Below are 72,089 nucleotides of genomic sequence, written 5' to 3' on the forward strand. Positions count from 1 at the left end.
TATGGCTCAAACAAGCTCATCACAGGAGAGGACACAGTCTGCAGAGAGGAAAATGAGGCTGTTTAACAGAGAAAAGGAGTATCCAGCAGAGCCCTTATTTAGAGGGGTGTTGTATGGCAAAAAGAGCTCAGAGGACACGGCAAACTTTTGTAGGAAACCAGGTATTAATTGATGCCAGTGGAAATAGAGGAGACACAAATATGAAAGAACAAAATTTCCCTGGAAAATCAAAAGGATTTGGAGACTAAATATAAGGGATGAAAGGCATAAATAAATCCAAGATGTTGGCGAGCTCTTTAGACTGAATGGTTGAGTTTAGAGTACACTTTAATTAGTTGTTGCTTGTTACTTACCAGTAAGATAGTAGAGAATGATTTGCCCAGTGTGACACTGAAATAATCATGTATTTCTCAACCTTTTCACACATAGAATAGTGTATTAATACAGCACACTAGGGTAAAGTAAAAGAAAATTAAGTACAGCTATATAAAATTTGGTGGGAAAAATTAATTATATTTTTACACTACATAAGCATGAAGGCAAATCAAATTTTAGGGGAATACATTAAATATAAAACTTCCAAATAAAATCTATTCTATTTTTTTAATGAGAAACTTGAGCTTACTGTCGTAAGTATGATTTTGTACAGAGAATGGCTATATACGATTAAAAATTTTGATCTAACTTTGTGATAGCTGCCACTAAAAAAACCCCACAAGTAGCTGATAAAAATCTAAAATCCTTGCTTTACAATCATTGAAAACAGAACAACCCTTGAAATGACACTGAAAGAATCCAATAGCTCTGCTTTCATTGACCAAAGTCCTGCTTAAATTTCTTGTGATAATTGGATGTTTTTCAATCCAATTAAAATTTTTATATCAAATGTCTCAAAACAAAAATCTTGCTCTTATTTCCAAAATGTGCGTGTGGTTTTAGGGCATTTGCACCCCATAAAAGAGACATTGGTCACCCATGGACAAAACTAACAGATATCAGACAGAGGTGTTAGTCACTGCTTTTATCTGTACCCTCAAGGAAGCTACTAGGTCTCTCCACTCTCTCCTTAGCCCAACACACCCAGCGTTGTGCCCAGTGCCCCTTGGGCAGTAACATGTTCTGCGGCTGATTGTCTGGGGGGTATGTCCAGTGGGTTTCCGGGTGGTGGGGCTCCCTCCTGGCTCCGTTCAGTGCACTGGGGTGGGGCAGCATTTTCTGATGCTCCTCCTCTGTTCCTTCGGCTTGCAGCTCTTTGGGCTTGTTGTCATGTGATGCTCTACCCTGAGCAGAACGCTTGCAAACAGAAGCATCTGCACTGAAGGTCTCGCACAGTCCCTGCCACACTGCAATATTTTGTGGGGCATTTGTAACCTATCCTCAACGCATTCGTGTGTCAATGCACAGCCACAGCAAAGCTCTGCAATGCAACTTTTTGTTTGGTTCTTTCCGTCACTGCTATGGGATTTCTTAGGATAGCCACTGCTCTCAGGCATGTTCCTGTGGAATGGGGCTCACTAGAACCGTGCAAGCCACCTCTGACCATGCCCTCAGAGGGAATCACAGGGGACCATGGTGGGCAAAAGTCCTTGATAGCAGGAAAATGTAAAACTCAATTAAAAAGTATCTCCTGCCAGAGAATACTGTTAAGTGTCAGATTTTTTTAAAAGGTCTTAAGTTAATCCTTTACTGAATAAGCATCTTGTGATCCCCTTGTATTCGTTAGGGGTTTTTGGTTGCAGCCACCGAAGTGGATTCTGGCTAAATTTATGAGAGAAAGGGAGAGAGAGACAGAGACAAAGAGAGACAGAGACAAGAATTTACTTGAAAGGATATGGGAATTTGCAAAGGAACAAAAGAAAGAAGAAACCCAGACTTCTGAAAGGAAAGGAACAGGTCAGTTCTGAGAATTGAAAGACCAACATGAATTGCTGTTCTCTCTGCACCTGCCATGAATCGACACCAAAGAGTTTTCCATCTCCGTATCATTCTCTTCAGAATTCAAATTCCTGGGAAATTGATTCCATTCCTTTTTACTTGGCTCCCCATCCCCACTCCCCCAGGTGGCGTAGAGAGGACTGAACACCTTCACTATAGCTTGGACTGAAGGAGTAGACAGTTCATGAAAATTCAAGACACTGTCTTAAGAAGGAACAATGGGTCTTGGACCAACAAAAACAACAGATGTTCATTTTACCATTCTAACTCCATTTTTAGGTGAGGAAACCGAGTCCCTGAGGTAAAATATTCTCCTCAGTCCACGACGAGGCCAGAATTAGAACATCACTTTCCCATCTGCCAGGACTTTCCTCATTTCACTACTTTTTCTCCTTCACACATTCAGTCCTTTTAAACCTCTATCTTTTAGGAAAATGAAATAAAATCTTACATTGCCTCCCCAAATTGCTGTGAAGTGGGTTGATGTCTGAGAAATACATTACTAAATTAAATATACTTTTTTTCAACCTTAAAGATAAATGCCAGACAAACATCCCAGAGATGGCATGGTTGCCAAAATGCTGAGAAGGAGTTCGTATTTGGCTGTGAGCACCCAAAACCAACATATAGGAAAACGACTTCTTTCTTACCTCAGGAGTCTGACAGTTTTAATGATCATGTCAAATGCATTTTCAGGCATATTTTTTTTCCAGGTTATTTGTGCTGTGAAGTACTCTGTCTTGGGAAATGTCAGAGTGCTGTGTTTTCAGTGGGTGCTGTTTTTCATTTGAATGCACTGGAACAGGATTTCCACCGAAAAATATTCAAGTTCTGTGAGGCACATTAAATTGTTTTTAATGACGCTATTATTAGAAGAAGCTGCAACCAGCAAACCTGAAACAACGTTTAACATGTAAGTTGTGCCCTGGTGCAAACACAGACGTACATGGGGAGTGTGGGATGGAGGATTTTTAGTTGAGGAATGTCCTCTAGTAGCCTCAGTGCTGGAAGTGGCTCAGAGGTCAACCCTTCCCAAAGCCTTCCTGGCCACCACCCTTAAGAAGTTTCTCCACAGTAATTACAGCTGCATCCTAATTGTTTCCTTAGTAACGTACATCACAAGAAGTAATCATGTGTTTCCTACGAGAGGTAGTGCATGTAGCAGCCCTTAAGATCATAGAGCTTGGAGGGGTGTCTGGGTGGCTCAGTTGGTTGGGCATCTGACTCTTGATCTCAGCTCATGTCTTGATCTCAGGGTCGTGAGTCAGCCCTGTGTTGCAAAAAAAAAAAAAAAAAAAAAAAAAAAAAATCACCGAGCCTGGAGTAATCTACTGGGTTCAAAATCTCAGCTGATTGCAGTTGTTGCCCTTGCGTACATAACTAACCTCTCTGCGTCTCAGGTCCTGTAACTGAAAAATGTGACACAGTGGTGGGCAGTTCTCGAAGATGTTGTAAGATTTAAATGAGGTTAACTGGTGCAAAGCATTTCTAACAGTGACTTATCTGTAGTGAGTATCATGCAAGCTTTCTATTGTTATGATTAATTTATTACCCTGCACTAGACTCTGATTTCTGTGAGGGCAGGAACCATATCTCTTATGTTATCCAACGGGTATCCAGTAAGAAAAGTGCCTCCCACATAGTGGGGTGTCGGTCAATATTTGTAGGTTGAATGGATGGACAGATGAACGGATGGACCAATCTGATAACATCCCAAGTGCTTTTATATATATTTTCACATTTGAGCTCCCAAGTGCGGCTGTCATATGGCCCCAGTATGTTTCTCATTATGTATTAAGAAACTGAAATGTTGGGGCACCTGGGTGACTCAGTCGGTTAAGTGTTGGTCTTCAGCTCAGGTCATGATACCAGGGTCCTGGGATCCAGCCTGCTTGAAGCTCCCTGCTCAGTGGGGTTTCTGCTTCTCCCTCTCTCCCCCACTGCCCCCCGTGCACATGTGTGCTCTCTCTCTCTCAATAAATAAATAAAATCTTTTTTTAAAAAAGGAACTGAAATGTGGAGTGACTTGCTTGAAAGCGGATTTCAAATATAAATCCTGGGCTTGAGCTCTGGTCTCTGACTCTAAATTTCATTCTCTTCTGGTTCAATCTTTTATTTCTTAATGTTTTCCACCTCTGAATCCCATCTACAAGATTATTCTATAAAAGAGGGAAATAATTTGCCCCGTTCGTTGCATTGTTTTGAACATCAAAAGTTAGAGTAGGTAAAATATATCACACTGTTACCCCAATGTAAAATTATTTTGTGTTTGGCATTTGGGGGCTTGCAAAAGGTAACTGGGATTGTTTTGTGAAATGATTTTAGAAGGAAAAGAAAATATTTTATAAGAGGTGAGAGAGAAGAAAAGAGAATCTGGTCAAGGGAGGGATAAAGGATTTACAATCGGAACTGGCTTTGAATTCTGAAGCATTTCCTGATCCTGGACCATGTGGTCAGGTCATGCTGGTGAGACCATCTAGAGAGAAAAGAAAAGTACCTTCCTAATGTTTCAATAATTTCTTGAATTATTGAGGTGTGGTCAGCATGCATGTCTGACATTTTATCACAGGTTTTCAGCCCTTGACCAAACATATTAGAGGGCTGCAGTTTTAGCCTTCTGTTTTACCTCCCCTTCATACAGAAAAGCTGAGTTTCCGGATGATAAATTCAGAAATCTTCTAACTTATTTTTTACTGCTACCAAGAATTGCAAATTCTGTTGAGCTACTTAGAGAGTTGAAAAAAGGAAACACCCACAAAAGAACTTTGGTAGTAATGACAAGTATAATTGCTGACTAATAGCATGATGGTTGATAAACAGAATCGGCTAACAATTACTGAACATTCAGTATGTGGAAGAAACTACGTTACATGGTTTTATATGCATTGTTTATTTCTTTCCACTCATACCCCATCCACCTCCATCATTTTATTTAATTGAGTCATTCATTTCTTCGACAAATATTTACTGAACGCCTATTTGCCAGGCACATTTCCAGTTACTAGACAAGACTTACCGACCTTTTAGAGCTTATATTCTAATGGGAGATAAAGTCAATAAAAGTCAATGAAAAATTGACCAATAAATACTTGATAAACTATCAGATAGTGACAAATTCTATGAAGAAGAACAAAATAATGTGTAAGGGTAAAGAGTAATGGAGGCCTGAGGTGATTAATGCTATTTAGGTGGAGTGAGTGGTCCTGAAGAGTTTAAATTGGGGCAAAGGTATGAATTCAGTTAAGAGGTTAAGCCATGCAATGTTGACAGAAGCACATTCCTGGACAAAGAAACAGTAAGTGCAAAGTCCCTGGGGCAGTCTAAACTAAACTGGGACTTCAAGATCATTAAGGCATAGAGCAATAAATCGGGCACAGCCATGGGGGTAGGGCTTTAAGGAAGATTTGGGGGGGTTAGATTTTCTCCTGAGTGTGATGGAGAGCTCTTGGTGGGGGGTTGGGCAGAGGAGCGACACAATTGGATTTACTTTTCAGAAGATCATTCTGTCTCCTCCTGCACAGGAAATGGTTTGTAGGTTTTAGGGCGAGCACGAGTAGAAGCTGGTAGAACAGTCAGGAGGCTATGGTGCCTGTCCAGGAAAGAGATGGTGATAGTTGTGGAGGGTGAGGGATAGGGGGCTAGTAGTCAGCTTTGGAAGGTAACATAGTTCTCTTCTGATTACTTCCCCTCTCTGAGAGAAATGAGTTGATGTCACTAGCTGAGACTGACAAGATCTGAAGAAAAAGAAAAGTGTGAGTTGGTCACCAGAGAGTGAGAAAGTGAACAGACTATGGAAAGATCCTAGGACTGTGGAGTAGTTTGTGGTCATCGGTCTCATGTGAGACAACACCACGTGGCTGTGTGTTTCTCTCCACCCACCTTCAGTTGCTCTGGCAAGGGCAGAGAATCGGGTTTAATTGGGGCTGGGATTTTGCTTGCCAAGTGTGGTGCATAGGGAGGAGGAAATGAAGGTTTGTACAGCTGGGCTCTGGAACCCAAGAAACTGAGGCCACACGGTGGTAGGGCCAGTGAAATGTGACATCGGTGGACCAGATGTCTCCATGCTGCCAAAGATCTACTGGAGTGTGCTGTGCACTGACTTTCTGTGGACCCTCAAAATTCTTAGGCTGACCCCCAGGCCCCAGTGGATGGTATTTGGAAGCAGGGGCGTCTGAGAGGTCACTGTTTAGATGAGGTCATGAGCGAGTTGGAATTGGAGTGGGAATGTTGGCGTTGGCGGTCACATGCTTGCAATGGAGACCTTGAAGAGACTGGGGCACGTGATCATGGAAGTGGGTTATCTTTATTAGTATAATACAGTATATACAGTGCTTTATATTTGCTGGCTATTTTTCTCCTCTGTATCACTACACCCTTCTAGGTTGGTCAGAATAATCACAAAATTGAGACCGACCGAGCTCACTGTCAACAGGTGAAGTTCTTATTCTAGATTGTATCTGAAGAGGTGCCTCCTATTAGAGTTGCGATGTTGGCTTTGCTCCGGAGGTGTGATGATGCGGTTAGAACACGCCCTGGCCTTTGGCCTCAGTGAGGATGCCCACACATCGCTCTCCCTTGATGCAGGGAACCCTCACCATTCCCAGACAGGTGACGGTGTTTATCAGCAGGAAGGTGTTGTAGGGAGCCAGGGAGTTGCCTAGGCAGAGAACCCTCCCTCAGAAGGGGCCGTCATTCCTGGATAGCAGCCAGCTCTCAGTAAGTTCCCACCAAGGCCTGCTTTTCAGTGTGGGATCCAAGTTCTAATTTCACGCAGGTAGAGGTCTGTGTTCAGGCTGTGGGTCAGTGCGCAGGAGCTGGGCTTCTCCTCTCCACCGATCCTTAAGTAAGCGCCTCCAGTGGCCCAGGAGGCTTTCCAGGGGGCGTGGGTGTCTTAGCTCCTCAGCCTCACTGCTGCAATATCCAGGGGTGCGTCCCCCCTTCTCCGATTCTTGACGTCAAGCTCCGACAGCGCGGAGCCTGGCAAGGGCGGTGGAGAGCAGAGGGAGGGTGGCAGCGAGGGGAAGCCATTGCAGCAACAGCTTGTAGGAGGGAGCTGGACGTCTCTCGGTGGAGCAAAACCGGGAGCGAGGGCCAGAGTAGGGGGAGGAAGGGGACCTGCCGGGGTTGCTGCAAAGAGGGGCGGGGAGAGGTGGGGGCGCTGCATGCAACGCGCTGGCTCTAGCGGTGCCCGCGGGGAATGTGACATCAGCGGCGCCGGGCGCTTGCGGCTGGAGAAGGCAGCTCGCCTCGGCTGCGCGGTGCACACCTCGCCCGGGGGAGGACGCGGACTCGGGCAGGCGGCCGGGATGTCGGCGAAGGAGAGGCCAAAGGGCAAAGTGATCAAGGACAGCGTGACCCTCTTGCCCTGCTTTTATTTCGTGGAGGTGAGTTGGTCCAGACCCTTGGCCTAATGCAGATCTTGCGGGCGGCTCCGGAGCGAATTGGGGTCCTGGACGGTGCTGGAGGCGCGGAGACGGTGCCGGGGTGCGCGCCAGCTGCCCTAAATGCCCGACCCTCCCCCCCTCCCGCCCCTTCCCCTAGGTTTCTCCGGAGCTCCCCCGAGTGTGCCTGTGAGTGTCTGCCAGCCAGGGGTGATTATCACTGGTGGTGTCGCTGCTGGGTGGCCTGCAGGGAAGAGATACCTGTGTGAGTGAGTGTGGGGCTAGTTCCTGGCCCTCCTGTGCAGCCGGTGTGCACAGCGTCCGTGGCCCACAGGGGCCATGGTGCCGACATTCCGGGATTTCTGTTTTCAGTCTCCAAGTACGTATCTAGAACTCTGTGAGCTTTTGGTAAGAATTCAAATGCACACAGCCATGCTCAGAATGTATGAGGTCAGTGGATGTTTATAAAGCTTTAGAATTACTCACTGCTTTATTAAAAAAAAAAGAAAAAGAAAAAGAAAAAAAACCGTTCCCCTGTTATAATTACTATGGTGCTCACATCTGCTTCTAAAATTGGGTCTGCGTCTCTAGGCATCTATCTATGGCTCTTATCCATGGCTAACAAAAATTATACATATACATGTGTATAGGTATGTATATATGTATGTATAATATTTTTAAAATATGTGACACTATCTGCTTTTGCATGATTTCTACATGTACATTTATTTTGTGCTGATCAGTATTACAGATAAACAAGTAACATGCAGATGTAATCATAATGAGCCTCTAACTTACCAAAATGCAGTATTTAAGAAAGGAACAATTTTTATGGGAGGGTTATAAAGATTGATAGGTACAGTGATTCCACGCACCGTGGTCCATTGCATTAGGGAGACATTTTTTAGGATAGAGATTTATTGAGTCATAGGTAGAAAAGAGATGCATTGGATAGGTTTAAAGAAATTAGATGGTTTTAGTCATTCAATTATGTTCTATAATTAAATTGCAAAAGAGAATATTGGACTGTTGCTTAATTATAAATACCCTTCATTGGCTGTCTTTTCAGCCAAATATGGAGGTCTGGCACTTCCAAGTACAGATAGTAGATTCTGTATTTGATGATGGTGAGGCTTACCTGTACTGAGGGATAGCCACTGCCTTGAAACTTGGGGGAAGGGACATTGTCAGATTGTTCTTGTAGAGGACGGTATATTTGCAAAATTCTCTTAGGTGTCCCAAATTCTAAAAATGGTTTCGGTTTTAAGCAAGATGTATGTGACTTGCATAAGTCTCAGAAAAATGATGGGTGACTCCTTCATCCATGACCCATAGGGGAAAAGAAAGAAAGAAAGAAAGAAAAAGAAAAAAAAAAGAGGTTTCCTGTTTATTTAAAGTAATTAATGGATTCATTTATTTTTGCCCTTTCTCTTTCACAAGGGATTTTGAGGTCATAATTTAGATAATCTTGTTGGAAGATAATAGTTTTCTCCAGAAAAACACGGGCATCAGAAGATTCCATGATGAAAAGGGAAAATAAATAGAAAGAAAATGGGATACCTGACTTTAAGCTAAATCATGTCAGTCCACTTGTCGCATTGCTAAGCCACTGTGGTTTTATACTAAAGCACTTTCATCCATGTCTGGACCCCTTGTGTGTTCTAGGAGAAATCAGTTCATTTCTGGGTTCCACCTCCAGGATGGAGCACACCTGAGGTCAGCTAGAAGCTGACCACATATGCATTGCAGCTGTATGGCTTCAAGGAAAACACTCTTATGAAAGAGGATGCAAACCAGAGAATTAAGGATATGTCTTTAACGAGTCTATGTGTGCATTTTTGAAATACCTTTCACAGGGGTACAAACATATCCTTTAATCTAAAATTTTATAAGTAAAAATGCCTCATAATGCATTGGAAATGTGTCTCTAGGAACAAACATCTCACAAATGTCACTTCTTTTCCATGAGTGGAAATAGCCCCAAATCATGACGTTCTCTTTGACCCATTCAGGTAACCCTCTACAAATTCCTTAGCAGGGCAAGCTATGTAGAAGTGCTTGAAGTCTATGCATGGCGTTTGAGCATTAATGACGTTACATCCTGGGGGTAACGGATTTCAAAGTGAGAGCCACAAAACTTGGATTGCAAATTACCTCCTGAAACTTCAATGCATGATAGACCACTAAAGAGCCTCTAGAAAATTGGAGAAGACATCAGTACACCAATTATTTAAGGGGTTGACAGGATTCACTACCAAGCTTCTTTGGAATGACTCATTTTGAAGCCAGTGAAAATGAGCTTTATATCGCCTTTGGAGGATGAATAAATAGCAGGAATTAACATGTCAGTAGAATGCTCTAGAATAATGACACTTTGTTTTACAGCATAGTTTCCCAAGACCTTAGTAATTAAAATGGAAAAGTGAAACATGAGTGAATCTTCCATCACAGATCAGCCCAAAGCCTGTATCTCGAGCCTTTCCCGGATGACTTCAGACAATAATTTAAGCCCCCACCTCCTTCCCACTCTCTAGAGGTGGTTGGGGTTCCAGAGCATTCCTGAAATGGACCTATTTTAACGGACAGGAATGGAGAGAGTAACCAACGGAATGCTATTTGTTTGTACAGTTTGTACAGTAATAATGGCAACCATTTATGGAGCGCTTACTAGATACTAAGAATAAAGTAAGCTAAATGCTTTTCCTGCACCATCTCATTCAGTTTTCAAAGGTTCTCATTAAGAAAGATGCCATTATTATCTATGTTTCAGAGAAGAAGAAACAGAAGCTCATGGAAACTGAACAGCTTGCCGGGGGTTTACAAAGCAAGGTCAGAGGTAGAGCTGGGTGTTGATTTAGAGCATGTGGTCCTAACCACCGCACCAACTGTCTCTCTCGACTCGCTGAAAGAGTATTCACACGGGCAAAGTTACTGCCTATGGTTTCCCACTAGTAAACATAGGGATATGTAGTTTCAAATAAGGGCACATTGACAAAGATGACCATTTTGCCTGATAACAGACCATCTTCGTCAGCTGAGTTCCCCCTCCACAGGGTGCCTCTACGCACAGAGGGTTGGTGGGCAGTGTCCTCTCCTCATACTGACTCACTAGTTAGCGGCTAGGGTCCCTTCAACAAGTCCCCATGACCAGGTACAGAGAAAGAGAGGAGACCCTACCCTGGCAGTCCAGGTGCAGAATGTCAGAGGGTGGAAATTACATTCTTGTGGGCGCTGAGTTAAGTGGTTCAGCCATTAAAATTAAGGATTCTTGTCCCAGTTCACCACCAAACTCAATGTTAAGCAAACATTAAATTAATGGATAGAATTCATTTCTCTTACATCTGTGGTTTATGCTGCCAACTGTCTGCTGATGAAGGGGTTTATGGCTGACAGTAATTAAATACAGTAATATTACATGGTGATTTCAAAAAACACATGATGATTTCCAGCACAGTACCTCACTCTAGGAACGAGTTTGTTAATTTTGCATTGTTCAACTTGAAAGGAACTCTCAAACAATATCCAAGGCCTTATCAGGTTGAACAGAAAAGCAGGTTAAAAAGGAATATTCCACTGAAGAAAAGGTTTCTTTTGCCTTTGAAAGTTCCAAAGCACTCTCCAACTGATGGTTGTATCACTTACAGTGGCAACTGCAGCCGGTAGCACACCTAGAATAAGTAAAGGTCTCTCAAGCTTAATCACCCGACATTACATGTGATAAGGCTGATGTGTGCCTAATGCATTTCCTTTATACAAGGCATCATTATAGTGCTGGGACTCACCATTTGTTCTCATTAGTCATCCTGTTCAAAGGTATGAGTTCACATCAATTCAGTAGGTAATACAAACAAATGACAAATACCTTTTAAGCCAAAAAGGTATAAGTTCTTAATAAATAAATGGGAAAGAGCTTCTTTTCATTTAAATGTTCTGTTTTATGACATACACTTTTATTACCAATCGAATATTCTTGTTTTGGAGGTCGAAGAGCTATGTTTGACCAATATGCAAGGATATTTTTATAGGATCACAGAGACAGATCATTTGAAATTCTTGTTTTTCTACACACACCCACACAACTGCACACATAGGCAGGCACAAACCCAGGTTGAGTGAGAATATCCTCTCTTGCCATTAAGCATCAAATAGCAGTATCTGAAGATTCCAGATTCAGAATATTTCATACACAACAAACTTGAAATTATACAGAAAGTGTTCGCTAGTTTGAATGTTGTACTTAACAATGGCTATGTTTCAGGATTTTGTTAACACAGGTTAATTACTGTAGTGTTGGTAACCAGACAGTGGGTTCAAGAGTAAAAGCCACTGTTTCTCAGTTGATGACCTACCTGGAGAACTTCCAGAAGCCTTTGTTTGAGCACGGATACCCTGGTTAGGTCAGTCTGAACACCACGCCCAGACATTCTGGTGTCCTGATAAAATGTTAATCTGAATTTTGTTTTCTTCTTGCTGGAAAGTATCTGCAGATTCTTTATTGTAGCAAACCTTAATTCACAAGATTTCTGTTCTAGCTCATGATGTGTGTGAAAATTATATAATTCATTTGATCTTCTCGCTGGGAAATATAGCTCGCTTATTTCCTTCTCCATAAACTTTGGCATCAGTAAGAAGTACAAAATCACATTTCTGCATTGCACATACCAAAATAGTAGCTGGAGGCTTTTCCCTTTTCTGGATGGCATGGTGAAATAGTCTGCTCAAAGTAGTCCTGCAAACCCTGCCAACGGAGATGAGCTGACAAATTTTTCCTCCTCTCCTCGAGTCACAGTGCACAAAGTCCTCTGGTGAAAAACCAGAAGGAAATAGAGAATAGATTCCTAAGTTTTAGAGAGACTAAATGAGGACATTTCCACAAATACCAAGTATTGGTAAATATGCAGAACCTGCTATTAGGGAATTCTGTGCTGTTCTGGGCACCATCACCATCCTACTGTGTGTCCACGGCCAAGTCACTCATAATGTTCTGCGGTCTACTTTTCTTTAACAGGAAAAAAAACAAAAACAAAAACAAAAAACCCAAAACATTTGGCTTCTACCAACCTCAGAGGAGATTAATAACAACAACACAATAGTAATAAAACAGAATAATTTCATTCCTCCTTTATGGGACAGACCCTCACCATACATTATCTTTAATCCTGAGAACTACCCTAGAAGGTACTATTAATATTGTGTTGAGGTTGTATCGAGAAAGGATTATTATCCTTACGTTTTAAATCAGCAAACTGGAGCTCAGAGAGCTAAATGTCAATGAAAAGAAGCAGCCAGGGTCTGAGTGCTGGTGCTCTCACTCTCGCATTGCCATCCCACTGCTCCCCCTCACTCATGCTCTACTAAATGTTAACAAAGTGGGGTAAGGATACCGGCCTCTGCCATGCCTGGGCTAGCTTCATGGTGTCTGAAGGCAGGTCCTTGAAAGATGCCTGGTTGGGGCTCCCTCTGAGTTGTGGAATAAAGTTTTTCTCTTTTATTTGGCTACCGAACTTGGCTCTGTTAGTGCTGTCTCCTACTCACAGGAAGTGATTTAATCCTGACCTGGAAGTGTAGATGACAGGGTATCTGTCTGCCTAAAAAGGCACTTCCTTTGGGAAGGCACAGGGCACCCATGAGTCTCCCGTGGAGACCAAATGAACAAGAAGCTAGGGATGGAAAGAGGAGGGGTTGGTACTGAAATAAAGCTTAGAGAAGGAGAACCTGCAGGTCTGTGGAAGAAGGAATCCCAAAGAGCTAACAGAAACAGAGAAAGGCCAGGCCATGGTGGGGATTAGGAGAAGATGCATGAGAAAATAGAAGGTAGGTGTGAAGTGCATGTGAAAAAACCATGGAGACTCCTTTAGGCATTTGGGTCATCTAAGCCGTCTTGTTAAATGCAAAGCATTGAAGGCACAACTGTAGGTGTCTATGTTGGGAATGTATTACAGATATTACGCACAGCAGCTTCCTTCTAGGATATGTATACAGCCCAGGCTATTTTTCAGGCAACCTCTAATTTAAAAAAAAGTGAGGAAATGTATTACAGAATTAAGTCTAATAAAATCACGCACTCCAAGAATACCTGGTTTGGGTCCTCTATCAAAGATGAGAAAATTGTGGCTTGAAAAGGTTAACTGAGTTACCTAAAGACACACTCTGGTTAATATCAAATCAGATAGGGAATAGAACCTGAGCCCCCTGCCTCCTGTTCTAGTGCTCAGTCCTAATTATTACTATTTCTGGAATTCCCCATATTAGAAAATTCCCCCCTGGATTATAACACTTAAAATACAGGTCATTCCAACTCTACATGTGAACAAATTGTGCTAGTTGCTTGAAAGTTATATCTCAAGACCTAGAGTGCACGTTTCATGACATTGCATTGTGTTAGTCAACGTGTTAAAGCAATTGTGAATGGATCTTCTTTTTCCAAATTGTTAGGCTCTTTGAAAAGCATGGTTGCTAAAGATTGTAAGTTTGGAAGTGATATTTTTCTTTCTCATTGCCTAATTGCCCACCTATAATTTCACAATTGCTTCCTTTGACATGAGGTCTCTGATAGACAGGAAAGGAAAGAGGAAACATGGAAGGAATAAGAATATAATTTACATCATCAGTAACAAAACAACTGAGTTTTCTATTATAGTGTAATGTAATTTTTCACATATATTGCCTTTTTTTGATCCTTTAAATACAACTGAGCAGTAGATACTAACCCTGTTTTACAAAGGAAGTAACTGAGACTCCAAGAATTGCCTAAAACCCAAGTAGTACTATGCTCCTCTGTTGGGCAAAAGAAAAAAAAAAAAGAAGTTTGTATTTAGACTGTGAAATGTCTGTTTATTTATGAGCATTTTAGCTTCTATGGTTTTCTCTAGAATTAATTAGCTGAGAAATGTACTTCCAATAATTTTCTCATGGTCAAGTGGATTTTGGAATATGGAAGCCAAGGACAGAAATGTTAATTTTGACACAATTAATGTGGAGGTGTTTTTCCTATCAGTAATTAGACACTGAATCAATTGCCCTGTAGTTCCATTATTCTTTGGTTGTTTTCAAATCACAAAACATTTATGTTAACTCAACATAAAGGGGGATAATTGCTTCCCTATTTGCTGTAACAAGATGGCTTCTGTATATTTTTCCAGAACTGGCCTTAGACCACTGAAGTATAAATTAAAGAGAGGGAGAAATATAGGTAATTAAAAATGATGTATTTACAGGAGAAGGTAAATGAGGTATTAGTTTGTTTAGCAGATTGTTACTTGGGAGTGGAAACATGGAACTATGTGTGAATGTGTTGTTTACAATTTAATGTCCTCACCAAAAGAGTGGGCTATGTAATTGCCTTAGTGCTAAAACTGCCATTTTATAAAGTACCAATCATGCTTCAGAAACTGGGCCCACGTGGACAGAGCCTAAAAGAGACTGATTTTATATTAAATAGTCTCCAAAAAAGGGGTGCTAAAATGAAGTACCAGGGTGTAATTTGTTTGTAACTTCATGACAGTTCATTTCATTGAATAAATATCTATTGATTGCTTATTGTGTGCCTTTTAGTTAAGTTAGTGGAAATAATATGGAACCATTACTGGCATACTTCCTAGTCCATAGTACAGTTTCAATAAATTTTCACTGAATGGATGGAATAAAACAGCACTGACATGAACATAAATTTGTCCTTAACTTTCTTTTTTTCAGCTAATGGATACATTTTTATTTATAAAGTAAGTGCTGATAAATGTTCCATCAAATATGTTGCTCTGTCTCTTGAATTATTGAACAATGAAAAATTAAATCAATCTCCAAGGTTTATATGAGTCCTCAGCTCTTAATTATACTCATTTTATGATCTAAGGCATACCTATGGAGTTTTTGAGATTTGACTTCAAGGAGCGGTATCATTTAAACAAAGAACTCATCATTTTAATTTTCATAGATAACGCTTGAAGTTGCATAAGACACACATTCTAGCAAACTCTGGGCAAGTAACTCACTTCCTCCAAGTCTCAGTTTCCACATTTGCAAAATGGTGAAAATACTGTGGGGACATTCGTTTTTGTGACTATGATTGTGTACAAATGACACACTGTGGCTAGCAATTTCTGATGGAAACTGAGTGCTTAGTAAATGAGTTTTTTCTTTCCCATTTGCCAATACCCACCCACTCCTCATCTTGTCTAAGTAAATTTTTATGTGGCTTCAGACTTTACTAGATTCCCCTGAAAGGAGTTTGTTTTCCTTATTATTATTTTTTTGGTATCACACATTTTGGCATGTTTTAAATGTGCATACAGCGATAAAGTAATCCACTTCAATATAGAAATACATTTAAAAAGCTTACTGGATTGCATGCTCATTTTTTATTGATAGAGGCACACACACACACACACACACGCACAAAACACACACTCACAAAATGGAACCCACTTGCTTTGAGTATCCTTACTTGACCTTTTCAGTGGGAGGAAATTCACATTTACTGAACATCTTCCAAATACTAGTGTAACACTCTTCTGCAAGTCTTCACTCCAAGGATGTTGGTAGGCCCATACTCTGTGAGATCCCACCATTCTTATCTCTTTAGATTTCTATGGTACCATATATGAACTCAGCAGCAGCTATCCAGTGCAAATTACGTATTTTCTCATGTTTCATTTCAGCCATCTATGAAATTTAAAAAATTATGTTCTACAAGAAAAAATGAATAAAAGGATAATCTAATCTTTGGGAATGAATGACTTCACTTAGTCTAGTAGGGTGAAATTCACTGGAACTTTTTTTGAGACAGTTGGATACACCCCAAAGAATTAACAAGTTTTTTGCCTCCTGTGTGATGATCTGGAGATGCTTTTACTGTAGCAACTGAGATTTGAGTGATTAAAACACAGCTTCCAACTGTAAAGATTTGGGTTTAGATCATGAGTTTTCTCCATGGGAACACATAAAAAGATAGGCAACAATGTGTTGTAAACTATATACCAGAAAGAAATGAACTTTTGAAACTTTTCTACCCTAGGGTCTCATTGGGTTTCTAGCTTCCAGTTGAATGTTATACATGTATGAAGAAATTTATTCAATATGCTAGATTCTTTGATATTTAAGTCTCATGTGTATATAGTTATTTCATGGACAATATTGGTTCTAGTGACTTTTTAGATAATTAGACCAGGAGATAATTAAGATAATTAATTTTTTCCTTTTTTTTTTTTTTTTAAACTCCAACCTCTAGAGCAATAGAAACAGCAGGGAGAGGATAATAGGCTCTCATAAATTTGTGTTGCATTAATGTCATATTGGTCAAGAAATCTGTCAGTTAATGGAGACAGGGGGATAGGGACTGTACTGAGCCTCAGCTTTGGTCTTAGCCTCAGCCTCAGTCTCCTCTGGCTGATTCCAAAGGCTAGTAATCCTTTTAGCCCAATCCAGAAACAAGGGAAGAAATTGCTAAGACTTCATCCCCCAGATATGTGTTCCAACATGTCCAAAAAGGGCCTAGTGCAGCACCTCCCAGAAGATGCCTGCTCAATAGACTATGAAAGATTTTACAGACCGCTCATTTCAAGACTCCCAGCCCACCTGGCTCGACAGGCTCTGTCCCTTCCTCCATCACCATCCTTGCATTTTAAGACTGCAGAGGTCAACACAACAGAGGAGAGGCGAGATGGGTAATAGGAGATGACCCAAGAAGCACAAATACCTTAGTGAGCTGTGTTTCAGTCTCGCATCCTCTCTTGTGGTGTTTCTTCATTTTCCAGGCCATATTAAGAACCATAATGAGGACAACAATTTCTAAGCTAGACAGAGGCAGTTAAACATAACAGAGGGGCAGACACTGAGCTTGGGCAGTGAGGCAGGACCTCCCCTTCTTCAACAGCAAGATAGGGCTGCTTAGCTACACAGACCAGATGGTTGGGTTGCCAAAATCAGAGGCTGCTCAGATCTTGGCATATGAGCAGGGGTCAACCAAATCTCTAATGAATGGCTACATCTTGAAATGGGTGGGGAGGTTGCTTAAAAATGTCATCAGCCACAACACTGCTAACGGTCCCTCTAGCTCAGAGACATTTCCATCCTACTGGGCCACCTTCCAAAGATCCGTGCATGGCACCAGGTGAAACTCTAATAAGTCTGCCAAATGGCACACACACACACACACACACACACACACACACACGGTCTCATTTGCTCTTTGACTTTTGGTTCAAACTACTTACTTTCCCAGGTTTTTGTGTTGTTCAAGCAATCCAGCAGTAATTAGATTTATTCATTTAAAACTTGAATAATAAAATGTGCCTCTTCGGGGTGCCTGGGTGGCTCAGTCCTTAAGCGTCTGCCTTTAGCTCAGGTCATGATCCCAGAGTCCTGGGATCGAGCCCCGCGTCGGGTTCCCTGCTCAGCAAGAAGCCTGCTTCTCCCATTTCTACTCACCCTGCTTGTGTTCCCTCTCTCCCTGTCTCTCTCTCTGTCAAATAAATAAATAAAATCTTTTAAAAAAAAATGTGCCTCTTTGCCAGATGTACTTGTATGCCAGGTTACATTTGATTTGGCATGTATGTTTATTCATCTGACTTTTTGATGCATGTCAAAATGAAACACATGATACAATTATACTTAATTTAATCACACCCTTAAGATATTGGAAAGTAAAAGTTATTAATGGCCTGTCCCACATTAATATTCTATCTCCAATATTCCTTTTATATTCACTGATATCTTTCACAGATACATTCAAGTAAATAAAACCCTTAGCAGCCTTGGAAAATCTTTTATCTTGAGGGTGGGCTCATAATGTGCATTTTAGTATACATCTAAGTATGTAGGAGACAAGCTTGAAGGGAAGAGTGGCTCATGAAACATTGTTAAGTTCTTATCTAAAAAAGTAGATTAGTGGGCGCCTGGGTGGCACAGCTGTTAAGCGTCTGCCTTCGGCTCAGGGCATGATCCCGGTGTTATGGGATCGAGCCCCACATCAGGCTTCTTCTGCTATGAGCCTGCTTCTTCCTCTCCCACTCCCCCAGCTTGTGTTGGGGCGCCTGGGTGGCACAGCGGTTAAGCGTCTGCCTTCAGCTCAGGGCGTGATCCCGGCGTTGTGGGATCGAGCCCCACATCAGGCTCCTCTGCTATGAGCCTGCTTCTTCCTCTCCCACTCCCCTTGCTTGTGTTCCCTCTCTCGCTGGCTGTCTCTATCTCTGTAAAATAAATAAATAAAATCTTTAAAAAAAAAATAAATAAAAAAATAAAAAAGTAGATTAGAAATCCCTTTGCTGGTTAATTGATAGGTCAAATAAAATATATCAGCCACAAAGTATACACTCAATAAACGTTTGTTAAGATTTAAATCAATTAATTATTACCTAATAAAAAATATAAATTTTTATAGTGCCTACATGATAAATTTGGTTACCTGAATTTAGTAAACAACTCAAAAAAATTTTCAAAAGACTGATGTCTCTAATTTTATAATTTCTGTTTATAACATAAAATTATATGTCACTTTAGTTCTCAAAATCAGAATTTTGATTTTGTTATTCCATATCTCAAAATTTTAGTAATTTTTAGTTACATTTCATTTCCTTGACATTGCATGACAATATTTATTTATTTTTCTTTTACTCCTATGTTGTATCACATTAGGAAATACATATTGGACCCCAAATGTACTGTTTCCCTTGTGAGACCATTGAGGTGAAAATATGTATGCTTTCTCTACATGAATAAAATAATCCAAGTAATAGTGAAAATGTCATTTAATCTAAGCATATTAAAATTTTAATTTTTTAGGACTTATCAAAAATACATGCACGATACCAATCACAGCAGAAATTGTAGGGAGGGATCCATGGTATATAAAGATAAAATGTACTTTATATTAGTTTACTTTTTCTATTTCTCAATGTCTTTGTGAAGGCAAAGGTCAGAGGTGGAAGTTTTAACAAAAGGCAGTAAGTATAATGATCACGAACATGAACTCAGGTGCTGGGTTTCTTGGAGTTTATAATCTAGCTAACCAGCTGTATAATCTTGCACAAATCGTGTCATCTGTCTATGCCTCAGTTCTCTTGTCTTTGGGGATAATAATAGTACCTAATAATAACAGTAAGAGGTTTTATGAGGATTGCATGAGTTCAGAAATGTAAACTACTTTCAATGGCACCTGGAAAATATTAGTGCATTAAATTCCTACTTGTACCCATATTTTTAAAAGTCAGGTATATGTTCTAAGGGAAAAAAATTACTACTCTAGAAAGATTTAAAAGCAATTACTTTTAGCAATTGAGGTACAGGTCCCCAGCCTCAGGTCTTAGTGTCTAATTTGGTTTAAAGAACAAAATGCTTTCCAAGACAATGCACATACTTCATTGTCTAATTATGTAAGAGGAGCAGATCTTCAAAACCTGAGGTTAAAACTGGTGATTACAAAGCTTACTACTCCAAGCCTAATGCTGGATCAATATTCAGGTAATAAAACAGACATGTATTATTATTTTAAACTTTACTGTTTGACCATTGAATGATTGTAATTAGTGTTTTTAGAGCTATAAAGATGTAATTTATATTTGGATATAAAGACATAGAACAGAGTTTTCCCATTAAACTGAACACACGTATTAGGTCTGGTTGCTTGTCCCTATTAACTACCATTGCTATTTGAAGGACTTAGTTTGAGTTTCTTGTGTTCTTCAATGCTTAAAAAAATCATTATTATAATTCTAGAAATTTACGATAGGAGCATGTTCTGTGAGAGAAGTAGGCAAGGATCTTTTCACATGGGTATTTTTCTTTTATCATATTAACCACATGACAGGAATTGTGTAAAACCCTTAACATCTCTGGTCAAGCCATCTGTCCAAGTATGTATTTATTCTACATTGAGGCTATTGAGTATGTCCTTTGCTATACTAGGCCCTGGGGATAGAGAAGTGAATAAAACCATTTCTCTGTTCTCAAGGGTCATATCATTGAATAAAAGAGAAAAGTGAAGGAACAACTGCCGTCCCATTTGACAATCGCTATGACAGAGGCATTCATTGGTCCATCTCTGTGCGGTCAGAGAAAGCGATCCAAAGAAAACGCTGAGGACAAGAAAGCATCTGGAGCTTTAAAGGTGCCCCAATCCCTGGTATTTTATGCCAGAAGTTATTTAAGAGGGAAAACAAAAGTGAAGATAAGAGCAGAAAACATCCAAGATATAATTAAGGGTTCTCAAGATATTTCCAAAAAAAGAATTACATTAGAGAAACTGCACAGGGCAGAGCTTTTAGACCTTGGAATATCAGATGATGAAGAGTGTGATTTGAAAGTGCCTAGCGCTTTTCAGCCTTGGTGCCGCTGTTGAAACCCCTCGCACACATGGCCAACTCTCGCCTCTGTCTTTAAGTGGCATTTCCACAGAAGCCTGGGGCTTTTCTTTCCTGAAAAGCACCGGATTCATGCCAGATGGTGACATGTGCCAGAGTGGCAGCAGGGTGGAGTGGGGCTCGTGCTTCCCGGAATTGAACAAACAAGGTTCCCCACTCTGGCTTGGTACTTAGAAGCCAGGCATGCCGTTTAACGGATCTGGGGCAACGTCTTTTCTCAAAATGTATCTTACAATTCCCAAAGAGGTCATGGGCACAAAATTAGATAATTCATGGGGAAACGGCTACATAAGAACCCAATAAAAGCTCTTTTCTTTTTAGACATGAATTGCTGCTCAATAAATGCTATTTTCAGTAACTGAAAGTGGACTGAACTGTAGAAAAGATAGGTAGTAGATTTGAGCCCAAGAAGCAATTTCCCGGGGCACCTGGTGGCTCAGTCGGTTAAGCGTCTGCCTTCAGCTCGGGTCATCATCCCAGGGTCCTGGGATCTAGTTCCGCATTGGGCTCCCTGCTCAGCAGGGAGTCTGCTTCTCCCCCTGCCTGCCACTCCCCTGCTTGTGTTCTCTCTCTGTCGGTCAAATAAATAATTTTTTTTTCTAAAAAGAATCAATTTTCGTGTTTGGAAGCTAAAGAGGTTGGTAGAGAAACTGTTTAAGAGTGAAGAAATGGGTGAATTTTTAAAATGGCACATATTCCCTGCAACACCCTTTTCCCTTTGGCAATCACAGCCTTTGCAGCAATGTTGAGGGGAAAGTAGGTTGAGAGCCATGAGCAAAGAAGTTGACATCATGTTTCCTGGACTCGGGCACCTGGGTAGAATCTGGGGGTTCCCACTCATCAGCTTTGTGACCCGTGGACAATTTATGTAACTGACATCTGCCTCAGTTTTCTCATCTGTAAATTGGAAATATCAATAGATACTTTATAAGTTGTGAACTGAATGTAGCAATCTGTTATAGAGCAAAGCATGGCATCTGGCACCCACATCCCCGAAACATATGCTATGGGATTGTCAGGAAATCGTTCGTGTTTTCTGTTTAATAGTAATGTCCTGATTTCTTTTGATTAAATTCAGTGAACATTTATTGAACACCTAAAACATTCAGAGCACTGTGTGACATATATAGGTCTCAATTTTTTAAGTACTTAATCTTAAGACTAGGGCTGGTAATATACAAAAAAACTATAGTCCAAGGCAGACAAACAGGTCCTACAATAAGATATATATGGAGTACAGGAGTCAGAGTCTTCAGTTCTGAATGAAGAGCATGGAGAAGGTTTCAGGAAGAAAAAAATCATGTCGTTTTGACCCTTATGAGGACAATTTTTATGGGACATGAATGTGAAAATGTAATGTAAAACAGAGACTAGAAAATGTCTTTTGAGACATAAGTGTAATGGGGACCTGATACTTTATAGCAGGTAGTGACCATGTGAAAGAAATGAGTGGAATGTCTCTGGGATCATGCCAGCACATGGATAATTTTAGAACTAGATGGCAAAGTAAGCAGCCCTTCATTTCACTGAGAACAGACGAGGCCCAGAAAGGTTAAGTGACTTGCCTCAAATTCCAGAAGCTAGTGGAATAAATGAGGGAGAAACTGGCTTCTCCTGGCTCTGAAGCTGAATTCTATCACGCTGCCTTGTTTGAATTTGTATCTATGCGTGCCATTTAAACCACAGCTAGTTTATTTGTGAAAACTAATTTAGATACCTAGACCTTGAACAACGTTATAGACTCATTCTTGATCTTTTCCTTCCCTTAACAATACCACATGTGCCAGTGTGTTTTTTATAACCCCTATTTTTGAGATTCATTGTAGTTCATCTAAATATGCTGCAATTAAGATACCATTATAAACTATAAAGCCCTGTACTATATTATAGTATCTATTATTAGTTATTACCATTGCCAATATTTTAAGGAAGCATTTATCTGTATTAACTACAAGGCAAAAATTACTAGAAATGTCATTAAATGTTGCACTGTAGGAAGTGGAAAAGTCTATCATCACTGTGTTGACCTATGACAACCTCCTTTTTGGCACAAGCTTTAGTAAAATTACTTTGATCTGCTAATATTTCTTCCAGTTTGAACTTGATTTTAATATATTGTATTAATGTTTTAAATTTCACATTTTATATGATTTAGGGATACTTTATCAGAATTGGTTCCCAGGCTCCCATTTAAACTTTGTTATTGACAAAAAAATAAATTACATTAAATTAAATTTGTTATTCACAGTTAAAAACGTTCCTTTTCTTGTAGATTACCTCTTGCATATGAGTGGTACGAATCTACACAATTGCGTTCTTTGACTTCTTGTGCCATTATTCATATTAAAAGCAAAGCAATTTTGCTCTGATATTTCTTGTGCAAGTGTTCAAAAGTGAGTGTGATGTTGTTTAAATCGTCCTCTATCAATAATGTGCAGCTTTTCACCAGCAGCGTTGGTCCAGATAGGCAACTTACTCTTTTCTGACAGCTACGTTTTGATACCTAAGAGGCATCTCAACTTTCATGTTTCCAGAACAGAACCTTAGATTTCTCCCACTCAAGCTTCTCAGCCTTCCCTCTTCCAATAAATGATGCCACTGACCTGATCGCTCAAGCCTCAGGTCCTTGAAATCAGCCTTTATTCTTTTTCCTTCAGGGACCAGACAATCACTAAGTCCTGTCATTTCTGTCTCCAAAATCATAGCCAGATCTGGCAACTTCTCCCCTCTCCAGCACTGCACCTGCGATCGTGTCTTGGCTGGCTTGCTGCAAGGGCTGCACATCCACTAGCACAGAAGCTCCTTGGGTGCAGAGAACTTTCTGTTGTTGACTGCTGTCTTCCTCGCTCACAAAGCAGTGTCTAGCACACACTGTGTAGTCAAGAAGTATTTGCCGAGTTTGGATGAGCCTTCTAAATGTTCACCCTGCTTCTACTTTTGACCATCCATGATCCATCCTCAAGCCAATAGCCAAAGTGAGATCTGTAAGATATATTTCAAGTCGTATCAAATAATGAATGTGGAACTCTACATCAAAAACTAATGATGGACTGTAAGGTGACTAACGTAACAATAAAATATATATGTTTTATATAAAATAAATTTATATAAAAATAAAAATATATATTTTGTATATAATAAAAATGTATATATATTTCAAATCATATTACACCTCTGCTTAAATTCTCCAAAGCACTTCCAAATGTACTTTGCACGCAGCCTTCAATTCTCTGCGAAGCTTGGCCCCAAATCCACCTCTCTGACTTCTTATGTCATGTCTCCCTTCTGAGTCTACCTTTTACCCGGTTTTTAGATGATTAGTTCTTTCTTGCCCTGTTAAGTTTTTTGCTTAAATGACACCTACTTAGGTAGGTCTTCTCTGATCTAAAAGAACAATCCAGGCACTCAATTCTTTTGTCTTCTTTGGAGTATATGTTCTTTCTCATATTATAATTTTTAAATTGTTATCCGCTTTCCTCCGTGAGAATGAAATCTTCATGAGAACAAGGACTTTGGTTTATTCCATCTGTATTTCCAGGACACAGAACAAGGCCTAGTGCTAGCAGACTCTCAGTAGATATTTGTTGAATAAATAAATAAACAAAGGGGCATTAATATTATATACGTTAATTGGCTCTTTGCGACAATGATCCCACCAGTTTAAGAGGATTTCATAAGACTCTACATTCATGACAGCCATGAAAAAGGAAAAGAATGGAACTGACCTGTCTTACGCTAGGCCAAGAGCAGAGTAAACTCCCCCAAATGAGAAGGAAAGCTTGTTCCTCTCATCAACACTCTAAAAGCAAGTAAGTTCTCTGACCTAGAGAAAATGTCATGATAAATTCCATAAAATGTTTTGCTAAAATTGATCTATACGTCAATTTGTTTTTTTAAATAAGGCCTTAAAAAATCAATATTATCTAGTGAATGTAATCTTTTGAAACACATTTCTTTTGCTTGTCTTGTCCCCTAAAACTGTTGTAATTTTCTCTTAAAAATTGCTTCTATTATTTTTACTCACAAGTTCCTTAGCAGATGGTAATTATAAGAATCAATCTCTTTTTCTTTTTCTTTTTTTTTTTTTGAAAATCATTTTCCTAATCTTCAGGTAATTTCCCTCCTCTGTATTGCTGCATAAAAATAACAAGTTCGCACTTTTTTCTTGGCTACAACATAACTAGAGAATAAAATTCCTAATGCCTGCCTATATGGATCTTTTAAAATCTCTTTTTAAATCTCATTTTAAATGCAATTGAAAGATGTCTGTGTGATTTTATTATGTATATATATCAATTCTGTATCTGTGCCCAAATTAGTACATAGCATCTGTTAACGTTCTTCCATTCAAAAAGAAGTTTTGTTGATGAGTATTTCAAAAGACGAAAGATACCTCTGAAGATAAGTGTGTTAGAAAGAAGCATTGTAATTTAATTCGTTATGTTGTCTGGTAGTAAAATACAATACAGGACAACAATGTATAATATTACTTTTTCCCCAAATATTATCAATATCTTGTTCAAAAGACTGTTTCTTTTAGAGATTTTTATTTATTTATTTGTCAGGGAGAGAGAGAGCACAAGCAGGGTAAGTGACAGGCAGAGGAAGAAACAGGCTCCCTGCTGAGCAAGGAGCCTGATGCAGGACTTGATCCCAGGACTCTGGGATCATGACCTGAGCCAAAGGCAGACACTTAACCGGCTGAGCCACCCAGGCGTCCCCAAATCACTATTTCTTAAAAACAAATTGAAGTAGAATACAAAGAACAAAAGTTTTTTTTAAAAAATCCAGAGAAACAAACATCAAAAAGAAGAAAAATATGACCATTATTTTGAAAATAGATGAGGGTCTCAAAAGATGTTTCTACAGAACTGTAAAAGCTGTTATTACATGGGTAGAAACATGGTGTCACTGGGAGAATCTTAAAAGAAGGCTGAGGTCTGAAATGACTAAGGTGCATAACATTACTGAAGAAAATTATTTTCACTCAAAAATTAATTTATTATATTCATATATATGCATATATATTTGGAAGTCACTCAGATGTATAATATTAGTGGAAATGTAGAAATGAGTTATATTAGGCCCTCACTTTAAGGAGATTTTCATTTGGGAAGCAGAACAAAGGCTCCAACTAACATATAGCAGATAACTATAATAAAGGACAGCATATAAAAATTTCCTAAAAAGAGGGGCACAGGGGTGGCTCAGTCAGTTAAGCACCTGCCTTCAGCTCAGGTCGTGATCTCAGGGTCCTGGGATGGAAGCCTGCATTGTTGGGCTCCCTGCTCCGTGGGGAGCCTGCTTTTCCCTCTCCCTCTACTCCTCCCCCAGTTGTGCACTCGCACGCTTGCTCTCTCTCTCTCTCTCTCTCTCATGCTCATGCTCTGTCTCTCCCTCAAATAAAAAAAAAAATTTTTTTTTAATTCCTAAGAAGAAGTACTAGGGAATTAAGAGTTAAGAAATTACCCTCAAAAAGGATAAGCATAAAATGAATTATGAAAAATTAATAATATTATTAATAGTTACAGCAAAAAAACAACAGTAATTAGACTAACATTTATAAGCTATTCTTCATTCTAGGTGTTGTTGAAAATTACTTGCAATAGTTCATTTAATCTTTTCAACTGCCTGTGATGATGGGTACGTACTGTCAATGTACCTATTTCATAGATGAGAAGACTGAGGTTTAAGGAAAACATTTCCGAGATCACATTGGTGGTAGTGAGAGGAAGAGCTGATATTAGAACCTCCCTTGAAAATCATATGACCTCATTGGTTTGACTACAGTATGTCGAATTCAGAGCGTCCCTCCGTATTTACACACATGCGCACGTACACACGTACACGCACAGACACACGCACACTATAGAAGCTGAACTTTCATTTCATGGCTATATCTCCATTGGTATAGGTAAGCAGATTCTAAAGTAATCATCCACGAAATTCAATAACAAATAATGTCTTTACTAGGGAAAATTTATTTAATTTTCAGTTGGTCACGTTGATTAAGTTTTGTTCATCTTTCTGCAGAAGACATCAAACTTGCTTTACTGGAGCGTTAGTATCATAAACTGAGATGATCAAATGTCATCTGTGTGGGCATCAAGAGTCTCAGATCTGACTCCCATTTACAAAATACCTTTATAAGACCTAAAATATGAACTAAAGGCATCAAGGAAAGAGGAAAGAAGATGGGTCATCAAATCTGGTTTAAAAGTGAAATACTTAACAATCACATTAATGGAGGGAAAACTTTTACTGACTCTATGGAGACAGTAGCTTTAAGAAAATGTCTATTTATGCGAAAGTGATACATATTTTTAACTAAAGATTTGCAAATAGAAACCCTTAGTTAAACAGAACTATAAGCAAACAGCCCCCACATTAATTGATGCTAGCTGTATTTCATTATCCTGAAACTCTAATCCCATTTTTGGAAAAAAAAAAAAAGCATAGAATAGTGGTTTAGAAATGAGACTTTGGAGCTACAATTCATGGGCTCAAAATCTACCTCTGTCACTTACTAGAGAAGACTGGGCTTATCCACCTACAAAACAAGAATAATATTATATCATAATAAAAAGTCTTAAATGAGTTAAAAATTAACTAATACAATTATTTAAGGTTTCTAAAACAGAAAGTTGACGGCACATAGTAAGGGCTATATGCATTATTAGTTAAGTGAAAATTAAAATATATTTAAGTGGATTTAAGTGAAAAATCTCAATCACGCCCGTGCAGCATGAAGTGGTGCTTTATTGGTTGAGACTGAAAGCTCCTAGTCGTGTGTTACAGGAGAGGGGAGCGGTGCGGAGGAATGATCAGACATTTGGAGTGATCAATGATCATGGGCTCTAATGAGAGAGATGTGACTGTTTTGATGTACTTTTTATCCTATTGAAAAGCATCAATCTGAAAAACAGGAGGACAATGCCAGATTAATCTCTCTATATAATTAGTTTTTCTAATAAACCTAATTCTCACCTCATTATAAAAAGACCCATGGGAATAGAAGGCATAATGCTGTTTTGTAAATTTATTTTTTTTAACTGAACAACCAGATATCACGGATGGTCAATAATGACTTCATCAAAAATCTGCTCTGTTTAGCAAAGAAATATTATATCCTCTACAAGTAACAAAGCCTTAAGCTAAACAATTCTTAATACATGTGTGATTTAATCTGAATTTTCAGATTCTGAAAGGCCTACCATCAATGTACATGCAGTATTTTCTCAAACTGAGAGCAGGTGTCTCAATCTTATGATCCTTGCTGGCTAAGCCCATGTCCTGCTCAACCATATTATAGCTAGCTTCCACATAGTACCTGACATATTGTAGGTTGAGTGAATAAATAATTAAATCCATAACACAAAGTCTCAAAGGTAAATGGATAATTTAGGTTTTACCAGAAAAACTAAAGGACATCCAGTGAAATTACAATTTCAGATAAACAGCAAATAATTTTTAGTATAAGTATCCCCCCAATATTGCATGGTACATACTTACACTAAAAATTGGTCATTGCTTATCTGAAATTATAATCTCACTGGGTGATCTGTATTTCCTTTGCTAAATTTGGTAACTCTAGTCTAGTTATTAATTTATTTAATTAGTCATTTATCAACAAGTATTTATTGCAATATTAAATTATTAAACGAAGTACTACATGCCCACCACGTGCCAGGAACAATTCTATGCCCTGACTCAGCAATAAATAAATATCACTGGCAGACTCTCAATTCATGGAGCATGTGTTTCAGTGGGAGATGGAGAGACGGTGATGAAAATAAACAGGTGAAGTATTAAACTGACAAGGTAATTCTGGTTAATGATTGATGCCATGAAGAAAATCAAGCAAGATGATAAGGACAGAGAAGGAAGTCTGGATCAAGGCGATCTTTTTCTTTTGTGTGTGTGTGTGAGAGAGAGAGAAAGAGAGAGAGAGAGAGAGAGAAAACCTTTATTGATAAATATTTAGGTTACAATGCAATAAATAGAGTGATGGTTTGTTGGGGAATAAAAACTCAAGCAGATCTCTGTGTCTCCACCCCAGCTCTGGTTTTCAGCCTCTGCCTTCCTACTGGCCAGTTTGGACAATGAGGCCTTGGTGGGTGTGGCCAGCCTCCTTGAGCCCTCGGGGGCCTCTGTCTTCCTGGCCAGGGGTTCACGCACCATCTTAGACTCACCATCCCTAGGAGAAGCAGCGCCCTTGGCTTTGGGTGCCTCCTTGGCCGCATGGGCAACAACCTCTTCAGGGACGTGGTTTTCCTTCTTTTTTGGCTGGAGAAGCAACACCATTCTTGCCCTTGGGGACCAGGGATTTTGAACTCTGACTCCCAGCTTTTGTTTTCCTGCGTGCCTCACCACCGTGGCTATTCCTTCCACCTTTGACTTTTGACTTCCCACTGGGCCCAGTGGCACTGGTAAGGGCCTGTGTGGCCTTGTCTGGCTGTTGGGAGGCCTGATGACAGAAAATCATCATTAAATGATGAAAGAAGCCAATCATACAAAGAGCCAGAGGACGAGCACAAAAAGAAGGAACGGCAAATGCAAAGGACCTTAAGTAGAAATGAATGTGACTGTTTAGGAGAAGGGTGGAAACCAATTAGATTATAGTGGACTGAAGGTTGGGGAGTTGTATAAACATTGTACAAGAAGATGTAAGAGACTGAAAGAAGAGTCAGTTCATGCAGAAATTTGTATTCCATGATGTGACATTTGGATATTTGAGTAGAATGGAAAGCACTAGAGTGGTTAAGATAGCGAGGGATATGATCAAAAATATTTTCCAAAGACCTCTTGGTTTGCTGGGTGGAAAATGGATAGGTGGGGTGGGGAGAGAAGAGTGAAAGTACAACACCAGTTAGGAGGTGATCTGAGAGCAAAGGTGAGGGACACAACATGGGCTCACAGCAGGCTGGTGACAGACGTTGGTGAATTAGATGTTCTGAAAGCAGAAACCATAGCATTTATGAAAGGTTTTAAGTCTTGAGATCAGAGGAGAGTGGTGCGAGAAGGGGAAATAGATACTCGTTTCTGCTTAAAGACCCACTGATCCTATGTGTGACCCGTGCACAATAATAAATTGCTGTCCTATATCCTTCCTTCTCAGTTGCCTATATTGGCATCATCAGTGGTTAGCCTGTATTTCCTTGAACTCACGGATGTCTTCAAACCTGTGCACTCTGGATTTAGCTGCTATGACCGGAGTCTTAGCATGCCGTATATTGAGCCAACCCAGGAGGCAATTCCATTCCTCATGCTGCTGAGCTTGGCTTTTGCTGGACCTGCAATTACGGTAAGAATTGCCCCCAAATTATGTTTGTCAGGCCCCCAACACTAAGAATGACCACATTTGTGTAATAAATGGGTTAAAAACAAACAAAAAGTGAACACGAAATCTTGGAACGGAAAGATCATATCTTTGAGATATTTTGAAAATGTCATGTGACTTAATAGTTGAAAATTACTGGCATTAAAAGTTAAGATTGTATAATTGCAAAATTGATGGGTCTCTAATGTTCAGTTTTATAAATCATTCTAAAAAATGTCTGTAATTGCATAATTCCCCTTGAATAGCTAATATGACATTACTGATATACTTCCTATTTGGTTGATTTGGTATCTGAAGTCTGGAAAACTGGAGGGGAAAAACAAATAATTATATAGCCAAGAACTTTCTTCTCAAAAGGCATGTTGATACCACTTACAGTTTCAGTTTTTAATGGATTAGCACTTTTTATTGATTAGGAGCACTGAGCACCAACAATTATAAAGTAAAAAGGGCAGGACTCACATTCCTGGCACGTTGGTTCACGCATGCACACATACACAAAAATAAAATAGATGCAAAACAGGCATTTGCACTTAAAAATATATAATATAAAGAAATGCCCTAATCTACTAGAATTGAATTTTTTTAAATCATTGTTATTTTTAGTTTGCTAACTTACACATTATGAAGAGACACATTTTCATTAATCCATTAATAAGTAAGACTGGACAAGCCTTTCCACCATCTCTTCTGCCCCCAGAATCCCACATAAAGAATAAGAAGCATGTTTCAAGGTTAATAATATTTATTTCTACCAGCAGGAGCTCTTACTTTGCTTTTATCATGCTCATGAATGTCAGAGGAAGTGGTTCTTAAATGAAAAGCTGTATTTGAATGGAGTTTTTATAAGATTCCCTAATGAATCAGTCAATTCTGGTTCAGCACATCAGCAATTTTAGAAAAATCTATACATAAACCCTCCAAAGTCTATACTTTTATGTAGCTATGAATTTGTTTTTTCAAAATTTCCCCTGCATTAAATAATTATAGCATATGTTTACACTCTAAATAGATTATACAAAAGATTCTCAGAAGGTAAAATCAGAACTTAATATTCCATAGAACTTTAACATACTTAAAAGGTCTCAAATACTTTGTAAATTAATAAGTTATTTGAACTCCAGTTAACTCCAGAGTGATTGGAACGATTAATGATGTGCTTGGAAATAGCCGAGAAACTAATAAAAGATATTTAAAGTGCAGTATTGCTCAGAATAACAGCATTTTCCTGTCATTTCTCTAACAACTTATTAAAAAATCCATATCATCAGTCACTTGACAAGAGCAAAAAGAATATATGCTTTAAACTACTACACCAGAAAGCATTTCTCCTAGTTAGAGTGTAACCCCCAAATTTATTATAATAAAATACTTGAAATAAATAAAATTCTGTACAAATGTTCATGACTGTGTTAATATTTAACACAAGACTATGTTTGATATTTAACCATTTAAATAATATGTTTTTTATATATCCAGAAGCCTTTCTTCCCTAGGACATTTTATTAAGTTGTCAGGAAAGCAAGCCTGATTATGCCACTTGCTGCTGACACCGTTTATGTCCCATCGATCCCTTTGCTAACACTATTCCATGTCCTGGGGACAATGACCTTGGCCTCATTGCTGTGTTCTTGCATCTGTGACTCCTTCATTTCCTTAATAAATTCTCAATATGCAATTTAGGCATGTTTCCCGGGGCTTCCAGGCCAAAGCTTTCTTTCTTGAGGCTTGAGAGATGACAGGGCAAATCTGTCATGGCTGCCTCTCACCAAGTTGGACCTGGGAAGCCCAGTGCCAGTTCCCTCCATAAGGGACCCACTGAATCTCGGGGTCTCCACACAGGGCCTCCGTAGTGGCTGCATGTGTCTTAATGGAACAAGAAGGAACCTAGGGAAATATTTATATTCTGGGTTCTCTAAATTCCCCCATATCACGTAGAGCTCCATGACACTCTAGGGAGTCAGTAGTTCTTTTCTTCCACACTGGGTTCATAGCTCTGGATAACCAACTCAGTGGTAAAACAAATCTTGACTTTGCTCACATCGAATATTGCTTTCACACCTTTCTCTCCAAACATATATCATACTTCTTCTAGATTCCTTTCCAATTTCATTTTCTCCTCTGTCTTTAAGGACTTGTCCCAAAACATTCATTTTTTCAACATTGGTCTTATGGGGTCTGTAGTTGTCTTGTTCTAGACCCATAATTCTGTCTCTAATCTTACCACATAGTTACTATTCTAATCTCCTTCTCCTCTTTTCCTGAGGGTGAAAAATAACAAGTAGACTCTAATTGCCAACTTTCATGGATGCTGTGTTCTTTTTATCTATATGGTAGCATAAACCTGTTACAAAATGATGTGGTGAGGGAGGAGGGGAAGCAAGAGGAATCCTTCATTTGGAAATGGTTTTGAAAGCCCAGTTCTGATGGGCCTTAAGGAGGGCACTTGATGGAATGAGCACTGGGTGTTATATGCACCTGATGAGTCACTAAATTCTACCCCTGAAACTAATGATACACTGTATGTTAACTAAATTATATTTAAATAAAAAAATTAAAAAAAAATAAAGACCACTTCTGTGAGGAGAGGCATTTCCTTGTTTTCACCCATTCATCTGGAGAGCAGACCAAGTATAACAAAAGACCTCATGTCAGCAATATTCTTTAAGAGAATCTTTGCATTGTTCATGCAAAGAAGATCAACTGATTTTTGATACAGGCATTTAAATATAAATCACTTAGTGTTTGCTTTTCAGATTTTTAAAAATGCTTTGAGAGACGTTTTAAAAATAACCTGTCTTTGTGATCTTATACCAGAAACTGTAAAAATTCCTTTCATGTCTGTGAAATACATTTTCTTATGTCTCTGAAATTGCCCTTAAATTGGAAAATTTCATCCTTAATATTCACTTTTCATTTACTTTAGAGTGATAATGAAACAAGCATTTTGTTCAGTCCTTTGGAGATTGTGTCTCAGGGAAAACAACACAGGATATCATAAGTCTTCATGAAATCTCTATGAATAGAACAAATGTATACTTTCTCTTTGCTAGAAGTAAACTTTTATTACATACTATTAAAGGATACGTATATCTAACTTTATAGGAGAATTCTATTGGAATGTGATTATAGTTCCTAGATAATAACCTTAGCTTTAGGACAATCAATATGTACAATATTAGATGTATTAGGGTTTCCAAAAGACATTCACTGCAGATTTAAACCCTGAAGATCCTATGAAAAATATTATACTTTTTGTCATTCTCTTTTGTTGTTTTTACAACACAGACTTTTTTTTTTTTAAGATTTTACTTATTTATTTGAAAGAAAGAGTGAGAGAGCAAGCGAGAGAGAGCATGAGCGGAGGGGAGGGGCAGAGGGAGAGGCAGACTCCCGCTGAGGAGGGAGCCAGATGTGGGGCTCCATTCTGGGACTTCCGGATCATGACCTGAGCCAAAGGCAGGTGTTTAATGGACTGAGCCATCCAGGTGCCCCAACAAAGACTTTTTGATTGTGAGTTCTCCCTGTCATGGCTATTCCTAGGGCAGTACCCATATGATTAATAAAAAGAAATATACTTCTCATTGTGTCTCCCCCAAAGCAGAGCCACTTCAGAATTTTCCAAAAACCTGCCCATGATGTTAAACAAGAAAAAAAAAATTCTTTTTTGGTCTGTGTACAGATTAAACAGAATACTGTGAAAAGATACTTGTCAGAAACTGTTTTCTGTTTACAAATGACATAGGAACAAATAATTTTATTGTCAAAGCCTACACTCTGAAACCATATTTTAACACAACAGCATGCCATTCAGAATGAGGAAAAGAGCAGGCGCATTTAGAAATACATCAGGAAGCATCTCCCCTCCCCCTGAGGAGACCTCCATCTTTAGACAAAATTGAACCACTTTTGAAAATTCATGCAATGACATACAGATCAAGGTTAAATGAATAGAAGTGTGAGGAGAAAATTGATGTGTTTCTTAGAGAGGACAGTTGGGTGATGTCAAAATAATGACAAGAAAACTCTATCCATAATCAAGCCAAATAGTATTAAAGCACTCTCTTGACATATGAATTTTGAGCATATTAAACAACTAAAATAAAACTCCTGAAATCTCAGGTCATTTGAGATAATGACGATTGTGTTGTATGATAAGACACTTTTCCCTAAAGGCATTACACAAATAAATTCTTATATAATTTAGCATTCATGGACAAAATGTGAATCATTACATATATAATTGAAAACAGGAGAAAAAATTATTCACAAGAACTATTTTTGAGGAAGTGAAGATGAAATCAATATCTTTTAACCATAAAAGAGTGCATTTCATGGATGAGTGGTTAATTTTCTTGAAATGATGAATTTGAGATAACCATTATCTTATTCTATGTGTGTGTTATATCATGTCACATCTATCTATGCAGAATATAGGACCTATTGTGTTTCTGTGTCTAACTTAAAGTGATAATGAAGGATGCTATTTTTTAAGAAGTATAAATAATTAACTCACTGTTCAATGATTTGGAAAAAAAACTGCTTTTTGATGATTTCTATGCAATTGATCTTCAGGATGTTTATTATATATGCCACATGATTTTCACACGTGTGTGGTTATTGGTAGAGTTCCATTATGAAAATTAATTTTTTATACAAATTAAGATTCCTTATAATTGTACACGTACCATAATACCTACAGAATTACATATAGCAGATCGAACACTCAAAGCAGAAGGTCGTGGGCTTAAGGTCATTAGTTTAAAAAACTGCAATTTTAAATACTTCATGAAACAAATGTTAAGCTAGTAATGAGTACTGGGAAGTTTCCCTTGGGAAATCTGTTTGAGCCCTTTATCATGTTTATGACCTTTAAAGTGACATCATCACTTGTATCTAAGAGACTGCCAGTATCTCCTTAATTGAACTTTTCTCAGCTCCACACTTTTCTACAAATCAATGTCGCATTCTATAATAATCTCTTCAGTATGCTAATCTTAAATATTTGAAATTTTTTACTTAAGTAAAACCCATAATTTCAAATCTTGCTTTTCTTGTATAGCGTAACTAACGACCTGAGTGCCCAGGGTAATTAGCCAACAAGAATCCCACAGTGAAGGGAACAAATGCAAATCCCACCTGCCAGCCATTGTGCTAGACAGTGAAAATAAAAGGTAAATAAGAAATGGCCCTTCCCTTAGGGGGTTATAGTCTAGTGAGAGACAAACAAATGAACAATTGAAATGCCCTTTAACCAAGCTATGCCGAAAAAAGAAGGCTGAGGTGCTAAGACACAAAGAAGGAGACATAATTCAATTTAGGGTGCTGTAGGGTGTTTCAAGGATAACTTCTTGAAGAAATGATGCCTAAATGTATTGGCTCCCTTCCGTGATGTCCTAGGTCCTAGAATCCTACAGCAAATACACTTTTCTTTATCTTAACATCTCTAACATGTTAATCCTTCTGATATTACAGTATGGCTCTCTGTCCATTGTAAACACATTGTTTCTTTTTTCTTTTCTTTTCTTTCTTTTCTTTTCTTTTCTTTTCTTTTCTTTTCTTTCTTTCCTTTTCTTTTCCTTTTCTTTCTTTCTTTCTTTCTTTCTTTCTTTCTTTCTTTCTTTCTTTCTTTCTCTCTCTCTTTCTTTCTTTCTTTCTTTCTTTCATTTTTGAGAGGGGTGGGGCAGAGGAAGAGGGAGAGAGAGAATCTTAAGAGAGAATCTCCATGCCTAGTGCAGAGCACCACGCGGAGTGCAGTCTCAGGATCCTGAAATCATGACTTGAGCCAAAATCAAGAGTCAGATGCTCAACCAACTGAGCCACCCAGGCGCCCCTGTAAACGCATTTTCTAATCTGACACCTATGAAATAGCACCCTGCTTACCTAAATTCTCTTGTAGTCTGCATTCTCCAACAAAATAGGTACCAGCCACATGTGGCTATTTCCGTGTTAAGTCTAAATTGATTTAAAGTTTAAACACTGAATTAAATGCAGTGAGATGAAATAAATTCAGCTCCTCAGTTGTAATAGCTACACTTCAAGGCTCAATAGCCACATGTGGGTAGTGGGGACCCTATTGGACAGGATGGAAAATATTTTCATCATCACAGAAATTTTTGTTGGACACCTTGGCTTTAGATTGCACCTTTCTAACTTCATGCATGCTTTCCATGGATTGAACCTTCTGCTCAATTCCGAATCAGTTTATTGAAATAATATGCTAGTAAAATTTTCTAATCCTAGCTCTGGTGCTTTCTTTATTCCTCCCCAACCCCCCAGCCATCTTGTTTTTGTGTTTTAAGAGATGAAATGCCAAGACTCTAAGAGTTAGGGCAGAATAAGTCACCGTGCAATTAATCAATAATTAATCAATTAATCATCCCTGGAATGTTGTTGAGCAAAGGGCCAAAGACTGAGTGTTACAACCGCAAGAAAATGGCAGGACAATATCACACCCTTGACCAGTACATAGGCACACAGAAGATCCAGCTAGTGCTCCCCACAGTGCCCTGATTGCTTCTTCTCACTGCTCACTCAACTAATCAAGAGAAATTGCTCACATCTCTAATGCTTTGAAGAAAAATACATCTTTACCTTGTTGAACTGATGATGTGTTAAGAGATAACGTAGAACTCATTTGTAGCCATCGAGTCCATTCTGAACACCATCCTGTCTTTGCAGATTATGGTAGGGGAAGGAATTCTCTACTGTTGCCTGTCCAAAAGAAGAAATGGGGTTGGACTGGAGCCCAACATTAATGCCGGAGGCTGCAATTTCAACTCCTTCCTTAGAAGAGCCGTCAGATTTGTTGGTGGGTGTGGGGAACCACAAAGAAAGGATTTTTTTTTCAAATAGAAATGTTATATTTAATTACAGATATTAAGTCTTTAAAGCTATAATTTAGATGTATAATTTCGGGTACATGATGAGTTTTACATTATACAAAAAAACTGTTAAAACACTAAGATTGGGGCTTTGTATCTGTAATGTGTTATTTACAGTTATAGTCCTTGTTTTGAGAGCTAACATGCCATGCATTTCAGTATATTTTTGTCTTAGCTGTGGTGGAAGCATAAATTTACCTTAAAATGGTTTCTCCGGAAGTGTGTTCATTTTTTAAAATGGAGAATAAATGTCAGCAGGCCATTATGAATGGATAACTCTTCAGAAATTAGTTTAGCCACATCAGTGATTCCATTTGAATTCTCCTGGAGTGTTTTCATCCAGAAGTTACTGCACATGGAAATGTCACCATAGAGAACTAAATCGTGGCTATTTTTCCTTGGTTATATCTTCTAACTGTACCTCCTATTTTTTTATCTAAACCTTCATCTCTTCTGATTAGCCTGGGACCACCTTAATGTTTGAGTCACAGACCTTTTTTTTTTTTTTTAAAGATTTTATTTATTTATTTGACAGAGAAAGAGACAGCCAGTGAGAGAGGGAACACAAGCAGGGGGAGTGGGAGAGGAAGAAGCAGGCTCATAGTGGAGGAGCCTGATGTGGGGCTCGATCCCATAACTCTGGGATCACGCCCTGAGCCAAAGGCAGACGCTTAACCGCTGTGCCACCCAGGCGCCCCAGACCTTTTTGGTTTTTTAACCAACTTCAGAAATCAGAACACAGTACACCACACAAATATGAATGTTTTACATTCATTCCGAGTTAAGTCAGTAAAACTTCACCTGTAATCTTTCAGCTCAAAAGAATGGGTAATTTTATCTAATATCTAGATGATAATTAAATACACCTTCTCTCCCACCAGAGGAAAAATCTAGTCTAAATCATGCCCTAGACTACGCTCCACTAATCAAGGTACTTGCAAGTGGTAAGCCAAGAATAGGCCCCTTAGCAGGGTCACAAGTTGAGGCAAGAAAAGAAATCTTCAGGACATATAGCAGATCTCAGATAAAAAATTTTTGCTAATGTAACAAATGCTTTGGACAAAGGGGCATATAACCTCTGTGAAAAGCCTCGTGCCTGTGAAGATGGTCCATTCCACCCTAGAGAACAGTGTGGCAGAGTTAGCAACCCCATCCTCTGAGGGTCTGGAGATTCTCATTCTCCAAAGGTAAAAATGGACGGGCTTCCCTACTGAAGCGTACTCCTCTCCAGGACCCACACTCCACTAGGAATTAGAATGTAGAAATAAAGGTCCTATGTCTTGAATCCCAGGCAATCAGGTGGCGAAGGAATTGGGAGAATCATTGCTAGGTGGGGATAAACTGAAAAGGAAAGTGGAAAACAGGGTAACCGGCAGGCCGGCGATCACGGTCTGGAGGAGTTTATTGATGAATTACCCAGCTGCCTCTTGTATTGATTTGTATGAGCACATCATGAATCAGAATCCAGACTGTCAAGTCTGAGTGGATCCAGGGTGTCAAGACAATGGAGAAGAAGCTGGCGAGTTCAGATCATGTGTATGTGAGCAGAGCTAGGTTCCCACGCAAGGGACTTGGAGCAAGAATGGAGGTAGAGTGAACAAGGCTGAATCAGAGTTTGTGAGTTTATGATTTGAGAATGGCTCCAGGAGACAAAAGAAAGAATCTGGATGGGGAGATACAGGGATATCATCTCTGAATTGCAAATATGCAGGAAGTCTCCCACAGCCCTGGACCCAAGCTATGATTATTATTTCCGTGACAGGGACCGCCTGCCCTCTTCTCTGTTTTAATTAGCATTCCTGGTATGTCTACAGCTTGTAGGGAGTTGGAACCAGTTCTGTAGGGCTTGGCCACTGTGGCTGGAGGTAGGGAGTACTGGGGAGAGAGAGTCCCGGAAGTTCAAACATGCTCAGCAATTTTCAATTATTTTGAATTTTGCTTCATTCCACATATTTAATCCTCCTCAGATCACACAGTTGGTCACCCCCACATGTCCCAAGTGTCTGTCAAGTGACCTGTGGTAATAATATTAAGAATAGGTCCTATTTAACCAAACTGACAAAAAAAATACCCCAAATGACTACCTTGGAGATACTGATTGCCCTTTTTTTGGCATTAAGTACCTGGTTTAAGGGTTTAGGAATTTCCTATCCTTATTTTTCTAAATAAACTCAGAGAAAATGATCATGACAGATTTGCAGGTCATCACATTAACATGTAATAAACATGGTTGATGATGGCACAATGCGGCGTTAAGCACTAACCTGATAACAATTTCTTTCCCTGTGTGTATAGGTGTTCATGTGTTTGGACTGTGCTCTACAGCTCTCATTACAGATATCATACAGCTCTCCACAGGGTATCAGGCACCATACTTTCTGACTGTGTGCAAGCCAAACTACACTTCTCTGAATGTGTCTTGCAAAGAAAATTCCTACATTGTAGAAGATATTTGCTCTGGATCTGACCTTACAGTTATCAACAGCGGCAGGTCAGAAATTCAGATTTTAAAACTTCCCATGTCCATATTTTTAATGTTCATGAATAGTGTGGGATATCATTTTAGGCATACATTTTTCAGTCATCATGATTTTGGTTTTATTTTTCTTTTCTTTATTTTCAATCCAGTGATTTCTTTAGCGGTTACACCATAGAAACTCTTTGGTAGCTCATTCCAAATCCTTCTGTCTCACAAGTTTCAGCCTCACATTCTTGACACTGATCTTCATATCACCAAATTCTACTCATGCATTGTGATCTACCCTAGACTCTTTATGGTTTTAGGTTATCACAACTGGTTTACTTTAGGCTGTTTATAGATAATCACGACTTACAGTCAATATATGTCCTGTATTCACTTAAGTGGAAGATTAAATATATATATTTACATCTCCGTTGATTGTTTTATTTTTAAAAAATTATGTGAATTTTCCTTTTGGTAGAGTTTTATATGGACGTGTTCTTTGCATAAACTCAGAAGATCAGTATAGCTTCTAACCTTGCATTTTAGAAAATAAAAGATAGAGAAACTCAAGAAAATACCAATACATTAAGTTTTTTTCAATCGATAAAGTAAAAATTAAACTTTTTCGGCAAGAGATAATGTTTTGGAAATTCAAAAGAAATAAATTACAGAAGGACGAAGGGCAATAAGCAATTGCTGTAAGAATTGCATTTGTCATTCAGTGAGTTCTCAAAATGAATTTAAGAGTCAAAAATACGTTAATAAGTACCTTGAAGAAGTAGAACCTGATGTTATGTAATTTTACACATTCAAGTTCTCATGGTCCATTCAATAATTTTGAAGCTACCTTTAAGACCTATGTCCTCTCTTCTTTCTCAATCTTTTTACATATCTTGTCTGTGTTAAATGGTGATCCTTTTTACTGGGTACCAAATAATTAAGAGAACATTAATATAACTGAATTTTACCTTTTTAAATGTTTTTATCCCTTAAAAGAAGTCTCTATTTTTCTTGCTTCACCTGTCCGTTTCAGTGTCTCTCCCATATCCTATGTTCCACCTCTCTCCCTGCTTGCTTCTTAAATTACTTAACTAGATAAGATGCTCTGCGATTCTCAAGATAATTATGTTAAAGTGGAATATACAGAGAAACATTTTGTTAAATTGGACTTCTTGTGTTTTCTGGAGTGTAAAAATTACATTTAGACCCATTGCTGTGAGAAAATAATTTTGTCTTTTAAAGTTTTATGTAAATGCAGCCGTCTATTTAGGAGCACAGGAAAAGTTTCAAAGCTTTAAAATCCTAGGTTTTATGGCTTTTCCTTTAAACTGACATAATTTGAATACCAAAGAACAATTATAATGTTTTCCAATCCACTTCTACTTTCAACCATCTTTCCAATGGTGTAACAAAGTGATCCCCTCCAAAGCTGGCACTTTCTACTGGAAAGCGCATTACTACTATTCTTTAATTCTAATAGTGATTAGCAGTGTTGATTTTATCACTCAGATCTTTTTCCAGAAAACTAAGGAGAAATTAAAGTTCTCACTTATTGCCTCGAGGCTTCTAAGTTGAACATTTTAACCACCCAGCGTTCTTGAGATGATTGTTAGCAGTGGATCTGCAATAGAAGGCATAATTTGACTATCTTCCTTTGGCAGAAAATCATTCCCTTCTCAACATGCGACCCTCGCTGCCTTCGCAGCTGTGTACGTTTCGGTAAGTTCCTGGCTCTTTGTCATCAGTCTGTGTCCTAGAGAATATCAGAGAAATGAGTGTTGTCTCCAAGTGACTGATTAGATTATATAGCCATGTGAGAACAGAACAGTAAACTCCAGCACAGCAGTCCGTCAACACAATTGCATCGAAAGCAGAAATTGTATGATACTGTGTACAATATTACAGTGAAAGACATTTTCTATACAGTCATAATATTTATTCAGCCTGGTATCCCTTCGATGTCATATATCTCGTGGCAAGGGATTATGAACTACATGAATGTTATAAATTCTCAAACTGAAAGATCTGTGTGAAGCGCACACATACACACATACGTGCTTTACTTTCAGTATTTACGTAACAGTGAGCTCAAAGTCAGTGTAAACTTGATAAATGATATTCAGTGAATCCTCATCGGATCTGATTAATAGTCCATGAGGTCTTATGTGAGAAAAGTGGGCTGAGATTATGTGACAAGTAACATGGAAACTAAACAGTTATCTGGCTAATTCTTCTTCAATTTATCTTTCCAACTTTCATATAATTAAATGAGATCTGTTTTTTATTTGATGAATTTTGCTATGTATTTCTTCTTTTTCAGGTATAGAACCTAGCCATAGCTGGGGGAATGGAACAGTAAAATTGATGTCAAGTGTACAAGTTAGACTTTGAGTCTAACTTTTTATTTGATTATAATTTAATAGTAAAATGACCTTTCTAGCATACTCACCAGATTGCTTTCCTTTTTCAGATGTACTTTAATTCCACATTAACGGATTCCTCCAAGCTTCTCAAACCACTCTTGGTCTTCACCTTTATCATCTGTGGGATCATCTGTGGGCTCACGCGGATAACCCAGTATAAGAACCACCCCGTTGACGTCTATTGTGGCTTTTTAATAGGAGGAGGAATTGCTCTCTACTTGGTAAGTAATTTACTATCCCAAATTGACAAGCCACAGATCAAATGGAAAACACGCACTGAGCATTTTTGCACTGTGATAATTTACTTGCAATGTAGTTCATATTCATGAGAAAATCTCTGAGTGCATCTCTATCCTAAGCCAAAACACACATCCCACTTTTAGCAAAATATTTTAAACCCTTACCATGGACCAGAAACTGCAACTTGAGGATTATTGCATTTTATCCTCCTATACACACACACCCCAGAAAGGGTCAGGGACTATTTTTGCTAGTATAATTTTACAGATGAGGAAAATGAATATTAGTGAAAGTAAAGGTCATGACAATGAAGGTTTGGTGGAAGATTATAGAATGTGCCCAATAACACAAATGTAGCATCTGGATATATTAGCACCAACTAATACTGAATTCTTGAGCAGTACTCTATTTTCAAGCCCGATCTTCCTTCAGAGGAAATATTCTCAGCAGAAGGAAACTGAGATTTCCTATTTCATGCATTCATTCATGCATTCATTCATTCATTCATTCAATATCTGATCTTTGCCAGGTACTATACTGAGCATCAGAACAGTGAGAAATAGGAGACAGCCTTAAGGAGTTTCAGTATAAAACTAATAAAAATATAGATAGTTGCAGGATGTTAAATGGTATATTAGGGTGTGAACAAAATGCTTTGAGAATAGCACACTAAAGAAGGAAGTTAGTGAAGCTTTCACAGAAGTGATGTGGTTTTTAACAAATAAGAAAATTTTTTTAAAGATTTTATTTATTTGACAGAGAGAGAGACAGTGAGAGAGGGAACACAAGCGGGGGGAGTGGGAGAGGAAGAGTCAGGCTCCCAGAGGAGCAGGGAGCCCAATGCGGGGCTCGATCCCAGGACCCTGGGATCATGACCTGAGCCGAAGGCAGATGCTTAACAACTGAGCCACCTAGGCACCCCAAGAATTTTTTTCTTAGGGTAAGGAAAGGAGGAAGGACATCCAAGCAAGGAAACTGCACATGCACAAAGATGGATGCATTAAAGAGCAAGTGGAAGTGGAAGGTGAGGGAACAGGAGGAATGAGAGATAAAGGCCAGATTTCTAGCTTGGAAGACGAGGCAGATGGTGGCTTCTTTAGCAGACCAGGTACATGATGGAGGAGGCAGACTGGTGGAGGAAAAGGGTTTGATGAGCTCAAATTAAGGATCGATAGGCAGTTGAGGAGTTGCGTCTGGAACTCAGAAGGGCAATAGGTAATGGAGAAATAGATTTGGAAGCCATGGACATTATTGGTGGAAGTACCATTATAGTTACAGAGGTATAGGAAATTGCCAGGTCATAAGAATGAAAGGAAGCCAGGCAACACCCACATGCTGGCAGCATGCAGAGAAACGGGTAGTCGCCAAGGAAACTGAGAGAAACTGACAGAGAAATGAAAATCATCTATCGCAGCAGTTCAATCATGGGATCTTGGTGCCCTTGTGGAAGGTGTTACAAGGCAATGATGACAAAAAGTAGTAAAGCACTGAAGCAAGCGATGATTTATCTTTCCCTTTTATAAACTAGCGTGGTCAGGATTGTCACTTTAAATCTCATGCTTTCTTCAGTGGAGGAGAAAGTGATCAAAGTAAAGTTGGCTTGGGTTTCCCACGGGAGTGTTGATTGGCAATGTGCATTACATAATAAGCAAGGAAGACTGAGAACTGCCTCTCTCAAGTTCTTGCATTGCCTTTGTGTGAGTGTGATTTCACGGTGTCCTGGAATTAGCCTGGGCTCCATAGTCTGAAGGCTTTGGGCTTGAATCTCAAGGATCTTACATTTGGCCAAGTTACATAGTCTCTCAGAAGCCTGTTTCTTCACTTATTAAATGAGAATAATAACTAGATATTTCATATCATAACAAGGATGAAGCAACTATATTTACTGAGCACGGTGCCAGGCACTGCATGTCCAACAATATGGCAGAGGTTACACGGTCTGATGGATGATTTCCCCAAACTTACAACTTTAAATACAATTATTAACAGAGCATTAGGTAGGAACTGCACATCTGAGAACTCTGGCAGTGAGAGCAGAAGAAAATGTGAAGCAAGAATTAAAGTAGTCTGAGAGGCAAAAGCTGGACTTATGTCATTTCTGCTTGCACTCTATGCCCTGAAATTGGAAATTCATCAATTCTAAGCCCATACTTTTGTAAATTGTTAAGCACTCTATAAAATGTTAAATCCATGGGATTCTTTTGGCTTGATATGAAAAGTGGCTACCATCTATGGAAATTAGCTCCCAAATGGGTATCTGCTGCTTGCTCTTATCTCTAAACTAAGCATCTCAAAAACTGAAAATCCAATAGGGATTTAGTCTTTTATGTGTAAAGATTATAAAAATTCTGAATCCAAACTTTGCCTTATCCAAATTTTTATCCCCCAAATCTAAAATAACAAAAAATTGCTAGGTTGAGTATGAAGACAAGATTAAAAAAATTTAGCTCAAATTTAGTGTACTAGCACTGAATTGATCAAATATTACTTCCAAACCTAAGACCAAGTTAGAGGGAAGAACGTGGGTGCTCCAAATTAGTGAGACTACTCTGTACAATGCTGAACACACAGGGCTGGGCTCGATCTGAGTTGTAACAACATTTGTCTCTGACCTCACTGCAAAACCTGATAGCATGTTTTATGAATGATTCGTTGTTTTATATTTTTCACACCTCTCCTGCTTTCCATCAGAAGGTGTGATTGAAAATGGAAGGAAATAAATCAGTTAAGCTATTCAAGGCGTCACTCAACAAGAGGCTCCTAAATCCAGAAAAATGAATTGCTTTGAAAAGCAGAAGAATGTCCTTATTTCTCTCATTGTCTGTCTTTTTTTCTCAAAACATACAAAGGATAAGATTCACGAAAACATCCAGCGGGATGGGGAAAGGAGAGAATATCCAACTGATAAAAAATAATGGGCTCCTTATTTCTGAACAGTTAGTTCAGTGATTTATGATATAACTTTCAAACAATTTCCTGAGTAATTGTAGTTTGGATTTTTTGTTATTTGTATTAGGCAATGGTGTATAGAGAGCACATACCTTATTTATATGCTCAGTGGTCCCTCTACAACAAATTCTTAGTAACCACATCTTCTAGTGCGTGATGTTCATTGTTTCTCTTCAACACTAGGGCCTGTATGCTGTGGGGAATTTTCTTCCTAGTGAAGATAGTATGTTTCAGCACAGAGACGCCCTCAGATCTCTGACAGACCTCAACCAAGACCCCAGCCGAATTTTATCCGCTAAAAATGGTAGCAGCAGCGATGGAATTGCTCACACAGAAGGCATCCTCAACCGAAACCACAGAGATGCTAGCTCATTGACAAACCTCAAGAGGGCAAACGCCGACGTAGAAATCATCACTCCACGGAGCCCCATGGGGAAGGAGAACATGGTTACCTTTAGCAATACCCTGCCTAGAGCCAACACACCATCCGTAGAAGACCCTGTCAGAAGAAATGCCACCATTCATGCCTCTATGGATTCCGCTCGATCAAAGCAGCTTCTCACCCAGTGGAAGAATAAGAATGAAAGTCGGAAGTTGTCCCTGCAAGTTATAGAGACTGAGCCTGGACAGTCACCACCCAGATCCATAGAAATGAGGTCAAGCTCAGAGCCCTCCAGGGTGGGGGTGAATGGAGACCATCATGCTCCTAGCAATCAGTACCTCAAGGTCCAACCAGGCACTGTCCCTGGGTGTAACAATAGCATGCCTGGGGGACCCAGAGTGTCCATTCAGTCCCGCCCCGGGTCCTCACAGTTAGTGCACATCCCAGAGGAGACCCAGGAAAACATAAGCACCTCTCCCAAAAGCAGCTCTGCTCGAGCCAAGTGGTTGAAAGCTGCCGAGAAGACTGTGGCCTGTAATAGAAGCAACAGCCAGCCCCGAATCATGCAAGTAATCGCTATGTCCAAGCAGCAGGGCGTGCTCCAAAGCAGCCCCAAGAACACCGAAGGCAGCACGGTCACCTGCACTGGCTCCATCCGCTACAAAACCTTGACAGACCACGAACCCAGTGGGATCGTAAGGGTTGAGGCTCACCCAGAGAACAACAGGCCCATCATACAGATCCCGTCCACCGAAGGCGAAGGTAGTGGCTCCTGGAAATGGAAAGCCCCTGAAAAGGGCAGCCTTCGCCAAACTTACGAGCTCAACGATCTCAACAGGGACTCAGAAAGCTGTGAATCCCTGAAAGACAGTTTTGGTTCTGGAGACCGCAAGAGAAGCAACATAGATAACAATGAGCATCACCACCACGGAATCACCACCATCCGGGTCACCCCAGTAGAGGGCAGCGAAATTGGTTCAGAGACGCTGTCCATTTCTTCCTCCCGCGACTCTACGCTGCGGAGAAAGGGCAATATCATCTTAATCCCTGAAAGAAGTAACAGCCCTGAAAACACTAGAAATATCTTCTACAAGGGAACCTCCCCCACACGGGCTTACAAAGATTGAGTGATGGCATTCAATCACTTGAGCGACCCCCAAAAGACCACGTGTTGATTCTACCTGTGCTCTGTTCCAGCGGATTGAGAAGCCTTCTCATCAAACTGGGTCATCTACCATCAGCCCGGCACTCAATGACTCTTGAGAACTACTACACTCAAGCTTGTAGATTTCACATCAAGGGGAGGGAAAAGCACAATGCAAGAACCTAATCAATGTGATAATGTGAAGAATCTTAAGACCTATCTTCAAACTCAAAAGGTTTGCAGAAGGCAATACCAGAAGAAAGTGGTTTCCTTCAGTGTGTACTATTTTACTTCCTGAATGTGCCAACTTTAGGGATTTTTCTTTATAATTAGCTGTGGGGATCCAGAACACATGTTTCCCTACGGCAGAGGCCATGCGGTATTATATATTCATTTTGCAGATCTGCACCTACAGCTCAGTAAGGGTGGTGCTGATGATTATAGTACATATACCATGTAAACTCTCAAATTCTATTTAGCTGTGAAATAGTGGTGTGCAATTCCTTGTCAAAGAAATGCTATTGTATTAAGAAGATGCTGGCTGCTTTGTGTTAGAATAGGACACCCCGCAGCTTCTCTGTAGTGGCTCTGTCACAGTCAAAAAAATGAAAAGGTTTTGTGCATTTCTTCAAAATTATGCTTTCTTCAACAACGAAAATTGTGTAGGAATATTTTCAGCGAGAGGGAATAACTAGTACTTTTCTACATAGTTGTTTCTCTTTTTTTTTTTTTGCTGCTTACTTTTTATTTAAGTATAGGTACTACTAATGATTCTGTTTTTTAGTGAGTAAATTTGCATAATTTAAAAAACACATTGTTTTAGAGTCTTTTGAAATAGTTGTGATCATATTTTCCATTCTATGGCTCCTCCTTTATTTATTAATTAAAAATTTTTTTGATGTTATGGATATGTTTCTCTATTTTTAAAGCAAGAAAAACAGTTGACATTCCTTGAGCAAAATATATCGCTGTGAATTTATAAACAAGAAATCTGAACCAACACTTGACATTGTGGGTTACATTGCCAGCACTGTTGGTTGAGTCTACCCTTGGAAGTCTCCAGCCAGCTGGCTTTGGTTGCTATCTTAACAAGTAATCCAAAATCTTCATTTTGTTTCAGGTTATTAGTTTTTGATATCCTAATAATCAGTAAATGAGAGCAACAGTAGTTGGGTTTTACCTTCTTTCCTCAGATATTTCTCTTAATTTTACATCAACAGGAAAAATCTGGGAAAAAAAGCAAATTCATAAGTGAAAATATCTCAGTATAAATTAAGAATGTATTGCTTCAAAATCTCTAAATAGGCACCATTTTAGTGCTTAATATGCAAACAACAGTTTTGCTACCTATCCTGAATAAAGCCTTCAGCCTAAATCAAAGGAAACCAATACTACCAATGAGAAGTTAAAAACCAAAACATTTGGAGGTGTTTTCCAACTTAAAATTTTAAGTATGGAAAAATATGTGGTTCTTGAAATTTAGTATCAAACCTTTTTTACACCATTTCTTAAGAATTCTAATATACACTCCATGATTGCCAAGGGGATAGAAGGTAACAACAAAGCTGGTTGATCTGATCTGTTTCGTTTTCCGTGAGAACAGAAGTTGTTTAGAGATAAAGACTACCACATCTTTATCAGCTTCTACAGGAAAACGGCAGAGCTTTCTCGAGTCACCAACCTCCTAAAAGCATAAAAGCATTAGGGATTTAGCTGAAACCAGCAGAATTGAAAACTCTGGCAATAAAATGTGATTCAACTATATCCCTTCTGGCAATTTCCTTCTCAGAGAGGGGAGTGGGAGTAAAACGCTGCCTTCCCCACTTCTCACCACTACCACCGTCACCACACTCCTACTGGCTTCGGCCATTTCATAGAGAGAAAGGTGGACTGGTTTTAGTACTCTGAAGAAAAAAAAAAAGCTGCAGCATTTCAGGTGCAGTAAGATGTTTCCTAATCTTTCCTATTTCTTAACAAAAGATTTTAAAGTACTTCTCTAGTCATTGAGGGTTTTTTTTTTCTTTACATAAATATTGATATATTCTTTTTCTACTCAAAGTGCCAAAGGCTACAGTTTTTAATGACTGAACCAATTGTACCACATTGTTAAGGAAATATAATGATAGTGGCTAGAACTCAGACCTCTGCATGTATATTTGATAATACATCTTTTGTAAAAAAAAAAATTACAAAAAAATATTTGTTTACATTCCACTGGTACCTTAATTTAAAATAAATGAGACTAACAGGTGGTATCTATTCTTAGTGTTCTATTTATCTGATTTGCTAATGAGAGCACTTCTTCCTTTGTTAGGCTGTGCTTTACTGAGAAAACGAAGTATTGAATAAAGAGAGTAATTATCTTTTTAAAGTAAATAAAATTATGAAAATATATATAATATATATATAAAGTATTGTGTTTAATAAAATGTTATGCAATGTTTTCCAAACTGATAAAGTTTGTAAAGTGCTATAATGTATTTTGTTAAGTACAGATTAAAGCTATTGTGTGAGTATATTGTGCTAACATCATAGAAATAAAGATTAGATTTCTTCATCAAAATTGGAACGTTTTGGCTTTTTACTTCAAACAGAGTATGAATGGATAATAACTTGGCTTTAGGAAAACAGCTGAAGAAACAAGAATGAATCAGAGCTGATTATATTCATAATTGTAGAAGAAAGAGTGTTGCACTCACAAAGAAAAGTTTGTCAAACTATGCCATAATATTCCCACATCATTTAGAATTTGGAGTTAATGTTTATCACAGGAGCTCTTTTAGATTTACTGAGACATAGATTTTTCACATATCAACGTTATAAAGTGTAAAAATGAAAATATGTCAGGGCCAATTGTTCTGAATCAATTTTTGACTAAAAGTAGCTGATGTGCCTCTTTCCCCCGATATTATTGCCCTCTGTGGCAGTTTTTCTTTAAAAGAATGCTTTACTATTAACTCCAGGATTGTTTTCCAAGCCATTAGCATCTGTTATAAGAGTTTTACTGCTGATACTCGACATGTTTCACTAGAAGGTATTAACACAAGTTTTAGACCTCGACCAGGAATTATGCTTTACTCAAATGATCCTGAAGTGGCCCACTTACTGAAACATGAAGTTACAGCTATCCAGTAATGCCATCAAGTTCATGAATACCAGGCAACTACATCATGAGTGCCACCTGGCCAACAATCACAGCACAATGCTATTATTACAGAAAACACGTTGATTTTAGAGATGTTAACATATGAATAATGGTGTGTATCTTATCATGGTTGAAATACAATATTAAGACTCTCTGGGTCTTGATTTTTCATCTCTAAAATGGGGATGTTCAGATCCATTATCATTTCTAAAAGATATCCTTAAGTCTTTTCTAAATTTCTATATATAATTATTAACTATTTTATCCAGAGAGCAAAAACTAATGTCAGGAGAATAGGAAATAACTTGCTCGTCTAACGTGACTAACTAATGAGTATTGTCATCTTTGATCCTACAGCTAACATAAGCAAGACAATAGGGTTGCAAAGACCCTGCATCAACTATTTCATTACATGTGTCAAAATAGGTGGTTGGTATGCAAGTAACCTGATCCCAGTACCTTTCTCATTAGGTATCAGGTGAGTGCATTCTGGATCATATATACAAGAACCTATCATTAGGGGACCATATAATTTCTGTATTTTATAGGTCAAGTCTTTACTTAATATCTGTGGGTCATTTCTACTATAGTTCAAAGGGAATGTGAAAATTTGAGTGTGGTTCAGAGAGTAATTTAATAAAAATAATGTGACTGAAGGAAATCAAGAGGAATTGAAGTGGTTTCATCTAAAAGGAAAATGGATAAAGGTCTGTTTTTGACTGGACATTTCATTTCCTCTGTTTATTGAATGTGTCTCCTACCTTTAATCTGTAGAAAGCTTCTAAAATGCCTTAAGATCAAATGTTCCAGTTTGAAGAAAATATAGATTTCAGTAATAGTATATGATATTACAGGTAAGATCCAATTATGGGAAATCCCCAGTGACCATACTTTCTAATGCAAAAGAAATCTAAATGAGTCTTCTGATACAGAAATGACTTTTATTTCACTGTCCATATCATTGTTAGTCAATGAAAGCTCTTAATTGTTTGTGATTGTGTGCCGTCGTCAATAATAACGAGGGCACACTGAGCACATCTATAGTTCTACCACTAATTCTATTTAACAAATTTGTTGAATGCCCATTTTATCTCCTTTACTCCCCCTACCTTAAGATACTCAGTCATTGCCTTTGAGGAAAATTCACCTAAACTTTAATGTTAGCTTTACAAAACAGTACAACTGACAGTGGGAAATGGGTTTGGAAAAAAGTATGAGAATGGTATTGCCATAAAATCTCTTTTTTTCCATAATCACTTCAGGGCACTTAGTACCCAGGTACCACTTTTTAGAAAGAAAGCTAGATATTCTCTATATATTAGGAACTCTTCCTCCCCCACCCTGCCGCCCATGTTATGGTTTATACCTTCCAGCCTGAGATATCCCTTTGAGAAAAGGCACATCATCTTTAAGTACTAGGAAATCTAATTCACTCCATTCCCACCTCAATCTTCCCCATTCTGCATCTAAATTAAATAATGGCAGATAGTTCCACAGGCAAAAAAGAAGTATTAAAAAAAGTAACTCAAAATGGGTTAAAGACTTAACTGTAAATATAAAACTATAAAACTTCTGATAAAAAATATAGAAGGAAATCGTCAGGACGTAGGACTAGGACCAGCTACTAGTCCTTGGTTAGATGTGTGGTTTGCAAATATTTCTTCCAGCCTGTAGTCTATCCTCTCATCCTTTTAACAAGGTCTTTCAAAGAGCAAATGTTTTACATTTTAATAAGGGCCAATGTGTCCTCTCCCTTTGGCCATGTTTTTAAAGTCAAATCTAAGATATAGAAAAAATCCTCAGAACTCAACAATAAAAAGACAATAAATGCAATAAATATTAAAGAACAGTAAAATAATAAAACACAGTAAATATTAAAGACTAAAAGAGTAAAACAGTAAAATAAGAAATGAACAAAGGTATGAAGGGACATTTTACCAAAGAGGATATAGAGAGAGCAAATAAGCACGTGCATAGGTATCCAGCATCATCTATCATTTAGGAAACAGAAATGAAAACTGCAATGAGATATTACTATACACATAGAAAAATGACTAAAATAAAAAATGGTAATAATACCAAATGCTGACAAGAATGTGGAGGAATTGGATTATTTATCCATTGCATTTTCCCACAGAAATAAAAACTTATGTCCACACCCAAAATACAGGACCTACATATTCATCTCAGGTTTATGACTAATAGCCCCAAACTGGTAACAACCCAGATGTTCTTCCATAAGTGAATGGTTAAACAAACCATGGAATACTACTCAGTAATAGAAATAAATGAACTATTAATAACGCCCTACTTGAGTGAATCTCCAGGGAATGATGCTGAATGAAAAAGCCACTACCAAAAGTTTACACCCTGGATGATTCCACCTCATGAGACAGTACAGATACGAGCAGCCCACATATGGAGAAGTGGTTTTGCCATCTTGACCACACAACTTCCTCCACTGTTCAGTTGGAGTGGGGTGGGAAGGAGGAATTCAAAGATGAGAAGACATAGAAGTTTTATATGGCATGTGTAATCTACCCAAATGGCACAAACCAGATCACCTTACTGCAAGAGAGGCTGGGGATGTAGTCTCTAGCTGACAGGCCCTGGGCCCAGCTACAAATTTGTGTCTTGTCTAATTAGATGAAAAAGGTTGGGAATGGCTCCTGGAGGCTGATGATCAGTTTCTGTCATTCCGGCTTCGAGTTCCTTCACAATAGGACTGTAAAGCCTTATATTTCACTGCTTCTCCATACAAAGCTATTTGCTGCAACAGGAACGGCTTCTTCATTTGTGTAGGGGAAGGGGGGCAGGTGGGGGCCTGTGTGTGTGGTTTATTTTTAACTCTCTGGAAAGTCTTTGTTCCCCCTTTTCAAAATCCCCTTTGTCCTTCAAGTATAAATGTCAATATTCCTTTATTTTCAATTTTTCCTTTATTCTAATTTTAGGGCTGGAAGGGACTTGAGATATCACTCATCCTTTTAGGTATAATCACTATAATTACTTATGTTTCACATATGAGAAAAGTAGAACACATGAGAAGTGATCTACTCAAAATCGCACAAGTGGTAGATGTGAGAAGGATGCTAAGGGCAGGGAAAAATACCTCTTGTTCAATTTGTAATCCTACAACATAAGTTGGACACTCAATAAATATTTGAAATGAATGAATGAAATATTTATATTTATAAATCCTTGTTTTGCGTGACCAATGTAGTCACTTACTCAGTTTGTATTATTAATCAATTTGATTAATGGGGCATTGAATATTTACTACACATTAAATTATAAGCTTTTATAAGAAGCTCTCAGCACCATAGGTACTCAATAAATATAAGAATAATTGAATGGGTACGTTATGCTCCATCTACTATAAGTGAAAAAATTATGGGAATGAGTAAGTAATAGAATTCATCACATGCAGGAAAGAAGGAGAGGATTTGGAAGAGAAAGGATTGGTCATCCATTTGATTGTGCCCCCAAATCCTACAGTTCTCAGAAACCCCCTCCAAGACTCTGAAGCCAGATAAATGTTATTTATATTTTTCTCCTTTTTCTTATTTGAAGCATTTTTTCAAATGTTGGCATTGTGTAAGCCAGATTTCTTGGAACAAACTGTCTCCTCACAATAGATATGATTTTGCAACAGTTGTTTGTTCAAATGTTCCCACCTCCACAGTAATCTTGGTGGAGGAAGGTGCCAATAAAGAGTGCTTACTTATTCTAGCATTAAAAAAAAGAAAGAAAGCCCTCGTTATAGTCAGTATTCAAGCTTATTTTTCAAATTCAGAATATTAGAGTGCAGGGATTATAGCAATTTCTTTATATTGGGCATATCCACTGGTCTCTTATTCCCACCCAATCTACCAGGATATCAAAACTATTTTCACAGTTATGAGATAATGTCTTTGGGGTCAGACTGACAAGTATTCAAATTCTAGCTCCCAACTACTGGGTTCCTCAGTTTTCTTGCCTGTATAATAGGATAATAGTTTAAGGCTGTTATGGAGATTAAATGAATAAATATAGGCAAAACAGAAGCACCTGCGTGGCTCATTCAGCTAAGCATCTGCCTTCAGCTCAGGTCATGATCTCAGGGTCCTGGGACTGAGACCAACGTTGGGCTCCCTGCTCAGGGGGAGTCTGTTTCTCCTTCTGTCTCTGCACTCCCCCAGATAAATAAATAAATAAATAAATAAATAAATAAATAAATAAATAAATAAATCTTGAAAAATATATAGGCAAAACATTGGAAATGTGTGGCAGTATATAAGTATTGGTTCCCATCCTTGGGCAATGCTGTGTGACTTCTTTATCTCCAGTCTTCGCCTTTCTCTGGAAATATACAACTGCCTGCTTGAGTGATATCTATATTAAATATCTATCATTATCTCAAATTTAACATTTTCAAAGTACATTTCCTGATTTCTATTCACAAATGTATTCTTCCATCTTAGTAATAGTAAACTGTTGACCCCCATTACAGTTGCTAAAGCAGAAAGTCTAAACTATAAACTTGATCTATTCCTTTCCCTTGCCATTCACTTCTGAACCAAGTCCTATCAGGTCTTCCTCCAAAATATATTCTGTGATCTCTTTCCCCCGACCTCATTGTCTTTAACACTGGCCAGACCACTACGGACTCTTGATATTCCTCTCTAGGCTCGAGGCTTCCATTTTTGCTGCCCTATAGTCCATTCTTCACATGGCAGCCAGAGAAAACATCTTAAAAACACAAGTCAGATAAGATGTCCTCCTAAGGGGCGCCTGGGTGGCACAGCGGTTAAGCGTCTGCCTTCGGCTCAGGGCATGATCCCGGCGTTCTGGGATTGAGCCCCACATCAGGCTCCTCTGCTATGAGCCTGCTTCTTCCTCTCCCACTCCCTGCTTGTATTCCCTCTCTCGCTGGCTGTCTCTATCTCTGTCAAATAAATAAATAAAATCTTAAAAAAAAAAAAAAGATGTCCTCCTAAAATGGTTTATGGAAATTCAAGTTCTAAAAACAATGAAAACTTTACACATGGGCATCTAGTTCCCTTCATGGGTGAAGAGAAGTTTCCTGATGAAGGAACCTCAACCTACAGGGATGGTACCTGTAAAATGGAGAATGTAGAGTGAATTTAATATGAGCAGAGGACAGACTGAGAAAAGCCCACACCTGTCTTCTCTACCTCAATAGCATTATCCATGCACTCTAACAATGTCTAGTGATCTTAATTAATCCAAATAAAGTCACCTCCAGTGTTATTGAGACTCCAAAATAATCCCTTTATTTATTCAACTGGTAAATACTTATTAATTACATTCAACATGTCTATCTTCCAGAAACAGATTTCAGAAATACAGAGCACTGAGTGCAATCCTGGCTGGATCTCTCACTAATTCTGTGACTTTGAGCAACATTCCTATCCTTCCTGAAAAGATATACATATATATCTTTATTTTAAAAAGTCTGTTGTGAGAATTAAGTAAGATTGAAATGTATATCCCTGCTGTCATTTTTATCATACCTTTAAAGTGTCATGTCCTTCTAGTATTTTTAGGAAAAAATGACAGGTTATTAATTCTGATCCTATCTTGAGTTTTTTGCCCACCAGTTGCTTCTAGTATGTTGTCCTGATACGTGCTTCAAGTATCACACTGGTCCACTGCTGACTTCTCTGCTTGTTACCACCAAGCACTATTGAGCATGGCAGCTAAATATGACGTGTTCCTTTCACACAGATTTAACAGGGAGGAAGATCAAGTAAAAGCAAAATTCTTGCTACTGTTCCTTTCTTTTGTTCTCCATGCTACCATATATATATGTATCTATATAGATGTATTCAAATAACCATAGGAAATGATAAACATAGGAGGTGAAAATATTGAAACATTGTGCTAAAAATTAATTTCTTGCAATTAAAGAAAAAAGCTACCAAGCATGAAAAGACATGGAATAACTTTAAATGTATATTACTAAGTGAAAGAAGCCAGTCTGAAAGGTTTCACTACATGATTCCAATTATATGACATTCTGGAAAAGGTGAAACTATGGAGAGAGTAAAAAGATCAATGGGTGACCATTTTATAATATACTTCCTGACTAGATTTTCAATCTTTCCTTTTACCATTGATTGTTCATCTTCCAGATCAAGAGAGAGAAATACTGAAGAGAAAATGCAGAAAAGATCCTTCTACGAAGATCTTAAAGTGTGTCCTTCCAATTCACTTTCCAATCTAAATGCCGTTCCTGGAGTAAGACATATTTTTAAAGGGTGCTTTTATTCTCTTGCCTCTCTAATTAATCCTTTCTCCCCAGTCTTTTTTTTTTTTTTTTTGCTTTGCTTATATTCATCAGTGTATATTGACAAATGACTTGAATCTTCCAGTTTTAAATTTTTACCTGTGTCCAAAATACATACTGTTACTGATGAAATTTTGCTTGAAAGTTGTCAAACTTTACTTGATCAATTTTTTAAAAATATGTGTGTTTGAGGGGCACCTGGGTGGCTCAGTCAGTTAAGCATCCCACTCTTGATTTCAGCTCAGGTCATGATCTCAGGGTTGTGAGATCAAGACCCACATGGGGCTTCATGCTCAGCCGAGAGTCTGGTTGAGATTCTATCTCTCCCTCTGCCCCTCCCCCACTTTCTCTCTCTCTAAAATAAATAAATCTTTTAGAAAACAAATATATATGTGCTGGAGCAAAAGAGCTATAAATAATTACACATAAACCAGTGATCATTTCATAAGAAAGCTGTAATGTGGTCTACATTTAAAAATTCCATCTTTTAGTAAATACGTCAGGTGATGATTATTCTCACTAACATTTGGAACCATTGGAAACCATTGCAATAAGCCATACTCACCAAGTGGACGGGGACTGTGTTTTACTCACCATTGTACTTCTAATGCTTACTACAGTGCCTCCTCATTGAAGAAACTCAAGTTAAAGGACTTTGTCAAGCTCACTAGCTCGCTCTTGACAGACCTGATATTAAAATCCAGGATTCTAGGATTGCAGCTATGTCTGTGATGGTAAGCCACAAAATGTTTGGAATTTTTCCCCTTTTTGGTGAATATCAGGCTCAAAAATACTACTCATTCAGCCTGGAGGAGGCATCCAGATTTGGAGGAAGATGAAACAATGCATTTAATTCAGTATTTTTTTTTTTTTTAAGTTCCATTATGGAACCCAACATGGAGCTTGAACTTATGACCCGGAGATCAAGACCTGAACTGAGATCAAGAGTTGTATGCTTAACCAACTGAGCCACCTAGACACCCCTTGATTTTTTTTTATAACATACATTTGATCAGAAGCCTTGTTCTAATATGAGTTCACTTTATCTTTTAAGATAAAGGTAAATCAAATTACTAATTCTGTTTTTTTTAATTATTTTTTTAAGCAACACTATAGCTTTGGTGTCCTGGTGGCTCAGTAGGTTAAGTGTCTGCCTTCAGCTCGGGTCATGATCCCAGGGTCCTGGGATGGAGTCCCACATCGGGCTCCCCGCTCAGTGGGGAGCCTGCTTCTCCCTCTCCCTCTCCCTCTGCCCCTTCCCCTGCTTGTGGGTTCTCTGTCTCTCTCTCTCTCAAATAAATAAATAAAATATTAAAAAAGAAACACCATAGCTTATTTAGAAAACTTTAGATGTATCTTAGAGAAAAAAATAAGGGCTTCTTCCAGAATCCGTGACCAACCAGGTCATGATTCCTATCTCTAAACTGAGCTTTTAATCTATTCTAATATTTTTGTTAATCGATAGACACTGGGTATGTGGCAGGAGCCTGCACACTCACATTGTCCCAAAACTAAAAGGTTCAGCTCTGTTAAACCTGCCCTGTCCACTTCACACATGCTTTGCAAGACCTTGGAGCAGCATCAGTAAGTTGCCTCATTACCAAGTCAGAGAGATTCTGTTCCTGTGTTCTAGGTTGTTAGACATATATAAATAAATAAATATATATATATATATATATACACACATACACATATATATATGTATATAAATAGGTGGCATGTGGTTTTGTGTACACAGCCTGTAAAAACAAACACACACCTGTATGTTAGTCAAAACTTCTAAGTAGTGACTGTATGAATATTTCATGTTTCCTCCCAGCCATTGCTTCCGTAACCTCTTTTTAAGTGATAAAAAGAGAGAGAGAAGAGTGCAAGAGGGGTCAGTTTCCATAGGAACAAATGTAACCACAGGAAAAGCTGTTGGAGCTAGAGCTTTGCTCCTGGTGCGCTGAACGCACATCACCAGTGTGTTATAAGCAGCACATTGCCCTCAGTTAATTGCATTTTCCAAAGTCAACCCTAAAAACCTCCTGTAAGTAATAAGTATTGACAACGTTTCTTTTCATTAGACATTTTACTTTATTTTTTATACACTGGTCTTTTGAATGTCTTCAGCCATGAAGTGAAATAGATTCACCAAAGTCTGAATCCTGTCCTATATCTATATTGACAAGTTTTTTAGAGAGTAAACCCAGGATACCACCTTACCAGTAAAACAACAACCACCAAAAACACTCCCCCAAATCATAATATATAGCAAAAAATTTTACACATGAGCATTATTAGTTTAACATAAAATACATAAAATTATGTTATAAACATGGACTCTCTGGTGTCTGAAATAAAAATATTTTAAATCAGGAAATTAGCAATATTTATTATTTGGATTGGTATTATTTGAATATAAGAGGAAAAAAGCCAGCTAAAGCATAAATATTCTATTAGAAAATTAAGGCAACACAAAATAATTACTTTTTCTTAAACACTAACTGTAATACATTTAACTGTTAAAACATACTAGCTACTTGATAAAGGGCATGAAGAATCAAAAAGATAATAAAGTAATAAGTAACTTATAGAACTTTTCTAAATTTATGAGGTTAATTAATATGAAATAATTCAACTTACAAAAAAATTGGTAACAAATAACTTCTCATTATCAATATAAGAAAGGGTTATTCTGTACTATATTTTAAGGGCCCAGAGGAACTATTCCTTTTTAGAAAAATCCATAATTATCACGTAAACTCCAAGACTTCTGTTTATAGCTTTTGAAGAGGGGTTTAAGTATTAAAATAGTAACAATAGGTAAGTTCTAGAAATCTCAGGATTATTTTTGAATTCTTATTTTCTCTCTCTCCATCCAATTTGTCATAAAACTCTGTGATCTATCATTTCTCATCCTTTCTCCATGACCTCACTTGGTTGGCCCCAGCAGCTCTAGGTCCCCACCCTGCAAGCTTCCAGGGCTCCAGCGCAGAACCACTGTCCCTTTTTTGTATTTACTTGTCCACATTCCCATTCCTAATAGGCAGGTTTCTCATGGGTTTGCCAGAAAAGTCTGATTAAATTATTTTGAAATATAATGTAAATGACTGATGGAAATGTCAGCGTGTTGTACTTCCCAGGGTGATGTGCTTTCAAAAGGGAAATTTATTATCCTCGATAATTAATTTGTTGATTCAAATCCTTTGGAAATTAGAAGAAACTCTTTTTTAATTTAACAACTGAATACTTAAAAGAAGAATGAATCTATAATGTTAGAATTTCAACAGTAACACAGCTGTTGACCCCAATAGATTTTAATTTGCATAATTTTGACAACTAACTCCTTCACATACAACCATCAGCTCCGTAATAAAATGTTGGAAATTTAAAAGCTACCTGATTTGTTCTTTACCACTTGTCCCACAATTTGGAATTTTGCAGCCCCAGCTACCTTTAAAATGGAGATAAGGATGAGGTTAAAAACTAGGGACTGTTTGAGTCACAAGAGCCTCCAGATTTTCTTCTTCACTGTCCCTTCCCCACCTCTGCAGAAAACTGAAGATATGCAAGTTGGTACAGCCACTCTGGAAAACAGTGTGGAGGTCCCTTAAAAAGTTAAAAAATGAGCTACCCTATGATCCAGCCATTGCATTACTGGGTGTTTACCCCAAAGATACAGACGTAGTAAAGAGAAGGGCCATATGCACCCCAATGTTCATAGCAGCATTGTCCACAATAGCTAAATCGTGGAAGGAGCCGAGATGCCCTTCAACAGATGACTGGATTAAGAAGCTGTGGTCCATATACACAATGGAATATTACTCAGCTATCAGAAGGAACGAATTCTCAACATTTGCTGCAACATGGACGGCACTGGAGGAGATAATGCTAAGTGAAATAAGTCAAGCAGAGAAAGACAATTATCATATGATTTCTCTCATCTATGGAACATAAGAACTAGGAGGATCGGTAGGGGAAGAAAGGGATAAAGAAAAGGGGGGTAATCAGAAGGGGGAATGAAACATGAGAGGCTATGGACTCTGAGAAACAAACTGAGGGCCTCAGAGGGGAGGGGGTGGGGGAATGGGATAGACCGGGATGGGTAGTAAGGAGGGCATGTATTGCATGGTGCACTGGGTGTTATATGCAAGTAATGAATCATCGAACTTTACATCGGAAACCAGGGATGTACTGTATGGTGACTAACATAATATAATAAAAAATCATTTAAAAAAATAAAAAATAAATAAAAGAAAACTGAAGATATATCCTTGAAATGGTGAGAAGGAGACTTATTTGAAAGGGTAAGAGTTCTGTCCCTTAGAAACATACCCATAGAGCAGAGCAGGAATCCATATTAAAATCTCAAAGTTCAGTGGAAATCTATCAGTCACATAATGAATTTTGAAAGCCCAATCTTTTTTGCCTTTTGAGGTCTCAGTTGATGACAGGTAGGCTAATAATCTCCAGGTCAACTATAGAAAAATTCATTTCAGAGAATTTGACTGGTCAAGAGAAAAGAACTAAAGATACTGATATAGCCCAACTAGATTATGCAGCCCAGAGAGCAATGAATCAGGAAGATATAATAGTCCTAAGTGTGAATGCACCTATTAACATAACTTCAAAATATATAATGCAAAAAGTAAGGGGATTAAAAGGAGAAATCAAATTCACAATCTCTTTCTTTGTAATTGATAGAACAGGCAGAAAAAAATATCAGTAAAAGCATGGACATTTTGATTAACATTATCAAAACTTGACCTCATATTTACACATTACACACAACTGAAGAATATACATTTCTCTTAAGTGCACTGAAACACTCACTAAGCAGATGATATGCAATGCCATAAAACAAATCCCTCTCCATAAGTTTAAAAGGACTTGAAATCATATGTTTCCATGCCATAACCGCATTTAATTAAAAAAATCAATAAGATATCTAGAAAATCTCCAAATACCTGGAATTTAATCCACTTATTTTTAAATAACTGATGGAATAAAGAAGAAATCACAAGGGAAATAAGAAAATATTTCTTATTCAATGATAATTAAAACACAGCAGGACGTAGCTAATGTAGTGCTAATGCGGTACTTAGAAGGAAATTCATAGTTTTAAATGTTCATATTTTTTTAAAAAACATAAGAGTCAATGCTCCAAAACAAGGCACTGGGCTAGACACCAGAAATTCAATGGTAACTAAAACACAGTCCATGTCTTGATGGTGAATATAGTCTTGTGCAATGGTTGCCATATATGAGCATGAATAATCATCACCAGGAGTATTTATTAAAATGTGGAGTCATTAGAATGTAGACCAAATTACAGTTTTCCCTTATGAAGCAATCACTGTTTTAGTATGCCCTTCACAATAAGGAGCTCCATGCGGCTAACAAACGTATGAAGAAATCCAATTTCATTACGTATTAGAAGAGTGTTAATTGGAAACAATGAGAATTCACTACACACCCACCAGAATCACTAAATGCAAAGGACAGAAAATGCCAAATGCTGCAAAGGTGTGGAACAACCGAATTCTCACATACCGTTAGTGAGAATTTAAATTAGTAAAACTACTTTGGAGTAGTTTGGCAGTAATGGCTAAAGCTGAATGTGTAGGAATTCCATGAGTCATCAATTTCCAACCTTGGTATGCACCCTACAAAAATGCTTGCATATGTTGACCAAAAACGATGTGCAATCATATTCAGAGCAGCACTATTTGTAAATAAAGACTAATAAACACTACCTAAATGTCTGTTAAGGGTAGAACAGATTTAAAAAATGGTGACATGTCCACCTAATTAGGTACTACACAACTTTAAGTAAGAAAGAAGTACAAATACAGGCAAAATTTGAATGAGTATCATAAAGGTAACATTGAATAAAAGGAGCAGCATTGATAAAATGGTATATACAGAATGATTCTATTCATATCAATTTCAAAAGCAGACAAAACTAATCCATGGTGGTTGAAGTCAGAATCATGTTTAGCTGTGGGAGAATGCAGAGTGAGGAGTGACTGGTAGGAGACGTGAAGCTAGCTTGGGGGACACCAGCAGTGTTCTATTCCTTGACTTGTGTGTGCTATTGACATTTGAAGGTTTGCATGGGGTAAAGATTCACTGGGCTGTACACGTGGAACTTGTTCACACAAATTGTCTATTTCATTTCAATTAGAAGCTCAAATAAAAACAGAAGAACAATTTTAATTTGATTCATAGAAGTCATCACCAAAGTATCTTCATTATAGAATTTCTCATGCCTACAATTGCCAACCACAGCTCTTTTTCTCCCTAAATTTAGTTCAAATGGCTTGGACTATTCCTTTTGTTCTCACACTTACTATGTACTCTTTGGGTGCTCCAATGAATGGAAGACCTTTAATATTTTCAAAGTCAAATAATAAGTTTAATATTTCATTAGAAGAATTATTTTTGAGGTTAATAATTGCCAATGTAACCCCCGTGTCGCCCTAGGTAATCCTTTTTGAATCAGGGTAGTGAGGTTTACAGCTCCCTGAGAGTGGTGCCTGAGCTATGTCCCTTTGGGAGTGGAATGTATTGCTTTCTGAAGCCGAACAAATCCATATTGAATCATAATCCTCCTACTCTGGACCATTGGAGATATCCGGCATAATTTCATATCTACTTGCACTCTAATCATTTTCCTTTCCTTCAGTAGACATATGGGAAAACAATCACATAGTCACTGGTTTTTGCAAGTAAACGTTGGAGAAGCCTTTAATTAAATGAGTATTCATAGAAATATGAATTATCTTGTGTTCCTTAATAAATGACAATTTTTTTTGTTGTTTAGGAAAATATCCATTTACTCACATTGGTTTGTGTGAAGTTAAATTACAAGTTGCCTTGTAATTTAGGGCATAACTGATAAGGATTAAATGAATAAAGGATCTTAACTTTTTTTTTTAAGATTTTATTTATTTATTTGAGAGAGAGACAGAGATTATAAGAGAGAGCACAAGCAAGGAGGAGAGGGAGAAGCAGGTTCCCCACTCAACAGGGAGTCCAACACGGGGTTCCGGCCCAGGGCCCTGGGATCATGACCTGGGCCAAAGGCAGACACTTAACCGACTGAGCCATCCAAGCGCCCCAAGGATCTTACCTGACATTCCTCTTATACACCTCCATTTCAAAGCACTGGATACCTGCAGGTGAGAAAGTCCATTTGTTAAAACTTTTATGAATGGAACACTTGTTTTCTTTTGTTTTACCTTTTATAAATTAAAATATATTTCTTAAAAGGCTAAAAAGAAAACTGAGTTCCATTGCCACCAGAATTAGCCATATATTCTCAGTGAGCCCCAATCATGAGCTCAGGAATGATTGCATTAGTGCACCAAATGTGCCAGCTGAAAATAACTATGCAATTAATTGTCAAAGGATCTTACCACTTTGATGGTTACACAATGATTCCTGGCTTCTTCTGCAGTCTCACGCCGCAGTATACAAAGTTTGTGCAGTGCTAGTTGTAGAAGATGTTGATCTTGGTCAAGATGTCTATTTGCCAAATCAAAATGATTTGGACATTGCATTTGAAGGAGGTTGAATATTGAAAATTTAGAGAATACTAGTTGTTTGCCTTAACATATGGGCTTCTCAAAGTACACGAGTTTTATATTTATCCAATTTTCTTAAAATAACTGATTTCTTGACAGCATCTTAAAATGAGAACATGCTTAGTTTCATTACGGTTGCACAAATTTATACTCGTGGATAAAACATAATTGTAAATTGTTTTTCCTTCTGGTATCATCTTTTGAAACATATCCTGTTTTGCATTTTTCCCCTAGTTATTACCAGAGATTTTGTGTTTTATTGCTTTCTATTCATAATACTCACATCTTTACTTACACTTTCATGGTGTCTGAATTGATTGCTGTTTCGGTTTCTATGGTAACTCTGCCAGTTGCCTACCTATAAATAGATATTTTATAATAGCAGGCTTATGGAAGTTCAATTTTTGAATACCCTTCTGCAATAAGGAGAATTGCTAGAATAATAACATATAAATCAAGATTTAGGAAAACAGATATCTTATACTTGTCAGGGTGTAAAAATAGATGACTAAAATTGAAAGTTCAGTTAGACGCATGCTGGCAAGCACATGGCAAAAAGACAGAATACTCAAATATTTGAAAAGAAAAATGTACAGTTGGGATATATTTTTCATTTTAGCCTCCATTGAAAAATTCATGATATCTTTTAAATAATATTTATTAACCACATACAAACTCTCCAGACTGCATTCCTTTCATCGGAATCTTATACTACTCTTTAATATGATTTTTTAGAAATTCTTACCTCTGGATATTATCCCTTGGTTTTATATGTATATATGATACATATAAAGTTTGTATATGTCTAGTAGTTTACGCTTAAATATATATTTCTGGTGTCAAAGAAATCCAGCCATTTCTTCAAACGATAATATTTGGGATGCCTACAACAAGCAAGGCTTTTAAAATATATAGTTGTTCTAGGTAAGGGAAAGAAAACATAGTATCAAGAAACAAATATTAGCAATGCCATTCATTTCTTGATCTGTTCAGACATGTGGTAGATCACTACAGCGGAACTCATTCCATTTATTTCCACACAAATGGTATTTCATTTGAATAAATTATCAAAAAAACAGTGACTAAAAGAATGAGTTGTGGTTGATGCTGAAAAGCAGAACTTAATATCAGTGAGGAAATGAGTAGTTCTAGAAACTAGAAATCATAAGACATGTCACTACTGTATATTAGATTATTTCCCTAGTGCTTTAGTTATGTAAATGTTATCTCTGATGCCATATATGCAATGTTGTCAACTTCTAGGTAGATCAAAAGGCTCCCATTTGCTTTCTGTCCAATTCACTGTTTGACGGGTTATGCCCTGCTCCTTGGTCTGTGAATATGCCAGTAGGAATGGCCTTTCAGCAACTGTGAATTGCTAGTCCTTCTTTCGAAGGTAGATATACTCTTCTCTGTACATGGTCCAGTGCTCTATCTCTGAGTGTTTCAGCATATGGAAATATTACATTCTTAATGAAAACAACAGTAATCTCACTGGTCCAAAAGTACATCATTTACTATGGGAATGCTCTTTAAAAACATATGTCCCATGAGGTTTTATCTAATGTTAAACTATTTGCCTCCAATAAGGCTTAGAAGTCTTGGAAAACTTGGGACATCTTTCTTGAATAGCCTTTATATGCCTTATCCTATTTGTGTCTGTCCTAAGGCCAAACTTCAGTTCCACAATTTGCATTCCAATTGTAGTCTTGGTTCTCTCCACCCTGCTCCTGTGGTGTTCCCCTACAGAACAGCTTTCCCATCTGACCCCAGAATCCGTCTTCCAATCCATCTGCCTTTGACCTTTTAGATGTCCAAGTAGAAAATACAGAAGAGAGGTAACCATGTCAGTCTCCACCCTTCACTCTGACATGTACAACTGGCCATCATGTTTCTTCCTGCTCTGCATTATTTATTTCTATTACAGTAGTGCCTCTCAATCACTCACTGTCTTTGTAGTTAGAGTCCCCGACCACTCCTTTCTCTCAAGATGTTCCCAGCCTTCTCTAAAAAAGAGGTCTTCTAGCTCAGCTTGGGAACCCTGGATTCTGCTTCTGCCAACATCGAGGACCCAACTGGCTTTGCTGAGCATATATTTCAGATCCCACTTTCCCTATGGAATACAACATTGATTAAATAATCTCTACTTTGGCTCATTCTAAGTTCTCTTTTGAACCTCTTCACATGACTCATACATCTCTGTTTTTTAAGATTTACTTTCAGACCTGTGCATTACTTTTATCTCTCGTATGCTTTCCCACCCCCAATTGCCAAGGTATTTCCAATTTTCTTTCTATTTACTTAAAATCATCAAGGATTTACTAAGCAGCTACTATGTACCTGGAATGTACTTAATACAAAGACATGAGCCCTGGCCCAAGAAGCTGACTTTTCAAAACTCATATTTCCTTCAAACCATTCTGAAGTCCAATTTATGCAGTTTTGAAGGATCAGAATAACAGGGAAAGGAATGGAAAGATGTGAACCAGTAATTCTCACTGTTTTTTGAGTATGACTATCAGGTACTTGAGATTAGTAAACGTTCACGTTCTAGAAGAGTTTTTGAATAAACTATTCTTAGATTGCATGAAAGAAGCAGAATTTAAACCAAACTTTGTCTATAAATTTAATATCTAAAATTGTATCTGATTTTACTTCATTTTGAGCTACTGCTTAATCTGAGTCTGCATATTGTGTAAGCCTCTGAGAACACTGAGATGAATTATATATAAGGGAAAATTAGAAACTGCTTGCATCAGAAAGTTCCAGTAATAATAATAATTTGTAAAAACCGCAGAGGAATCAAAAACAATACAAACTACAATCCAAAGAAACTATGGGAAGCCTACCAGGTAAGAGGTTCACAAACAAGCAAACAAAATAAGGCAAATCTGTTTCCAACCCTCATCAGGTTGGAGGTATGAGACAATCTTAAATGACCGTGCACTTATTAAATACAGCTGCTTGAGAAATTTTCATCTGTACAAATGAGAGAATTAAAAATAAAGGATAATTGTCTATCTTTCCATTTCTGAAGCACTTTTTAAAGAGAGCTTCACATTTCTCATGACATCCTTATAAGAATTTTAACAGAAAGTCCTCTGTCCTGAGTTCTATGTCTATCTTCTGGGATCTGAAAAGGAAAATTACCTGGCAAAGGGCTCGAGGGAGAAAGGAGACAAACTTCTCTGACCCCACAATGGTAACCAGGGGTTGCCAAGTTGTAAAATAATTACGGGGAAGCCTTTGAGGAATCTACTAGGAAGCAAGTAAAATGCTAGTACAGATCAGAGGTTGCTTTGAACTAAGGGAACTTCTGCATGGACTTTATAGATACCTAAGCATAATGAATGCCTAATATTTGCTTAACTAGTTTAATATACACTTCCTAGTTTACAGTGTGTTTTTATGCACAGATCTATTTCATCTAACTCAATAAGTTCATAAGGAAGGAAATATTCACCATTTTTTTGTCCATTCCCCCTCCTTCCCCCCTTTTTTAATTCCTATCCTATTAACATACAGTGTTACATTAGTTTCAGGTGTATAATATAGTGATTCAGGAATTCTACACATTATTCAGTGCTCATCACAGTAAGTGGACTCTTAATCTGTTTCACATATTTCACCCATCCTCCCATCTACCTCCCCTCTGATAACCATAAGTTTGTTCTCAATAATTAAGAGTCTGGTTTTTTGTTTGTCTCTTTTTTTCTTTGTTTGTTTGTTATGTTTCTTAAATTCCACATATAAGTGAAATCATATGGTATTTGTCTTTCTCTGACTGATTTATTTCACTTAGCATTATACCCTCTAGATCCTCCATGTCACTGTAATTGGCAATATTTCACTCCTTTTTTAAGGCTGAGTAATATTCCTGTGTGTGTGTGTGTGTGTGTGTGTGTGTGTGTGTGTGTGTGTGTACCACATCTCCTTTATCCATTCATCTATCTATAGTCATGGGCTGCTTCCATAGTTTGGCTATTGTAAATAATATGGCAATAAACATAGGGGTGCATATATCTTTTTGAATTTGTATTTTCGTATTCTCTGGATAAATATCCAGTAGTGGAATCACTGGATTATATGGTATTCTACTTTTAATTTTTTGAGGAACCTCCATACTGTTTCCACAGTGGCTTCCCCAGTTTGCGTTCCCACCAACAGTGCATGAGGGTTGCTTTTTCTCCACATTCTTCCCAACCCTTGTTTCCAGTATTTTTGATTTTAGACATTCTGACAGGTGTGAGGTGATATCTCATTGTGGTCTTGATTTGCATTTCTCTGATGATTAGTAATGTTGAGCATCTTTTCGTGTGTCTGTAGGCCACCTGTATATCTTCTCTGGAGAAAAAACTGTTCATGTCTTCTGCCCATTTCTTAATTGAATTATTTGGCTTTTTGTGTTGCATTGTATAAATTTCTTTATATATTTTGCATACTAACCCCTTACTGGATATATCATTTGCAAATATCTTCTCCTAATCATTAGGTTGTCTCCCTGTTTTGTTGGTTATTTCCTTCACTGTGCAGAAGCTCCTTCTTCTTCTTCTTTTTTTTTTTTTTATGTAGTCCCAATAGTTTATTTTTCTTTTGTTTCCCTTGCCTCAGGAGACATATCTAGAAAAATGATGCTATGGCCATTGTCAGAGAAATTACTGCCTATACTCTGATCTAGGGTTTTTATGGTTTCAGGTCTCACATTTAGTGTGAATCCATTTTATGTTTATTTTTGTGTATGGTGTAAGAAAGTGGTCCAGTTTCATTCTTTTGCATGTAATTTTCCAGTTTTCCCAAGACCATTTGTTGAAGAGACATCTTTTTCCTATAGGATATTCTTTCCTGCTTTGTCATAGATTAATTGGCCATATAATTATGGGTTTATTTCTGTGGTCTTGATGCCATTCTATTCACCTATGTGTCTGTTTTGTGCCAACTATGCTATTTTGATTACTACAGCTTTGTAGTATATTTTGAATTCTGGAATTATGATACCTCCAGTTCTGTTCTTTTTCAAGATGGCTTTTCAAGATGGTTATATATTCTCTTATAATCCTTTGTGTTCTGTAGTGTCAGTTATTTCTCCTTTTTAATTTATGATTTTTTAATGTATTGTTGGATTTGGCTTGTTAATATTTTGTTGAGGATTTTTGCATCTATGTTCATCAGAGATATTTTTATGTCATGTCTTTATTTGGTTTTGGTATGAGAGTAATACTGGCCTCATAGAATGAATTTGGAAGCTTTCTTTTGTCTTCTATTTTTTGGAATAGTTGGAGATGAATAGGTGTTAACTCTTCTTTAAATGTTTGGTGGAATTTACCTGTCAAGTCATCTGATCCTGGACTTCCCGTTTGTTGGGAGTTTTTTGATTACTAATTCAGTTTCATTGCTGGTAATTGGTCTGTTCAAATTTTCGATTTCTTCTTGCTTCAGTTTTAGTAAATTATATGTTTCTAGGAATTTACCTATTTCTTCTAATTTGTCCAATTTGCTGGCATATAATTTTTCATAATATTCTCTTATAATCCTTTGTATTTCTGAAGTGTCAGTTGTTATTTCTCCTCTTTCATTTATGATTTTGTTTGAGTCCTCCCTCTTTTTTTAATAAGTCTGGTTAAAGCTTGATCAATTTTGTTGATCTTTCAAAGAACCAGCTCATGGTCTCATTGATCTGTTGTATTGTGCTTTTTTTAAATTTCTATGTCATTTATTTCTGCCCTAATCCTTATTATTTCCTTCCTTCTACTGGTTTTGTGTTATTTGTTCTTATTTTTCTGGCTCCCTTGTGTTGTCTGAGATTTTTCTTGCTTCTTGAGGTAGAACTGTATTACTATAAACTGCCCTCTTAAAGTAGATTTTGCTGCATCCCAAAGATTTTAGATGATTGCGTTTTCATTTTCTTTTACCTCCATGTATTTTTTAATTTCCTCTGACTTCTTGGTTGACCCATTCATTATCTAATAGCATTTTATTTAACCTTCATGTATTTGGTGTTCTTTCCAGGTTTTTTCTTGTGGTTGATTTCTCCTCTGATAGTGTTGTGGTCAGCAAAGGTGCACAGTATGACTTCAGTCTTTTTGATTTGTTAAGATTTGTTTTGTGCCCTAATGTGATCTAATCTGGAAAATGTTCCATGTTTACTTGAAAAAAATGTGTATTCCATTGTTTTAGGGTGGAGTGATCTGAATATATCTGTTAGATCCATCTGGTCCAATGTGGCCTTCAAGCCACTGTTTCCTTGCTGATTTTTTGCGTGGATGATCTATCCACTGATGTAAGTAGGGTGTTAAAGTGGATAGACTGGTGATGGGTGGTAAGGAGGGCACGTATTGCATGGTGCACTGGGTGTTATACGCAACTAATGGAACATCGAACTTTACATAGGAATCCGGGGATGTACTGTATGGTGACTAACATAATATAATAAAAAATCATTAAAAAAAAATAAAATAAAGTGCTCTGAAAGAAAAGAAAAAAAAGTTTCCTACTTTTGTATTAATATTGATTACTTCCTTGTATATTAGCTGCTTTATGTATTTGGGTGATCCATGTTGGCTGCATAAATATTTACATACTGTATTGTTCACTTCATGATTATGTAGTGTCTTTCTTTGTTTCTTGTTTTGAGGTATATTTTCTCTAATACAAGTATTGCTACCCCAGCTTTCTTTTCACTTCCATCTGCATAAATGCTTTTCCATACTTTCACTTTCAATCTGCATGTGTCTTTAGGTTTGAAATGAATCTCTTGTGGGCAGAATGTAGATAGCTCTTGCTTTTTCATCCATTCCATCACCCAATGTCTTTTGATTGGAACATTTAGTCCATTTACATTCAAAGTCATTATTGATCTGTAAGTACTTACTGCCATTTTGTTACTTATTTTGTGGTTGTTTTTGTAGTTCTTGTTCCTTTCTTCTCATAATTTGCTGGCTTTCTTTAGTGATATACTTGGATTCCTTTGGCTTTATTTTTTGCATATATGTTACTGGTTTTTGATTTGTGGTTACCATTAGGTTTATGTATAACATCTTATGCATACAGCAATCTATTTTAGGTTGATGGTTGCTTAAGTTTGAACCCATTCTAAAAGCACTAAATTTCCCAAGAAGTAAATATTTGCCACTTTTTAAGGAAGAGAAAACAGAGGCTCAGTCAGGTTGGTTGTCTTGGCCAAAGTCACTCTGATATTAAACAGTAGATAGAAGCAGATAAATCCAGGGACCCGAACATCAAAGTCATGTTTTTGCTACTTGGCCAGGGGCTGGTAAGAAAACACAGAAGAGATTGTGTTAGGTTTAAAGCCCTGTGAACACATGATTTATGGCATTGTTTCTTAAATCAAATAGTCATGAGATTAATTTTCTTAGTGTCACAATAACCAAATTAGTTGAGTCTATATTTTGAGCCCTCCTTTTCTTATGACTAAGTTGTTATTTTGATATTTAAGCCACAATGACCCTCATTTCTCCTTACCAGAACTACTCAGCAGTCGATGGAAACCCCACTATGGTTCTTTTATTATCTTCCTCTTTTCCTTGATGGCCAGTGAGAAAACCTGAGCTTTAAGTCTCAGCTATGCTATTAACTAGTTGCATTCATTTTCTGATTATTGAAATGAGGGAACTAAACTAAAAGATTTTCAAGGACTTTTACATTTACTATTTCACAATATCATCACTTCGGAGTATAAGTTCCTTAAACACAAGGACTTTGTTGATTTTGTTTATTGCTGTATCCTCCATGGTTGGAACAGCATTTGCTAAAAGATGCTCAACAGATGAATAAATGACTAGTATCTCACTTCAGGTTTAGAGAGTATGCATCCAGTGAACAGATGGTTTCCCATTCAGGGAAGGCCTCACCACTAAGCAGCAAAGTCCGGAAAGAGCCTGCCATTGGAAAGCTCAGAAACTTGACTTCATTAACTCATTTAAAAGTGACCAAGATTCATGGAATGGATGCAAAGCAATTTTACAAGTGACTGCTTGGTAAACTACAATTATAAACTCATAACTTACCACAAAAGATGTCTACTTGGTGTGCACTGGGATTTGTGTTCTTTCTAGGAATGAGTCTGAATCAACTCAATTACCCCAAGATTGCAGTGGCTAACCTGCTTAGCCCCATCTAAAGTTGTGTATTTATGGGGCACTTTCCAAAGTCAAACATTTTTTTGTATTTAAGAATCTACCCCCAGTACTGCTCATTCAGTTATCCAGTTAGTGCATAATCAACAGCCAAAGTTTGTTACTGAAGTCAAACCCTTTTACCCTGTACTCTGAAATGCCCGTAGAGAAGTATTTATTTTCTTTGAAAATGTGGATTTCTCCAGTGGGTCAGTGAATACCAAAAATACTTGAACTCAAATATTTGAGTGAATGTGTTCATGGAGGAAAGTTTTTACACTATACTTTGAATTTATTCCTACCGATACTTAGACTATTTTATAAAGAACTACATTTCATAATCATTTATTCATTCGAAATGAGTTAATGTGGTTACATTAAGCACAATCAACAAGTATGAGCTATCTCCAAATGGACCATATTATTAAGTGGCTAAAGGCATCAAGTATAGT

The 72,089-nt window shown here is 37.9% G+C and overlaps 1 protein-coding gene across 1 annotated transcript; it reads left to right on the plus strand.

Moving 5' to 3' along the window:
* Positions 1 to 6,737: 6,737 nt before the first annotated feature.
* PLPPR4 (phospholipid phosphatase related 4) lies at positions 6,738 to 49,039 on the plus strand. The gene is made up of 7 exons (XM_011226928.3): positions 6,738 to 7,319; positions 29,790 to 29,975; positions 36,693 to 36,822; positions 39,191 to 39,386; positions 41,021 to 41,078; positions 41,830 to 42,003; positions 45,155 to 49,039. Exons 1-7 carry the CDS (start codon positions 7,098 to 7,100, stop codon positions 46,478 to 46,480), a joined length of 2,292 nt encoding a protein of 763 aa, XP_011225230.1. The 5' UTR covers positions 6,738 to 7,097; the 3' UTR covers positions 46,481 to 49,039.
* The last annotated feature ends 23,050 nt before the right edge of the window (positions 49,040 to 72,089 follow it).

This window comes from Ailuropoda melanoleuca, chromosome 2 (assembly GCF_002007445.2).
Source record: "Ailuropoda melanoleuca isolate Jingjing chromosome 2, ASM200744v2, whole genome shotgun sequence".
Lineage (NCBI taxonomy): Eukaryota > Metazoa > Chordata > Mammalia > Carnivora > Ursidae > Ailuropoda > Ailuropoda melanoleuca.

Bases quoted from the DNA above. Each gene is read 5' to 3' on its own strand.
- PLPPR4 (XM_011226928.3), top strand. From the start codon at position 7,098: ATGCAACGCGCTGGCTCTAGCGGTGCCCGCGGGGAATGTGACATCAGC. The intron at 7,320-29,789 runs GTGAGTTGGTCC...CTTCCTTCTCAG, and splicing joins CCTGCTTTTATTTCGTGGAG to TTGCCTATATTGGCATCATC. The intron at 39,387-41,020 runs GTCAGAAATTCA...TTCCTTTGGCAG, and splicing joins ACAGTTATCAACAGCGGCAG to AAAATCATTCCCTTCTCAAC.